This window comes from Micromys minutus (assembly GCF_963924665.1).
Source record: "Micromys minutus genome assembly, chromosome: 9".
Taxonomy (NCBI): domain Eukaryota; kingdom Metazoa; phylum Chordata; class Mammalia; order Rodentia; family Muridae; genus Micromys; species Micromys minutus.
In genome coordinates this window covers 26603698-26674485 of record NC_137978.1, presented here as the reverse complement: position 1 = coordinate 26674485, position 70788 = coordinate 26603698, and the positions used below count along the sequence as shown (strand labels likewise).

The 70788-nt window shown below is 44.9% G+C and overlaps 4 protein-coding genes across 4 annotated transcripts in view; 2 read left to right on the top strand and 2 right to left on the bottom strand.

The window, feature by feature from the left end:
• The window catches only part of LDLRAD1 (low density lipoprotein receptor class A domain containing 1), a gene marked incomplete at both ends in the record, with an annotated part of 8570 nt that extends 2720 nt beyond the window's left edge, over window positions 1-5850 (bottom strand). The window contains 3 exons of the mRNA XM_080921984.1: window positions 772-909; window positions 3051-3176; window positions 5736-5850. Of these exons, the coding sequence (XP_080778110.1) occupies window positions 772-909; window positions 3051-3176; window positions 5736-5850 (379 nt within the window). The remainder of the gene's footprint in view (window positions 1-771; window positions 910-3050; window positions 3177-5735) is intronic.
• Window positions 5851-13691: 7841 nt separating this feature from the next.
• On the bottom strand, window positions 13692-31874 carry TMEM59 (transmembrane protein 59). Its single transcript, XM_080920837.1, has 8 exons — window positions 31629-31874; window positions 26281-26386; window positions 24831-24925; window positions 22773-22925; window positions 20907-20988; window positions 20150-20231; window positions 16914-17022; window positions 13692-14321 (listed from the first exon to the last, which is right to left on the bottom strand). The coding sequence occupies exons 1-8, from the start codon at window positions 31815-31817 to the stop codon at window positions 14166-14168; spliced, it is 972 nt and encodes a 323-aa protein (XP_080776963.1). The 5' UTR covers window positions 31818-31874; the 3' UTR covers window positions 13692-14165.
• A 298-nt stretch (window positions 31875-32172) lies between these two features.
• TCEANC2 (transcription elongation factor A N-terminal and central domain containing 2) lies at window positions 32173-67258 on the top strand. Its single transcript, XM_080921621.1, has 5 exons — window positions 32173-32307; window positions 32815-32954; window positions 43114-43255; window positions 59744-59937; window positions 66388-67258. The coding sequence occupies exons 2-5, from the start codon at window positions 32856-32858 to the stop codon at window positions 66574-66576; spliced, it is 624 nt and encodes a 207-aa protein (XP_080777747.1). The 5' UTR covers window positions 32173-32307; window positions 32815-32855; the 3' UTR covers window positions 66577-67258.
• On the top strand, window positions 38095-40172 carry LOC308424897 (cytochrome c oxidase assembly protein COX20, mitochondrial-like; the record flags this gene model as incomplete). The annotated part of the gene is made up of 2 exons (XM_080922101.1): window positions 38095-38106; window positions 39816-40172. The coding sequence occupies 2 exons, from the start codon at window positions 38095-38097 to the stop codon at window positions 40125-40127; spliced, it is 324 nt and encodes a 107-aa protein (XP_080778227.1). The 3' UTR covers window positions 40128-40172.
• Window positions 67259-70788: the final 3530 nt, after the last annotated feature.

Here is a 70788-nt window from a genome sequence, read left to right as displayed (position 1 = left end):
AGAGGCCGGCAGACTCTCTTGGAATAGGAGCTGGAGTGTGGACCCCCTGACACTTTCTGTCGTTGTTGGGACAGGGTCTCGTTTAAGCAGGCGGGCCTGTAACTTGAAATGGACGACCTTGAACCCATGAGCATCTGCATCCATCATCCCAGGGCTGGGGTTGTAATGTGCACAGCGGCTCTTGAATTTGGGCTAAATGGTCCTCTAGAGTCTAGTTCTCAAGGCTCTGAGGCACAGCGCCCCTACCCCCGCCCCAGTTCATAGCTGTCTCCCTGCTTCGGCTCCCCCCCACTCATTCATGATTTTGTGTTTAGCCAGGCTCCTTTCCCCTAAGAGCAGGTGTCTAAGGCATGGGGCCAGATCTTCTGATCCATCCATTCACATGCTCATTTATTCAGAGTCTTTCTGGACACCCTAGTCCTAGGTGCTGAGACCCCAGAATCAAGCTAACCAGAACAGTCTACCACAGAGGCACTCATACCCGACAGGGATGACAGAAGTGACCCCAGTGTGACTAGGGACATGACAGGGAAGCAAGGGTCTGTAAGAGCCCAAAGCAGGACTGTTGACCTCCAGCAGGAGTCAGGGAAGGCTGCCATGAAGGGTGACATCCGAAGATCCCCCAGTGTGCAGCAGAAGGTCTGGGCTGAGGTACCATGTCACCATAGGTGTGAGGACATGGAGGTGGTACCTAAGGATGTCCCACAGAGCTGCAAGTAAAGTTAAGGCGGTTGTGAGGATGAAGGGGGCATGGGATTGAGGGCTACTCACGACACAAGCTCTCAGCCTCGTCCTCACCGTGAGGACAGGTGCGGACGCCATCACACACAGCATGGGCTGGGATGCAGTGCCTTCGATCATGGCACAAGAACCCCGTCCTGTTGGCCGGTGTCACACAGGAGTGAGTCTCTGTAGGGGCAAGAGAGGCCCGAGAGTGAAGGTGGAGCTCATACAGGAAGCCTTGGGGTGGGCAAGGTGGGCACTGGTGCCCCTTTGAGCTTCTGGAGGGCCTCGGGCAGCAGAGAGGCTCTGAACTCCGTCCGAGGCATGTGTGAGGTTGAAGCTGCCACTCTGTCAGTGCCATTGTGACCTGGCCTCCTCCAGCCTAAGATGCTTTGTCCTCAACACAGAGGTCATAGCCTAGCCCCAGAGGTATGTGGGATGTCGGGAATCTGGTTGTTGTAGACACGGCTCACAGGCTGTGCAGGGTGGTTTGGTCACACAGGAAGCACTATGTAAAACCTACAGCCTTAATGAAGGATCTCCTGGGACAGGTTAATCTGTTGGAAACTGTTTATCTGGCTGTCTGGGGACGGCATGTCACAATTCCTTCCATCTGGGTCCACCTTAACCGCCAGTAAACTTCCATATTTGTATTGTTCCTCCAAGTACTCGTAAGAAGTGTTACCCTTAAACTCTACCTGAGGAAGAGGGATGCTCACCCTTAAAGGTGACCCCAAGATTTAAAGAAGAAACTGGTGTAAGGAGATGGAGGTCGTAGGCTGTGCCTGTGGGCACATGTGCAAGTGTATTTGAGCCAGGAGGAGTCCTGTCTCCGGTCCCAGAGCTACCTCATAAGAGGCATCCTTAGGGATACACATTGCCACAGATGCACACAGGAAAATGAACACATTCACATGCACTCACACGAACAACCTGCACCTTTGTGCACATGCTTATAGCACACACAGACCCCCATACATGCACTAACACACATATACACAGACACACTGACATGTACATTAACATATATGCAGGCAGGAACCTGCACACATACAGGCATTCACACACACACGTGAACACAAGCAAACAGGCACCTGCATGCACATGGGCAGTCACACACACATGCACTCACACACATGTGCACAGGCAGACACCTGCATGCACACAGGCACTTGCACACATGCGCAAACACAGGCCCATGGCTGCAGCTCCCCATTGTGCACTTTCAGGTAGAATGCTATGATTTCACCTGTCCTCTTCCTCGTCCCTTACAGCAGCCCTGCCTGGCATGGAGCCTTCTCTCAGAAAGCTAGTTCTTTGAAGAAGGATGGCACAACCCCCTCCCTAGGCCCCTGGAATATGACCTCCCTCCCGAGGGCAGCTCTTGAGGCCCTGGGCACTGATACCACTTGCTCACATCCACTGTCTTCTCGAAATCTCTCCTTATGCTTCCTCCCACCATAGGAACTCCGCACACGCTGGTCCTTATGCTGGATGCTACCCCTTACGCTCTCTGCTGACCAATCCCGCTTTCCCTTCTCACTTCCTGTCTATTCCACGTCCCTGTGCTTCTCACCCTAATTCCCACCGCACTGACTGAAGAGCCCTGGCTCCAGAGTCCCGACCCCACATTAGGCCTGAGCGTTTATTCGATCAAGCTCAAAGAGTTTTCTAAACTGCTCCCCGACGGTGGGGCTGCATTGGGCAGCTCAGCACCTTGGTCAGACTGCAGGGAAATTCTGGACCCAGCCTGTTGGGTGGTTGGGAGGACTCCCCAGGGTGGTTGGGCCAGAAGAATAAGAAATGCAGTGTCTGTGTGGGCTGAGAGGAAGCTCCTAGCCAAGCTCAGGGGTCAGAGAGAATTTCTTAGAGGAATTCACATCAAAACCAGGATCTCTCAATAGACACACTGGGGCTAGAGAGATGGTTCAGTCAGTGGTCAAGAGCATTTGTTGCTCTTCCAGAGGACCTGGGTTCAGTTTCCAACACCTATATGGACGCTCATAACCATCTGTAAGTACAGTTCCAAGGGGTTTTGACATTATCTTCTGCCATCCCTGGGCACCAAGCTCATGTGGTATATACAGATATATGCAGAAAAAAATGCCCATACACATAAAAATAAAATTTAAAGATTAAAAGAAAAAGATTAAAGTAGCACATGTCAAGGATATGTATGCAAATAGCCTCTCTGACTTGTAACCATACAAGGACAGGGACTTCTGTTTGCACCTCGGGGAACCACTGAAGTCATTCAGGGAGAAGCCAGGCAGGGCTGGGGCTATCTCCCTTGAGCCCCCACGCCCCCCTCCTTCCTGCCCTCTGACCTGGTGTGCGGGGTGGATGTCCGAGGATGGTGACCACAGCGAGCAAGGCGGCAAGCAAGGCCAACAGAAGCAGCAGGAAGACGGAGAGGCAGGCCCCACGGCGTGAGCAGCAGAGGGAGCCACAGCCTGTGGAGGGAAAGACAATGAAGAGGTGCTGGGATTCCCCCAAGATCCCACCCTACCCTGGCCCTGCAGGTAGCCCTCCCTAGTCAGGGAGTACTAGGGGTCGAGGAAGCACTCCTAAGCCTTCCCTGACACGCTCTGGTCCTGCCTGTCCTCCATCATGACCAAATGCCATCAGGGGCTAGCCTCTGCTCTATAGAGGCTCTCTCCTTCCTAGCTTATCCTCACGACCAGGGCCATAGGACAGTGGACATCTGTGTACCCAGAGTGGCCTTGGCGGGGTGGGGAGGATTAACTTGGTTGAATTCATTGAAGTGGGCAGTACCATTCCCTACGTGGGATGCTGGGTTGAGCAAGTGGAGAGAGCTGAGCAGCAAGCAGTTGACTGCATTCATCCCTCTCTGCTTCCCTTTGCGGGTATGATGTGACCAGCAGCTTCCAGCTCCCTGCGTTCCCTGACACGATGGGCTGTACCTTGCCTTTTATTTCTGTAGACGACAAACTGAGGTTCAAAGAAGCAAATGTCCTGGTCACCCCTGTTCTGGGCCGAGGCACAATACCTGTTTGATGCCAAAATCCAGACCCTTTGCTCAATTCCAGCCTATCGTCTGTTTTAGTGCTCTCCGGAACCATGGATTCCTAGCTGGGCCACACAGTGAAATATTTGCTCTTCTGTGTCTCAGTCTCCTTGAGTGCTAAGCCTACACCATGAGAGTTACTGTAGCTTGCTGGGGGCTGGTTTGTTGAATGATTATTCTAAAACAGCAGGTGTTAAGTGTGAGCTAAGTATTTGCTGAGCATCTACCAAGTGCCAGGTTCTCTCTAGGCATTGTGGAGACAGCAGTAACAGGAGTAGCTGGCAGATGTCCCCTACTCTAGAATTGTGCTTGGCTCCCCTAATTATTTTTGTTTCTTTTGTTTTTCAAGACAGAGTCTTACTGTGTAGCTCTGGCTATCCTGACTCACTATGTTCAGCCTGGCCTTGAACTCATAGAAATCTGCCTGCCTTCACCTCCCAAGTGTTAGGATTAAGGGTGTGTGCCACTATGCCTGGCTTACTTCCCCTAATTCTTACTTGCTTGCAAACTGGAGCAAAGCAGCCTTATTAAGGGGGGGGCTTATGGGCACCTTGCTCTGTAGGAGGTAAGAAAGCAGCTCCCCTCCACCTCAGAGAGTTCTCAGCCTCACTTGGAAACACTGTCAAATAGAAAGGAGGGTAGTAAAGTCACCTGTGTCAGACCACAGAGGGGCAGAGGCAGGTTTGATTCATCTTAGGTTCTGAGGCTTTCACTGGTGCTGTGTGTGCGGGTGCATGGATGTATGCATGTGCGTGTGCAAGCACACAAACTAGATTTACAGAAGACAAGGGGAGGATCCTGATTTGGGTCATTTAGTTCAGGCCACCCAAGTGTCCAGTCACCTGTCAGCAAGAACTGCACCTGCAGTGTCAAATGGGAGGTGACTGGTAGGTGTGGACAGGACTCTGAGGAGCTCCGGGTGATATGGGACCTTGGGAAGACCAGCTGATTTATAAGGTGGGGCAGAGCAGAGGCCTCAAAGAGCAGGCCTTCCAGGGAGAGGGTATGGGAAGAGAGGCATGATGGGTAGCTGGTGATATGAAGGCGTGTGGGTGTAGGTTAGAAAAGACAACAACCTACAGGAAGCACACGTCAAAAACCTGGACTCCCAGAACCCTGGGTGGCGGTTCCTTTGTGGTCAGCAACACAGAGTCAACTTGGTCGCCAGGGAGATTGTGTTGATCCTGGGCAGTAGAGTCAGCTGAGTGGTTGCTTTTCAAATATTTGTGCAGAATATGTTGTGTGCAAGATGGGGTTGTAGGCAAGACTGGAGACTCAGGCAGAGAGCTCTTGCCCTGGTGGAGATGCCCACTTTAAAGACAGAAACTTCAGAAACTGCCTACCCAGGGCAAAGGAAGAAAACCCACACCTATGGTCAGCCACACTGAACTTGGAAATAGCCACCAGCATGGAGTATGACCCTGAAGCTTAGCAACCAGGGGCCTCCTTTCTGATGCCATGTTACCATGACCTGATTACCCAACCTGTCTTAGCTTCAGCTGCTTCTAGTGCCCCCTACCCACCCAAGACCCGCAGCTCCAGGGATCTGAGGCAGACCTTTCCAGCCATTCTTTGTATCTAATTGTTTCCTCCTCAATCAACTGTGGGTCAAGATGGACCCAGGGAGACACAAAGGTCCTGGCTGCACAGGAGTTAGAAAAACAGTAATAAGTACAGGTGTGTGGTCCTGACCTACTCTATCTTATGATCAACAGGAGCATCTAGATTAGGCATGGGGTCCAGAGGTTGATTGGGTGGTCCTTGGTGTTACAGGTTCAGTGTGGTGGCCCAGCAGGCAAAAGGCAGGTGGTAGGCACTCAGAAAATGCTGGTAGCTAGAGAGAATGAACAGTTCTATCCAGCTGGTGGCTGTCAGTCTGGCTGGCCAGGAAGCTGGGGGCAGACATCACTGCCCACACTGAGGTAAAAGCTGCAGTAGCCTTGGACTCTCTATGCCCAGGGAGGGACCCCACCTCTGTCCTTACCTTCACCTCCAGAGCAGGCTTTCCTTCCAGTGGTCGTGTTGCTCTCGGCATCTGCCTGCCCAAGAGAACAGAAGCAGGCTGGGCAAACTTCTGGTCTCTCACAGCCCCAGCTCATCCTGTAGGATGGCTTCTGCCCAGTACCCACTACTCCTTTGTCCTCCAAATTCTCCAGGGCAGGTCCTCCTGGTGACAATGCCCTAGTACCCTAGGTGTTCAGTGCTGCCACTCAGCACTCCAGGCTCTCACTTGGAGGGAGTCCCCAGGGCAGATGAACGTGGCCATAGGTCCTCAGGTCCCCTTCCCCAGAGCTCTTTCCATCTCAAGGACGGACCCCCCAGGTCAAGAGTCAGTTCAGGCACAGGCAGCTTTTACCTGGGGGAAGGTTTTGTTCATGGCTCCAACACTCATCTCCAGGAACTGGGGTGGAATAAAGAGAGCCCAGTGTAGCGTCCTTTGATTATCACCAAGGGCAGCCTGGGGGAGGGATGGACAGCAACAGGCTTTGCCAGGGCTGTGCCCTCCCCTGTGGCACTCTCCTCCCAGGCTGCCTCTCCCATGGAGGAAGGACCGGTGTACCTGCTCCTACCAAGTCTTTCCCTAGGCTGCAGTTGGATGGTGACACGTCCCATTCCACAGATGACAAGCTGTTTGTGCCTCAAGTCACACTATACACGGGATAGATGGAACCAGGGCTTTAGCACATTTTTCCTCCTCTGCATCAACAGACTGCAGGAAGGCAAGTCCCCCCCACGCCCATCAACCCTGTGCCCTGGGCTGAAGGAAGCCATGGGCAGAAGTGTCATGAGTCTTGGTTCAGTGGCAGGAAGAGAAAGTTCCTTTTCTCACTGATGAATGTTCATTAAGTAGGTGATAGAGATCAGAAGAATATGGAATTCTGAGGGCCGACAGGATGGCTCAGTGGATAAAGGTGCTTGCCTGAGGACCTTAGTTCCAGTCCCAGGATAAATGTGCAGGTGCAAGGAGAGTGCCTACTTCACAAAGTTGTCCTGACTCTATACACATATGTGTGCACCCTACCCCACATACATACATGAATAAATAAAAGAGAGGAATAGACATTTGAATTGTTAAAAGCATGGAGATATGTAGTTTTAACTTTTTTGATATGGTATTTGGGTGGGAGCTAGCTGCTTTCCAGAATCTCTTCTATTCCAGCATGGAACAGATTCCTTAGCAATCTGGTCTATGAAGGAGACAGAGGCCCTGGAAGCAGATGGGGATGCTCCGAGAACTTCCCCGCCAAGGGTATTATCCATCTCCAGGTGTCTAGGAGTTCCCATCAGGGATTCCTCGGCTGGTCCATTTCTCTTGTGATGGGAAATAAATGCCAAACCATGGACTATAGGTAGCCAGTGGACTGGGCAAACTAAACCTTGGTTCTCACAGGGGCCTGGTTAATGGCTTGGGAAAGACCCTTCCTTTCACAGGCATGAAGATGCAGGGGTGCTCCAGTGTAGTTTCTCATAGTTGGGCCCTCTGACAAGAACAGAGGACAGTGGGTCTCAGTGGGAAGGATCCTGGACATGCTGGTGTGGAATGAGGGAGCTGGGGTGAAGGAGAAGGCTCTGTTCACTGACATGGGGTAGCACCTGGATTCTGTGAGGCATTTGGGGACACTGGTGAAGATTCATCTCGAAGGCACTCACCTGAGGGACCATAACACTTATCCCATCCTACCAGCCATTGGATGAAGCTGCTGGTAATTCTCTTATCCCGAGCTTCACTGGCCTGTGGTTGGCAAAGGGAGGCCAATGGCAGTTGCAAGCCAGGCTGATAAGCCATGAAAGGGAAAAAGGCCGAAGGGGATGAAAATAAATGAAAGATGCTACCTAGATTTTTTCTTTTGTGCCAACTATAGTAGAGACTATGAGAAACATGATTTTAGAAGGATGTTGAGGTCAGGGTCTATGATTGATTAGTAATGCCTACCATGGATGTCACAATGGAGAGTAGAGTACATTCCTGGACCAACACTTGCCCTTCAGTCTCTGACTTCCATGGACTCTTGATTCTTTAGTGTGTGTGTGTGTGTGTGTGTGTGTGTGTATGTGTGTGTGTGTGTATGTGTGTATGTGTGTGTGTATGTGTGTGTATGTGTGTGTGTGTATGTGTGTGTGTATGTGTGTGTGTATGTGTGTGTGCTGTGTGTGTGTATGTGTGTGTGTGTGTGCTATGTGTGTGTATGTGTGTGTGTGTATGTGTGTGTGTATGTGTGTGTGTGTGTATGTGTGTGTGTGTATGTGTGTGGTGTGTTTATGTGTACGTACATATCACTTTTATTCTTGTTTTTATTGTTCAGGATGGTTTCTAATTCATGGCAATTCTCCTGCCTCTGTCTCCCAAGTACTTTGATGACAGACATGAACTATCACACTAGCTTTGGTGTTCCTTTATAGGAATACTCCTCCTCATCCTGTTCGCTGCCTCTGCCTTTGGACTCCTTCTTCAGTGCAAGTAGAGCAAGAAGAATCACATCTCTCCAGGACTCTGCTGTGACCAGGAACCCTTGAAGGAGGAGCATCAGGGGTCCTACACATCATTTTAGTGCACATACTTGATCTCTTGCCCCTAGAGTACTACCACAGGCAGCCGCGATGTCTCGGGCACTGTCAAGCTGCTCTTCAAAGTGATGTGTGAACAGTAAGAGACCTTTTCCTCAGCCCGTGAAACCCCCAGGTCTTCCAACATCTGCCAGGCTGACTCAGGTGACAAGGTAATGGTTTGATTTATGTTTCTGGCTATTCTTCCCACTGTTCCAAAGGTCCCATTTTCTGAGTATGTTCCCCCCCCCATCTGCTGTGAGGCATACTTTCTGTAAGTTAACCCACCTTGTCTTCCCCATCATATGAGACAGGTCATCCCATCTCCAGTCTTCAAATGAGGGAACAGGTCTAGAGGCATTTTACTACTTGCTCAAGGCTCTCATCAGAGGGACAGAGCTAGGGTTGCAACCCAGCTGGCTGAAACACCCTTCTATTCCTTCCCACAGGCAGGCCTCATTTCAGACCACAAGCCAGAGTCTGATGGTCCCTCCCTCCACTGTAGGTCTTTTTAAGGATTTTTGTCTCTAGTGGACTGCTTGTAGGTTGATCAATTTTCAATAAGTGCATTTTTTTTTCTTATAGACTTTCTATTCTGTAGGAACATGTATTTTTCTGGGGCTCCACCACACATAGTCTCAGCATCACTTGACAATGGCAAAATCACTCAGGATATAAAAGGCAAGCTTTGCCCACAGCTGGGGCCCAGAGGCAGGGAAGTGAAGTCTTTCTTCCTTTCTAGGTCCTTTCTTCCTATAGGCGAGGTGTAGGCTGTTGGGATGGGCTGGCTGCCCGCCGGGAAATGGGACTCAAGCAGGTTGAGTCCAGAAGGGCCAGCAGGAATGACAGTCCTGGCTTTCCCCAGGGCAAGCAGGATATCTGTTACCTTGACCCAAGGAGCAGCTCATCTGCGGCCAGGGAAACTACAAGAGCTGAACATTCTACAATGTTCACCGGCATTGTAGAAATACTTGCTCAAGACTCCACATTGTTGCTGTTGGCTCCGGGGAGATCAAGAGGTTGCCATGGACGTCCGTGCTGCTGCAGAGGTAGTAGGAGCCAGGATAGTGTTAGCAGGTCGATGATCTTGGAGTTCTATGATGTGATACTGGTTTTGCAGCTGCTTTGGCTGTGGGTTTTCTCCACCTCTCCTCTCCCTCCTTTTAATGACTATTTATTTGTGTGTGTGTGTGTGTGTGTGTGTGTGTGTGCATCTCTCCAGCCCCTTTATTCCTTTAAAAAACATTATTTATTTGCATGTGTGTGTGTTTTGTCTGCATGTATGTTTGTCTGTGTACCATGTATATGCCTGGTGCCTGCAAAGGCCAGAAAAGGATTTCTCTTTGTGGAGTTGTAGGACTCACTTTGATGGTGTTCTACCTGCTTCCGCTCCCTAACCATAGATTAACAGATATGAACCGACAACCCTGATCTGAGCAGCCTGTTGTATGGGTTGTAACCTTCTGCTGGTTTATGCTTGGTCACCTACTTGAGGAATTCTGCAGGTTCCTTCTACCTTCCTGAGTATCACACCTCCCTGCTGGTTTTACCTTTCCTTACATTCTTTAGCTTCTGGCCACACCTTAGTTTGCTGAAGTCAGGAGAGGTCCACTGGACATAGGACTCCCGCCTTGAGTGGGACAGCCCTGGTTTTCCTTCTAACAAGTTACTAAGGAGACGGCAACAATCTGAGCTTCAGTTGTCTCATCAGAATGGGGTAAGGACATACAAGTTGTGGGCAGGCTGGAGTAACTCTGCCCTCTGTGGTTTGAGCTCCTTGGTCTGTCTCCAGTCAGAGACAACAAACAAAACCTACTGTGAATTGTCTAATTAGATACTTGCTTCATTCAGATACTGCAAACTTTATTAGAGTCTATACAGCTGAACATTATGAACTTAAGAGGCGTGGTGCCCCCGGGAAAGTGACATGGTGCCCTTTAGAAAGCATCACCACCGAGAGCTTTTGTTGAAATCGTTCTTTTCCAATCATTCCCTGACTCCTTTCTGCTAACACTGAAGAGAGTTTCAGATGCAAAAAGTACACACAGAAACAGTAAGTGGGGCCGATCCGATAACCTGAACTGAGCAAGCAAACTAAAACAATTTACTCCTAACACGTCAAACTCAGACCACCCCTCGACCAGGGGTTAGTTGAACTTGGGGAAAAAGCAAATTCAAGTATTCACTAGATCTGAACTCGAGTATGGCAGGCCTGTGACATCATCACCAGTAGAGCCCACATTTCGGTAGATGTTAATTAATAGTAATAAAAAATACTCTGAGATCATAGAAGTGTCACAACTACCCTTCAATGTTATTTTTTGTGAATAGATGTATATACATTATTACATCAGTTCTGGAAACATTTTGATTAGCATTAAATTAGTTTCCTTGTAATCCTTCATATTTAGTGTTAGGCATATGAAAACATTATTCTGAAAGGGAGTCCACAAGACTCCATTAGATCTTTTCAAAAAGATCTGTGGCACAGGAGAAGGTTGAGAAACCCTGTTAGGGGTCTGGGGAGATAGCTCAGTATGTAATCTGCATGAGGACCTGGGTTTGGATCCCCAGCACCTAAATAAAAAGTAGGGTGTGGTGCCACAGGCCTGTAATTCCAGAGGTGGGGAAGCAAAGAGGGAGGACTTCAGGGGCTTGGCCAGCCAGTTTAGCCAAATTGTGGTGCTCCAGGCTCAGTGAGAGACCCAGTCTTAAAATTAAGGTGGACAGCAACAGGAGACTGATGTTGACCTCTGACCTCCATACTTTGATACAGTGGGGGTACACACATACACTCCCCAACAGACCATCCCTGTTCTAAACAAGTCAGTCACTAACAGTGCAGGATGGGCACTTAGCAGTGAAACATAAAAATAGATTTCATAATTAGAAATTTCAATGGGCTGGAGAGATGGCTCAGTGGTTAAGAACACTGTCTGTTCTTCTAAGGGTCCTGAGTTCAATTCCCAGCAACTACATGGTGGCTCACAACCATCTGTAATGGGATCTGATGTCCTCTTCTGGTGTGTCTGAAGACAGCTACAGTGCACTTATATATAAGAATTTCAAGTAAGGTAGGGGCTGTGCCTCAGAAGCCACATTAACTGTACAAGGTAGCTTTCCACGGAAGGCAACACAGTCTCCAGTGCTTCAACCTTTATTGAAGACCACACCTTAGGCCCAGATAAGGTAGAACAAATGTTTAAGGAAAGATTAGTAAGGTAACCAGACCTGATGATAATCAAACATGACACTTAGCAACTGGAAGCCCGGGAAAGGGTCTCGAGGGCAGCTGAGGTGAGCCTTGCACTGTGAATGTCCCACTGAAGATAGTGATAAGCCGACTGGCTCTGTTTCAATGTGGCTTGAAAACTCAGCCCAACAGGAAGCAGTTCATGGTTGGATCTTTGTTCAGTCTTTTGTGTGGCCTCACTCAAGAGCGGTACTTCTCAGCCTGATGCTGTGACCCTTTCCTACAGTTCCTCATGTTGAGGGTCCCTGACCATAAAATTATTTTGCTGCTACTTCATAACAGTAGTTTTGTTACTGTTATGAACCCTGATATAAATATGATATGCAGGTCATCTGATATGCCACCCCCAAAGGGCTGTGACCCACAGGTTGAGAACTGCTCATCTGGGTTGTGGCCACAATGCGGGGGTCCTAGGCTTACAAGACTGTGGGGAAGAAAGTCTAAACGATGTTAGTAAAGAGAACGATACTGTGGTTCACTTGATAAAACCTAATATGAAACAAAGTGCCCACCTGTAAATAATCCTAGCACTTGGGAGGCTGAGGCAGGCTTGACTGAGTTACATAGAGCTGCCTCAGAAATCCAAGGCTAGGATATAGCTCAACCGTAGAGCCCTTACCTAATATGAGCAAGGCCCTGGAATTGGTCTACAGGATAAAACCAACAATAGGGCTAAGCTATGGCTGCCTCTGCATTTGCTCGCAGTCCCAGGCTGTTCCACATTGCTATCTGGGAATCATTTTGAGACCCATTCTCCAATGAGACCCGGTGGCTTAACTTCTTTGCAATGATTCGATTATCTGTAGGATCAAGGCTTAATGAGGTCTCTTATTATTCGTCTCTATGTCCTAGCGTGGACTGCTGAACACTCTGTAGCCCCTGGCTTCCTGTCTCTCAGCTTAAGCATTTTGTCCCCACTGCCTAGAACCCTGTTCCCTGGACCTTTCCTAGCTTTCCCACCTCCCTCCAGGCTGAAGCGGGGCCACCACTTCCTCCCAGAATTAGTGATGCTCCCAAGTGCTCTCAGTCCTCCACGCTTACCCAGGTTCAGATGTAAAACGTCCTCGCAGATCATGTGTTGAGACTTGGCCCTCGGCCTTGTGTCTTCCAAATCTAGAAACACTATCTTAAAAACAAAGCTTACACTTTGTGACCCAAATCTTTCCTTCTGAGCTGTCAGCTGTAGTTTGACTTAGAGAAACCTGACAACTGCACCACAGTGCCACAGTGTGAGGCCTTCCAGTGACACACTCCCACTGCAGCCACTGCCCAGCTCTGAGAGCAAGGACATTGGTTAGCAATGGTGTTTAGCATTTCATGTGTGGTGACTCAAAACCACGTTAAGACTCAGTGTAAGATGGTATCTGAAATTGCCCTTGTTTTAAATCTCCATTACTAGGACTGGAGAGCTGTCTCAGCAAATCCAGTTCTGAGGGATCTGATATCGTCTTCTGACTTCTGTGGGCGGCAGGCATACAAGTGTGCACATACAGGCAAAACGCTGACATACGGAAAATAAACATCTAGAAAATTAGTAATAATTCTCTATCGCTGATGGTAAAGGAAGGACAACAGTGTCAGTTTCTACCAAGTCAAATCTATACTTAACTCTCCATCACAAGAGAATAAACTTATGTGAAAATGCCATTTTCTCTAAAAATACCTTGATGCGATTTTAAAGAGGTCAAACAGCTCCTTTGGAAAAATTCTTTCAACTCTAAGCTGTGCAAAAACCACATAAAGTGGAACTTCAGGAGAGATGGCTGAGGGGCCAAAGCATTAGCTTCAAAAGCCCGACAACCTGAATTTGTCATTTGAGTTCCTGGAATAAGCCAGAAGCTCTCAGGTCAGCTACCCTGGAGTACACAGTGCATGCAGCAGCAAAAATATGAGGGAAGGACACATCTCAGCCTGGTATGGGAAAGAACCAGCTCCTGAATGCTGTCCTCTGATCTCCACACACATACTGTGGACACACACACACTTTAAAAATCACATCAAATGCCTCTTCTGAGAGGGTCATTTCTGTTTTAACTGTAGCATCGACCTGCCATAGAACAGCAGACACAAAGCAACTCATGACTCCTTGCACTGGGAAAGGGTGAGAGGGAAAAACAAGAAAGCTCAACACTCAAGTTTCAGTACATAATTATTCAAATAAATTTTAATGATTTCAATTCAATACAACTGAAAATGTAGTGTCATTAAATAACATTTTCTGCTATAATTCAGAGTACAGTTTGGAGGCCATTTCCGGGCAGAAGCATCACATCCTAAGTTTTCAGCTTTATTGAGTGAGGTGACTGACAGGGTCATGGCAGGGGCAGGGCAACAATGATCAGCTCATAGAGTTTGGCTAAGAGGAAAAAACCAAAACCAACGCAACTAACAAAGTAGCTACAGATATTAGTAAAATAAAAATACAACCCAATGTCCATCTTAAATGACTAGAAAAATACAGGTAAAGTCACAGCAAATAGTCTTCACAGAGTTGGGTAACTTTATTTGCATTTCATAGTGATTTCTTAAGGCCTATGTCCAATGAAACCGTTTTAAAAAGAGCTTTCTCTATGAGGAATGGAAGTTTATGTGTTGACAACACTTGTTAAAAAAAGCTTAGATTTCTGAGTGAGCAAGATTCACCTTGGTGGGCAGGGGCCCTGCCTCCTCATGCTCTTCAGTCTGAGACCTAACAACCACAAGAGAAGGAGCTGGATATCTGTTCAGCTTTTGTTCATTCATAAATTCCAAGTCACCGTAGATACTCAGCTTCTGTAAAAAAGCAAAATCGGCACATACCATTAACTGGGACACTCGGGAATCTCTCCACCTAAGTTTCCAGGCAATAGCTCAATCTCTGGGGCTGCATGGTGGTGAATTCGGGGGCTCAGGTAGAAGAGGAAGGAGGCCCCTCTGCAAGCTGCAGGCCGGCCAGGCTTACACAGTAAAATACAATCTTACAACAGAAAACAGGAAAAAAACTAAAGAAACACAACTGATTTATGAATATTTGGTTTGAGAAGTTCTATCTGTATCTTTTGAGACTGGAGAATGTTTATGGATGAGGCTTAATCCTTAAGGCAAACAAATGAGTACTAAGTAAACGTGCTTTGGTTTAAATAAAGCTAACATGGCCACATCAAGAGCTTTCATTCTAGAGTTTTGGTAGATGCCTCAAGTGGCCAAGTCCTTTATGACTGTAAGTCTTCTATTCAGTTAGGACATGATTTGCTGCAGGTGTCTACCTTGTCATACAAGGGAAATGACAGGCTGTTTTAAAGAGAAACATTCTAACACTAGTAGAAAGAACTTCATGAATATATACAATTCCTCATGCTGTTACTTTCAGTAAGACACTAAGGAAGCAGGGTCTGGAGAGACAGTTCAGCGGACACTTGCAGCTATCCCAGAACCTGGGTTCAGTTCTCAGCACCCACAGTGGGCAGTTCAGAACTGCCTTTAACTACACAGGAGATCTGATTCTGTCTTCTGGTCACTGTAGGTCCTGTATGCACATGGTGCACATATAGACGAGCAGCCACATACACATACATGTAAAATTAAGTTAAATTTTTAAAATTTAAGATATAAAAGAAAGAAAACAAAAAAACTAAATAACTTTAAGTGAGGTGATCCACCAAAGAACTTAAAAAAAAAAATAGAAAAATTGTCCCACAGAATTATACAATCGAAACAAAAGAGAAAAATCAAGTCATGCTAGAGAGATGACTTTGTAGTTGAGAGAGAACTCTACTGCACAGGACCTGGGTTCAGTTCCCAGCAGCCACATGCCCATTCACAACTACCCGAACTCCAGTTCTAGGGGATCCAATGCCCTCTTCCAGCCTCTGGGCTCCTATACACACAGGACATATAATGCAAGGTACACACATATACACATGAAATACATCTTTAAAAGAATTATCTAAATGGGAGAAATTGTTATGTGAGTACATCCCAATCAAGAGAGGAGAAGGAAGGGCAAAGTGTGAATCATCCATGAAGAGGTGGCCCCTTTTCCAGTGTCAAAGTGGGTGCTGAGTTCAGCAACTCCCGAGGCCTGGCTCAGGACTCAGGCCAGACAAAAGGATCAAAAGGCTTTGAATTCAATTGAAAGCCTGCATCAGAGCAAACACCTACTACAGGCTTCATTCCAGCTTCACTGCTTTCAGAGCTAAGCAATCACAGAAACATTACCTACATTTTCTAAGGCTGCTTACTCATATATAAAATTAGTTAAGGCCTGCTGTGAGTCAGGCATGGGGGCTGGAGAGATGATGCACAGGCTTCTCTTCCAGAAGACCTAGGTTTGATTCCCAGCATCCACTTAGTGGCTAACAACCATTTGTAACTCTAGTTTCAGGGGACCTAGTCTTCTTCTGGCCTCTGTGGTACTGTACACACAGTGTGTATATAAAGGCAAAACACCCATAAACATAAAATTATTATAAAAAGGAGTCACAGATGGTAGTGCTGACCTGTAATGCCAGTCTTGGAACTTGTTTCAAAAAGCAAACAAGGGCTCTTGCTCTCGTGTTCCTGCTCTTGTTCTCCACTCCTTGCCCCTTCTCTCTTCACATGCCTTTACTTCTCTACTCCTTTCTTCTTCTCTCTCTCTCTCACTGCCTTTACTACCCTCTTAATCGCACCCCAATGACCTGAATAAACTCTATTCTATACTAAAAAAAAAAAAGCAAACAAGGAGGAAAATCTTCACTACACATTCTACTGAATTTCCCTCTTTGCTCTTCTCCTGTGGTATTGCAGAGACACACAGAACTCTCTCGTTTCGGTTGGATTTGATGTCAACAGACTTTATCCCACATTTAATTATATAAGTAACTTTCTTTTCTTGGACACTAAATTGAATCAGCAAATTACAGCTTTTCCCCAAACAAATATCCTTTACCTTAACAACCGTTTCTTGAGCCAGTTAAATTTTAATTACTAAGGAACAAGGTCATAATCTCTTTGAGGTTAGCTACCAGAACAGAGGAACTCAGAATCAAAGACTGGTTTCTTAGTTTCTAAAATAATATTTATGGCAATTCATAATTTTAAGTGGTTCCACAAGCCCTCTCTCACATCCCAGCTTAAGGAGTACCAGTGGTTCTCTTCAGTCTCAGAGAAGCAGTGAGAGCGTTGTGCTCAAGCCCATCAACAGATACGTGTCAGTGCCAGCAGGAGCCACTGTGGCTGGGCTTACAAACTCATGGTTTTCATATGGGCCAATCTCATCTGAGTGAGACCATCAAATCTCTCCTTCTATCAGCAGGGCCTTATTTCTCTAGTTAAACAGACACTTAAATTGGTTATTCATGTGGCTCTGGCTTCAAGTTGCCCAAGGGTTAAAATTAGACTTACCTCAGGGGGAACATATTGCTCCACAGCTGTAGCAACAGCTGCACAACAGATCCAGAGCAACACCATCACCGAGAGGACAAGAGTGGTAGTTAAAATCCACCCAGAGTTACTGCAAAACAACACAACCATCAGTCACACTGCCTTACACACACAGAATACAAAACCCTGTGCACTGTCTTTAAAATTATTTTAAAAAACATATTTATTACAAGGATATATTACATCTAGTTTATTAGGATGATTTGATGTTCTTTCCTCTCTCTCTAATGTCTGTATTACAATAATAATTAATAATGATGAAATTGGACATATAGACTTCCTACTATATATACAAAATTTCCTCAAGTTGTTGGGCTTGGTGATTCACACCTTTGATCCCAGCACTCCAGAGGCAGAGGCAGATGGATCTCTGAGTTCCAGGAGAGCCTGGTCTACATAATCAGTTCTCAGACAGTCAGGCCTATACAGTAAGACCCTATTCTAAAACAACAACAACAACAACAATAACAAACCCATAAAACCAAAAACAACTCCCACCAAATTACTGTTTTAATTATTTACTTTTGAGACAGGCTCCATGGAGATCAGGCCTCAAACTTGGTGTGTGATAAGGCTGGCCTGAAGCTCCTGCCTTCCTACCTCACCAGGGTCGCAAGTTTGTACCACCAAACCTGGAGAATACACTCTAATTACTAAATTAGACAAAGCAAGCGAGTATCCTATTGATTGAACATCATGTTTCTTAATTTGTAGGCTATTGCAATAATACTCATTTAAGAAAATACCCCTTAAAGTTAAGGTAAATTATGAAATGATCATTTGTTTTGCCTTATGCTCTAGCCAAGGCATGGTTTTGCCAACTGCAGATAGTTTCTGTGATCATGTGATGTTTGGAATTCTGCAAACTTTTCAGAGGGTGCATAAATGCTAGGGGTTGTTGGTTGTAGTTTGTTAGTAGCTCAAAAAAGGAACAAATTTATATTCAGAGAGTTCTATTTCTCTCTCCTCTCTATCCTTCTTTCTCTCCTATCCAGCGATAGGGGATGAAATGGGGGTTTGGGGGTGTGGGAATAAAGGGTGGGAAAATGAAGAACCCGAAAAGTAGCAAAATCTGGCTACACGGGAGGGCATTTAGGACTCTCAGAGTCTGTGATGATCCCTAATTCTCACATGTCCATTCATGCTGAAGGACCTATACTGTGGATCACCAGTGATCTAGTCACTTCTTTGCCACAGCCTAGGGAAATGGCAGGCCACTCATCGTTTGTCTCCCAACAAAAGAGGGATGTGGGCTGTTGGAGACTGAGCTGAGCTCGATTCCAGGAATCTAAATAGTAAAAAGAAAGAATTGCCTTCTGATCTCTATATGGTTCTATGGCATACACACCCATAACCAAATAAATTAAACATTTTTATGTTTACTTTAAAAGAAGCAGACTTCCAGAAAGCATGCAATTCTGCTTTGATTCTGCTAAATTTTAAATATTCCAATTTTTAAAAGGTAACAGAGTAAGAAATGTTGTTAATAATAAAGCATTCACTCTCCATTGCACGGTCCAGTCCTCTCCTGGGCCTAAGGAACTCACTTCCATGGGTGAGAACAGATCTGATATCTGGGCAGCAGCAATTAGTACAGACAGAAAACCTGGGCTCATCTCCAAATACATCTTTTCCTCACCCTCCATAGCAAAGCAAAGCAAATGCTATAGATGTCAACCATCTTCATGCTCTCCTGACTTCCCTGGCCATTGTCACAATCTGGCCCCATAATGTCCTGCTCACAGCTCTCCAGCTTATATTCATTATATACAGGATTGTTCCTGACACTCTTTACTCAAATATAGAATATATTATAATAACCCATATTTGTACACAGAAACTTCTAGAGAATAAACTTCTAGTTAAAAGTTGGCTACTTTCTAAGTAAAACATTCAGAAGATTACTTTTAAATTGTTAGGTTAGGGCCAGTGAGATGGCTTAGCTGTCAAGGATGCTTGCTGCCAAGCCCTGATGACTTCAATCCTTAGAACTCCCACAGTAGAAGGAGAGAACCAACTCCCATAAGCTAAACAAATATACCCCCCCATACAATTTAAATATTTTGGTGCAGTGTCATATTCAACCAGAATAGTTCCCTAGAACAATGTATTGTAAAGCATAATAGCTTGCAGCTTTATCAAAATGGTTGGTCTAGTGCACAACACAGCAGAAAATAAAATGCATGGCCCAACTGCCTTTCTTTTATTCCTTTCTTTGTGTGGGCTGAGAGAATGGGAGGGCTCACACGGGCACTCCTATGAGATGTACACTTTGATAGCATCCTCTTCACTCTATCAGGATGCCTGACAGCACTTCCTTGGAGTGGGGGCATACGGTAGCCATCGCTCATGCCTTCGTTTTCCTGTTCCTCCTAAGAACCCCTGGCACAGAGTTGACATCCCTGGGCTCTTCTTAATCTATAGTCCTTACCTATCTCTTCTAACTGCTTATTTGTTCATGAAGATAAAAACCCAGTCCTTAAATTATTCAGACATACTTTAAAGTTGAGTTTAATTAATTAATTTATTTTTAATTTAGAGTGTGTGATGGTCAGAGGACACCTTGTGGCTATTAATTCTCTCCTTCTATCATGTGGTTCTCAGGACTGAACTTAGCTTATCAGGCTTGGTGCTATCCACTAAGTCATTAAAGCCTTACTGTAAGGCCCCGATGGAGTTTCATTTAAATGTGTAATTAAGACAAATCAAGGAATTCTAACAAGAATGCCCTTGTACTATACAAAAAAAATATATATATATATCTGTTCTGTTTGGGTCTTACTAAGCAGAAAGAGGGGGTAAGAGAAGAGGCTGGTTAACAGTGAGACAAGAGGGATTTCTGTCTCACTGTGTGACAGTACGACCACAGTTAACACTAATATACTGTCTGAAGATGGCTACAAGAGAGGATTGTCAATGTGATTTCAAAGAAATGTAGATGTATAAGGTAATACACATACTAATTATCCTGTCTGATCGTTACATGAGGCATACACGTATTAAAATAGCATACCACATCCCACATATTTGTATAAGTATGTGTCTATTTAAAAATAGTACCTGTATTACCTTCATCAGATGAATTATTCAAGAGCACCACTTTGGAAAGGAAGTATCCACTTTTTTAACTATTAAACTTCTAATTTAAAAATGACAAACAATGACTGGCATGAAGCAGACTAAGAAGAAATACATACAGAGATAGGCATCTTAAAAAGCCATCACTTTCTTCATCTTCAAGGTAGTTCCTGTGTGCTTGTGAGTTTCTCATCTGCAGATCTGAGATAAGAAGGCACAGGTTTGAATGAATATCTTAAATGCCAGTCACACTCTCTTCTAGAATTTTCTGCCTTACTTTTAAATGTCGTTTGTTTTGTAGCCCAGGGTGGCTTTGAACACACTGGCTGCCCCTCCTCTGTGTTATCATGCCTGGATCACATGTTTTTGATTCTGATGTTTCCTGTTGAGTTACATGTGATCTTGAGTGACAGACTTTGTTCTATTCTATCCTAATTAAAACAGTCCATGTTAGCATCATCTACTCATTCCCATTCAACAATACAATCAGTAAGTTAACTCTATCAATAAGTAAAATATGGTAGGTAGAAAGTTATCAAAGGTAAACCACGTTAGCCTGCTATTTGATGTTCCTATGATTTAAAATTCATATCTAGCATGGAGATAAAAAGAGAATGGGAAAGTCATACTTTTAAGGTAGGGTCACTATTAGGCTTATAGGGAAAAAAACCCACTACTTTGCTAGTTCACATTCAAAGCTTCGAAATGGTGTTTAGAACAGTGAGTGCAGGGTCCCCATGCTAGCAGCATTACCAGGATGTGGAACTCATTAGAAATGCAAACCCCAGGTAGATGGAACCAGACCCAGTGCACTAGAAGTCAGAGTGGGCAGTTACAACAGCTAAGGTTTATCCACATACTTAGAATAAAACTTACAGGACATTTTGCTTAAAGATGGTTCTCTCAAGTTCTCAGGCTCCTGCTCCAACTGCGGTGCATACTGAATTTCTGGCTTAGACTAAATGGTGATAAAAGCATTATGTCATTTATACCTCAGACATTGTTTTTAGTTACAAGTTCTAGAATACACCATCCACACTATCACCATTTAAACTGAAAAAAAAAAAAAAAAAACAAAAAAACAGTAACAGATAAAACACATCAACCACTTCAATATTATTAATCTGGTAAAAATGAATTCCAATTTTAGTTCATCAGAAAAAATTCAGCAGCCTGCCTAAATTTTTAACCAAATATATAAATATATATTATATATTATTCTGATTATAACATATTTTAACTAAATATACATTATACATATAATCTCTTTCCTCATCTGGAACTTTCTGTTCCTTCACACTACAGGTATGCATTCTATACCTCATATCTCTGAGCCCCTGGGAAAGAACTTTCTCCACCGAAACTACACTCAAGCTGACACAGACTTCAGAGAAAAAGGTAATCTCTCATCCTCTGAGGAGGCTTTTATGTAAGTAGCTTTAGGACACAGAACTTATCCAGAAATGTAAGAAGACACTGTGTTTTCTTGCCATCAAATTAAGTGCGGAGAACCCAAACCTAGGATAATGCTAAGAATCACAAAGTAGTTATATAGTAAACACTCAACTAGCTATAATATTTAAAAGCTGTGTCTTACTATTTGAGAGCAAGATAGTGTCACAACACAATCTGCTGACTGACATATATGAGGAACTTACTGAATTAAAGGAAATAGGATGTTAGGGTGCTCTATGAGTACAGAGTCTAAAATGCCCCGAGTTGGAGCTGAATATTACTTGTAAAGGGCAGCATGTCTTTAAGCAAGCTGGATGCTCAGTTTCCTCATCAAGAAGCAGGGGTAATACAACCTCATGACACTGTTTAGATATGTCAGATAACACAGTCAGTCCTATATACCCATGGGTTCTATGTCACTGCATTTCATATCTGTGATTAAACCAATCATGGGGGAAATCTGTACTGATATGTGCACACGCATCTCCATTATCATTAAACAGCACACAATAACAATTATTTGTGCAGATTTCACAGCAGCTCAGGGGTGAGTTAAAGCGCAGTCATGCTTTACCTGACCAGACACTCGACAGCAGTGCTGTAATAACATCACCACCTAGTAATACTATAGCATCTCAGTTCAAGAGTCCAACATTGTTAAATGACCCTTAACTGCACGGGGGAGTTTGTGGGTTACATGCAAATGCAATGCCATTTTATATTAGGAAATTTAGCATCCCCAAATATTAGTATCCTCAGAATCCTGAAAAAATCCCTCACAGGTACTCTAAGACTACTATATATAACCTTCTATATTAGCACTTGTTAACATCTTATCGCACAATTATTAGGCAAGAGAAAAATTACCTCCCTAGAGGGTAAATGCATCTGTACCATGTTCTTATAGGCAGCTAGAGAAAAACTTCTATAAACTTCCTATTACGTCATTAATGCCTTTTCTAGTAACTGTGCTATATGCCACTATTTATGTTCAAGGTACACGATTCTTACTTTCCCATCTAAATTTCTCACTTAACCAATTTAGTCATCATAAAATCAAGAGGACCAAATAACCACTACACTCGAGGTAAGGTTTTCAAGGGAAGAAGGAAAGGTAATTACACCATGTCCTGCTGCTCGGGGGTTTCCACGAAGGCCAGTTAAGCAGCAGCATTTGACAAAAACATTTAGGTGACTGATTACATGGTCCTATGCCAAGACCCTTATGTAAGACATGGCCACTGCCTATCTATGTATTTTGGGCAACGTGTGGAACACAGCTGTCACCTGGAATATCACTATCTTTCCGTCATCAGCTTGAAGATAAAAGGTCCACGAAGAGGTTATGAAGCTCTGTGCAGAGTCCATCATGTCACTCCAGAACGACCTCACCAGAGTCAGGGGGAACAGGAGGTGCATTTTTGGCATCAGGGACATGAGCTAAGCAGACAAACAAAAACTTGTAAGTAATGAGAAATATGTGTGTATGCAAGAGAATGAATCTTGTGGGAGAGGTTATATAGATAACTTCATCAACAGTCACATCCTCAGCATTAGACCGCACTCTGGTGCTGATGCAAACTAACTAACAGTAAAGCTAACATCCCAGGCTACTCAATTCACCAAACACGTTTATCCACAACTTCTATCAGTATGACAGGCTTTGAGCCAAGCCTCCGAACATGGAAACTCTAAAGATCTCATTAAATTTGGACGACCAAAAGACAGATTTCAATGGGAAAGGAGAAATATCATTCTTATCCTTAACATTCCCAGGAGGGAAAATCATGTCTTAATAAACATCAAAGACAAAAATATACGCAGAAAATATGAAACTAGGGTTGCACTGAATGCTGATAGATATTCTGTGGTATAAATTTAAATAATGGGTGCTGCTGACAAGATTTAACACCAACTGCCACAATCTCGCTCAACCCCAGTTCTGACTTCTCAATTTACTAAGTGGCTCTGACCCTGGAGCACAAACTTGGGATGCAGACTACTGAGCTCTAGGGGTAGCTTTGGCTCATCTGATGTCCGGGGACATACCACCAAGAGCTATTGCAATGCAGAAAACAGCTTCTAGAATAAGAAGATCTGTACTCAGGGTCCAGTTTTCCCTTGTAATAGATGTGAGACCTTTCACAAGTCCACTCCAAAGTATTTACTGAAGTTACAAATTTAAAGAGATCAGAGACCAGGTGCTTCTGTTTTTAGTTTTTGAGGTAGGGTATTGCTTTGTGGCCCAGGCTAGCTTCCCACTTGCAATCCTCCAGACTTAGCATCCTGAAAGCTGAGGTTACAAGCATGTCTACTCACAATATCTATTTTAATCATCAATGTACACCTGTGTTTAATCAGAACACTTTCATTAGGAAAGGGATTAGCACAGGGCAGCGTGCGTATGAAAAGAACGAAACCTACTGCAAACCGGGGTGAGGGGGAAGGAACACAAATTAGAAGGAAAGTGATTGCTAATGGATGTGAGATGCAGCATTTTGGGGTGACTGAAATCTCTGGAATTAGGTAGTGATGATGGTTGTACAACTGCAATTTATTCTAAAATTCACTGAAGTCAGAAGTGTAGGTTTTTTTTAATGTGTGAATTATTTGTCAAATTCAATCTTTTTTTTTTTTTTTTTTTACAAATTCCATGAGGACTTTTTTTCTCTATTTCTCAAAATTAGAACTGCACAAACTTCAGCAATTGTAATTCTATGTTCTTGTTTTATGAGATACATATGTTCTTATTTCATAGATATACTCACAAATGAATGAAATATATAGCACTCATAAAAGAAAAATACTAGAAGAAACTTAATGTTCACTAACAGGAGGCTGCTTTAGTTGGGTGTGATAGCTCAACCCTGTAACTCAAGGGGGAGAGAAAATGAGGAGCTTCAAGGCCCCCTCATCTATATACCAAGTGCAAGGCCAACCTAGACTATGTAAGATCTTGCCTAAAAACAAACAGATGATATGATTTGAGGCAGTGGCAAAGGGGATGAATGGAGGGACTCCAATATCACCTTCTCTTAGCCAACTTAGGATTGAGTTTCTTTTTTTGTTTTTGTTTTTTGTTTTGTCTTTGCTTTTTTTTTTTTTAAACACATGTAAAATGAAGGTATCTTACTGGACTATGAGAAAAAAACAGATTATGGACATAATATTTTACAGAACAATATTTTTAGAAAGTATTCCATCTGCAAACATAATTGTGATGGATGGAAAGTAATTATAACTCTAACAGTAAGATAAGACCACACTGGCAATGACCATGTTGGGTAACCGAAGTTGAACAAAACACATAAGCAGGCAGCCTGGAAAGGCTGGACTGTCTCTTACTTGCTCTTGTCTCAGTTCAGCAAATGGCAACTGATCCTGGCAGCCAAGATGGCAAGCATATTGCTCATCAGGCTGGGAATATGCTTCTGTGCACGCTGAAAGAGGAAACAGCAAATTCTTAGAAAGGGGAGAAGGATGGAAAAGACAAAGGCTGCAGAAGAGAGATCTGCACACTTCTAAAGCTGGAAAGACACAAAGACAGACTTCAGCATTTCATCTCCGCGAGCTGCCAAACTCGGCAAAAGCAGAAAATACTTTAATAGGATTCTTTCATCTCTCTCCTACAAGTTCAATGTCTCATGAATGAGTCTATTAATTTCATGCCTGCACTCTGACTAAATGATGACATTCACATTAAGGCATCCTCACAGCTAAAAAGTTTGTGGAGAGGGAAGAAATGTCTGATGTGCCTACAATGCCACTGAAAGTAGCCCTCCTTCTGGGTTCTAAGAAAATGGAACTAGAAAATGTTCTGAAATGGGGAATTTTAAAGGCTGAAATGGGGCTGGGGCTGTAGTTCAGGGGCACAACACTGGCCTGGCATACCCTAGGTCCTGGGTTCAATTCTCAGTACTCCTAGGACAAGAAGCAGCTGAAATGGGCTCTATCCGATACTCTCAAGTCCTTTAGTTGACGGTTCATTAAGAGTTCATCACTACAGCAATTTTATCTTTCTCTCAACTCAGGTAAATAACATACTTCTCAGAGGCTCTAGAGAAACTAACATGGCACTACGAATATACAAGGGTAGCCAGTGAGGAGGAACCTGAGCCATAAAAATAAGGTCACAGAATAGTGTGTGAGAGCTACCTCAGGGAACAGCTCTGTCCCACTGCCATGCAAAACAAAACAAAACAAAAAAACAACAAAAAACCCACACACAGACAAGATTCTATTACAGTCCTTTACAAAGTTAAATGCTCCTTGTGTCCTGATTGTAGGTTTCTTTTATTAAATACGTCTCTTTCACCAAAAGGTAAGAAAAGTGGTTAAGTGGTGACAAAGCCTCCGGTTATTTTCACTGGCATGACTGATAAAGAATACTCTAAAACATTTCTGAGTCAAAGGCCTGATTCAGTAAAAACCTTGGAGCTCTGTCAACTAGCCGACTGATGGAAAGGCTTAGGGAAGTTATACTGTCCATGAAAAGGTAGTGGTGAACTAACTATGAGTTGGATAATTACCTCTGCGTTTGTCTAAACAGAACGCTTGGGTAAACAAAGGAATCCTATCCATAGCACAAAGTAAACAGTTGCTTCACAGATGGATTAAAGCCCATGACATTTTTAGCAGCAACTATTAAAACTCTAATTTTATAATTACAATATGGTGGGTGACTGGTTTAAACAGGATGTCTGTCTTCTCTAGGAAAACTACATAAAAAGCATAACTCAGCTCCAAGAAAGCCCCAAAGTTATGCACCGCTGATGCCATTAGCATAGTCTCTTACCAGATTCGCATTCCAGTTTGGTACGATTTAAATCAATTCCATCATCCACAAACTGGCAAATTGAAAACAGCCTGCAGCCTCTCTGACATGCGTATAACTCCTCTTCCTGGGAAGTTCAAGAACAAAGAAGATTACCAAAAAACAAGATGTTTCTTTCAGCTGGAAAAAAAAGGTCAAGAAGAAAGCAGAGTTAGTGTTTGTTTAAAACCATACAATGAGTTTTGCACTAAAAAGGAAAAGTTTTAGTTCCTAAATTGAATTATTCGGTCATAGACATGGTCTCTTACACACTAGGTTAGTTTCTAACTCCCTGTGCAATAAATGATGACCTTGAACTTTTGTTTTTTAAAGATTTTTATTTTATGTATTTTGCCCGTAAGTATGTCTGTGTATCACCTACATCCAGTGCCCATGGAGGCCAAAAGAGGGCATCAGATCCCTGGAACCAGAATTACAGACAGTTGTAAGCTGCCACATGGGTGCTGGGAATGGAATGTGGGTTCTCTGGAAAAGCAGCTAATGCTCTTAATTCCTGAGCCATCTCTTTGGTTCCCGAGTTTATATTTTCCATCTTCCTGTCTCTGTCTTCCTAATGCTGGGATTTCTTACTCCACTACACCTAGCTTGTGTGATGCTGGATATTGAGAACCTAGTAACTAAGCCATGCATGCCCCAGTCCCTTATTTTAAAGGAGATACTAAGGAAAAAGCCAGGTGGCTAAATATACTACCCTTTTTGCATATTCTGTGGCCACAACAAACAGGCAGAAAAACTGGAAATAGAACTAAAAATGACAATAAGAATCCTGCGTAAGGCAGAAAGGAGTTAGCAAGTACCCAGGGGTCACTGGCATGTTTCGCTTCATACAAGTGCATAACCATCAGTTCATTAGCAAAAAGTATCAGGACCAGCTTCATAGAGCAAATGTCAAAACAAAGGCCAGAACAAAGATGAGGTGAGGTAGCTACACAAATATTCACGTGGAAGGATTTTTATGTTTAAACATTTTTTTAATTTGAATGCAAGCATATGGAGCTCATGTGAGGACCTGCGTATTCCACATGCATACAGGAGCCCAGGGAGGCCAGAAGAGGACACCAGAACCTCAGTACTGGAGTTAACAGGAGATTGTGAGTTGCCACGTAGTCTCAGGGAACAGAACCTGGGGTTTCTACCAGAGCAGTAAATGCTCTTAAATGCTAAGCCATCTTCCATCCCCAAGGGTTTTTATTTTAATTTTTAATTGGCTTACTTTAACTGAGAATACAAACAAGAGCAAAGGTGACATACGGGAACAGTTACTGCAGTCAGCTAGACCAGAATCAAATTTTTCTGGTTAAAAACAAAAACGAAGCCTGTGCAAATTACTTTACCTGTTGAAATCTCAAATTTTCTCATCATGAAATAAGACAACACTATTATTCTGGGAGACTGCTAATCTTACCAAATGTATGAGACACACAAGGTGCTTAACAATTATTAGTAGTAAAAACAATCACAATAATATTTTTTCTCTTTTATAGTAATATGGTTTAAAAGTAGAAAATAATAATTACAAGCATTGAGAGCTATGTGTGAAAACAAAAATAGGATTTTCCCCCCAAAATGGGATAGTCCTTCATGCTTAGAAATAGTTAAGTGCATAATGAGACTATAAACAATGAGATCAACAAGCTTATCTTTCCTTTGATGAATACAGTGTTTTAAAAACAAGGCACAAATGTCCTTGTAACTTTCTGTGTGATCCGCTGTGCACACACTGTCAGGTACCCAGTGAGGAAACTGCACACATTCTGGTTATTAATACAACACTGTGCATTTCCTTTCAGCAGAAGAATCAGTAAAACTAATGCAGCAGAAGTAACCCGTATGAAGAGGTGGCTGTAAGTCCTACATGAAGTTTTATTATACAACTTTGGAGGTGGTACATGTTATGACCTTGGCTCTAACTGCATTCGTTGCTAAGGTAAAAACTACATTTCATTTATCAGCATTTACAGTTTGCAGGCTCTGGAAAACAGCAATCCTGTTTTTGGAACGCCACATATTTCCGCAGTAAAGAGCTCATTACCATGAACTATGCCAGATGACATCTTACTCTCAGATATGCTTGCTCTGTATCTCAAACTGGCCTGGAACCCTTAATCCCCATCTTATTCAGCTCCTGAGTATTGGGATTGCTCACATATTACACTTAGCTCAGAAAGGCGTTCTTCTGTTAATCCAACTCCAAAAGATACCCAGAACCAACATCAGGAAACCATATGGCATGCTGAAAGTCTAGTGGGTCAGGAACCAACCCCAATAGCTCAGCCTCACCACTGTACAGCCTTGGGCAAGTTACTAATCTCTCTGATTCTCAGTGTCATCTAAATTGTAAATAAGGATACTCACACATTAATCTTACACACTAGGAACGTTATACATTCATATTATGTGGTACTGATAGATATTACAATAATAATATAGTCAATAAACACCCAATATGCCAGGCTATATGTTAGAGTAAGCTGGAGAGATGGCTCAGTGGCTAGGAGCACTGGATGCTCTTCCAGAGGACAAAGTCTCAGTCAGGTCCTAGCATCCACACGGCAGCTCACAATAGTCTGTAACTCTAATTCTAAGAAATCCATATCCTCTTCTGCTGTTTGCCAGCACTGTACTTGCATGGTGTAGAGACAGATATGCAGGCTACACACCACACACATAAAATAAAAATACTGTTTTTTAAAAGCAAAAAAATCATATCCTTAGTTCAAGCACTTTGTATTTTATAGAATATAAATTCAAATATGGTAAACATTTCAGTTCTATGCATCTCAAGTGACTGATAAGCTTACAACAAATAGAAACTCTTAACAGAGCAAGGAAAGAGTATTTCTCCTCATAATAAATATCAGCTAAGAAATTCAAGGTCCTTTAACAATGCTACCTAAATAGCTTTCATATACATTTCTTACCCTTAGTTAATGTAGCTAAGTCAATCTGCTAATGTTGTTTGTAACTGGTCTTGCTCTGTAGTCCAGGCTGACCTCATACTCACAGCAATCCTCCTCCCTCGGGCTTCCAAGTACTGGGAGCAACATGCCTGGTTTAAGTATTCTCTTTCGCAGTACAACAAATGCAAACAAGCACAAACCTAGTCAGACTGCACAGTAGAAGAAATAGCTATCTCTGGCTGTGCGAGGCACTGCCCTGGAAGCATCAAATTATCTTCAATCTTCATACCAGCTCTGCAAATATGTAATCTTCCTACAGTTTACAAAATTAAATTCTAAGGAATTAATTGATCAGCAGGAATACAGGTACCAGTGGAGTCAGAATGGACTACAGGCTTACATGGTTTCGAAGCCCATGTCCTCTAAAAAACTGACCACAGAATAGTTATTAACAACACACCTTATGTTCCTTACATTTAAACCCAGACATCAAACAACTAAATCTTTGAGAACAAAGGGCAAAATGTATTAATTTTAGAATATCTACTCTATTTCCTTACAATACTCTATGTCCTTACAATAAATAATTATAAAGTCATTAAGATGAGATTTTTATCTACCACTTATCAGATGAAGAAAGACAATGTTGAGATTTATAATTCATTTTCTTTCTTATTAACACACCATTTTTTGCCTGCATTGCAATGCATGGTAACTCACATCGAAATCAGTATTTGTAATACTGCTACATTCTTCGATGGCAAAAGCATAAGGCAGCCAGCTTGAAGACTCAGTTTCTGTTTTACTACTTTTAGCTATAGGATCTTGGCCAAGACACTTAATTTTTTACTCTTTTTAAAAATTTTCCTTTTTGTTGTTTTTGTTTTGAGATAGATTTCTCTATGTAACCTTGACAGTCCTGGAACTCATTCTGTAGACCAGGCTGGCCTTAAACTCAAAGAGTCCTGGTATCCATATCTTTTAGATATTTATGTTCCCAGTATTCTGGCTTACACTACAAATTTACTAGGAAAATCTTAAAAGAGGGAACCAAACACTAACATAACAAAGTAAACCTCAGCCTAATTCTAGGCCAATCAGTACTGATGGACTTTCATGTAGAACCTTTTGATGATGTGAGCTTTATTGACTGAAGTCTAAAGAATCCTTCTTACTCCCTAAATTTATTCCATGGCAAGCCTCAAACTCATGACCCTCTGACCTCAGCCTCCAGCAGGCTGTAATTACAGGTGTCCATTACTAGCCCAGCTCTTCACGCCTCCCAATTATTTATTAATTTTTAAGTCAGAAAATTTAAGGCTAATCCCACTACAATTTTGTGGCCTTTTCTGTTTTGCTTGTAATTGATAAGTAAGGAGAACAAAAATGCTGGAATGCACAGAATTTACCATTTTTCATATCAAAGACATGAAAGCACTTGTCAACATAGAACATTCTAAATCACTGGAACTGCCATTGTAGTCACTTTATAGCTTTAGAAGGCAAAGACTATGGATGGCCACGATGGTTAAGCAAATAGCATACAGAAGAAAACCAAAAAACAATAAACAAGGGTTTAAAAAAAAAAAAAACAGCATCAACAAAAGCCCTTACAAGGCCAGGTGGGGAGGGGTATAAACCCTAATTACACGTGGAAAATGGGTGTGGAGAATCACCAAGCAATTTAGAATGTTGAGTAAACAGAATTCATAAGGAACTGAAAAACAACTTAAAGAGGCAGAATTAAAGGCTAGGCAGCGGCTGCAGGGAGGGACCAGGGGTAAGTCTTCAGTAGGACAGTCGAATTTCTTGATCCACTCCACGAATTCCTAGCCGTAATTGCTGCCTCACAAAGGCATCCAGTCTCCTGCGGCAGCGTCTCGCACACACTCACTCAACACAGACAGGAAGTCCTCCTTTCTAATGTGTCTCAAAACTACTGAGGCTGACTTCACACTTCAGACCGCAAAGGAATTGTCAGCTTCTCCGACTCGCCGAACAGAACGCGCTTAGTCCCAGAGAGGCGCGCAATAAACCCGGGCTGAAAGGCAGTATTTTGTGCACGCGTGCATCCGCGCCTTCCTCCCCACCCCCGCGCTGCTAGTAGGTCAGGACCTCGCGTTCATCTTCAATCTACCCTAGCAAGTGATAAACTCCCCTGTGGTCCCGCAGGCTCCCAAGGGTTCGCCTGGTTCGTATCTTTGTATTCTCCCCCAACCCATCATCCAGTCCTGCAGCACAAACTTCCGGCAATTATAGCAGGAGCGAGGAAAACTGCAGCTACACCGAGCGGGGAGCAGCTGAAGCGCAGATTCACCTCTAAGGTCCCGGCGCTGACACCGATGTGAGAAAACCCGAGCTGAGGCACCGAGGGATGAGGGGAACTCGGTATCGATGGGCCCTACCTACCTTCGGGTAGGTGTGCAAGGGATAGGTCAGCTGACAGGCTCGGTGACAGGATGCCGTGTCTCCCAGGACCGAGTCAAACGCTTCGGCCGCTGCAGTCCCCGAGCCTCCGGCCAGCGCCATGGTCAGCAGCAGCAGCGGCGGGAGCCCCAGCTGGGCCTGGACCCAAAGCTTCCCCTTTGGCGCCGCCATCTTGTTCCCTTCTGTCACAGCAGCTCGAATTGTTGCTGTTTTCTTTTCAGGGTTTCTCCTTCTTCCGGGCCAGCCCTTTTCCCCGCCCCACCGGCCTGCGCTTCCGCCTCCGAGAGCTCCTCGGCTCCGCCCTGATCCGCCCAAGCTGCTGCCTCCCGGCCCGTCTCTGGAACGGAAAACCTCTTGTGGGCGGGCTTGAGGACCCGACCAATCATCTCAGCTCTGGGCTCAAAGGGGCGCCTGCCTCTTTCTCCGTGCCAGGCCGACTGGGGCCTGCAGTTCTCGGCGGCCGGGAGCGAGCTGAGGGCTGCTGCCTCCCTCAACCACAACCTCCGCGCGCCTCGCAGTGCGTTCTGGGAAGTGTAGTTTCTGCGAGTCACCCGCGAGGAACTGGGCCCGGGAAGAGGTGTACAAAATAATTAAAACGCGTGGCCCGGCTGGAGGTCTCGAGGGGTCAAGAGACCAAGCCGTAGACCGGCTGATTTTCCCGGTGGGTCTCACATCGAGCTGTGATTGGATAACCCCTTTCCAGGCCTTCGGATGCTGGGGGCAAGGGAAGGATGGGATCCTTGCTCATGGATGTGGTTGGGGTTCTCTGACCACAAAACAGTGGTCTCTGGAGCCGCTGCTGTGTTGTACTGGGGTCTGGAGATGGTTGTTGTGGGCCTTAGAGTAATTCTTGGGATCGGGGCTACCGCGGAGTGCTCGTAAACAACCTAAAGTGGAAAAGGATTTCAGAACTCACCCTATTAGCCCTGGTATTGGAATTCTATTCCTTCCATAGCGTGCCCTTCTGGAAGCTAGGAACCTAACCCAGGAAATAAACTTAACTACTGTTTCAGTTTTTCAGAAGAGATTTTCTCTTTCGAGAGGGAATCTTCCTGTAAATACCATCCAAAAGCCTCCATATTTCAGGAGTGTTTAGAAAATCCAGTTATGTCACTTCTGGTAATGCACATCTCAATCTTAATGAAGTTTCACCCTGTGTCTTGAATAGAATACACTTCAGGCCCCTGAAGGTAGTCGGAGCTCCCAGCAATGGATAAATTCGTCATCCGAACGCCTAGGATCCAGAATACCCCGAAGAAAAAAGATGGAGAGAAGGTTTACAAGCAAGCCACTATTGAGTCTTTGAAGGTGAGAAGGGATGTGGGATCAGAGAAGATGTGCAAAGGACTGTCATAAAGAGACAGAGCCAACGGGTTCCATTGTAGGGACTCATGAGTTCTTGCTAAGCACCCTTCAGGGACCATTTTTTCTTTCTCACATACCCTGTACAGACTTTTATCAATTCCTGTACCTCTGCTACCCTGAATTAATCCAATTATTCTGGCTTTAGGGTATGGTTGCTAGCTGACAGGATCACTATCCACCTTGATTTAAAAGTTGTTTTTTTTTTTTTTTTCCCCAATTTATTTGTTATTTATTTTGGTTTTCGAGACAGTTTCACTGTGTAGCCCTGGCTGTCTTGGAACTCAGTCTGTAGACCAGGCTGACCTAGATAAAACTCAGAGTCCTCCTTCCTGAACCTCTCGAGTGCTGGGCTTAAAGGCTTGTGCTACACTCCTGGCTAAGATTTATACTTAGTATGTGTGTCTCTGTGTAAATATGTTCACTAGAGGCTTTGGATCTCTGGAACTGTTGTGATAGTGACTGTACACTACCTAAAGTAGTGTACATGTGCTGGAAACTGAACTAGGGCCCTCTGCAAGATAAGTGTGGAGCAGGAATTCTAGCAGAATCATTCTATCTAGGGTAAAAATTAGGATGAAATGGCTGATGTTCACTTGATCTAGGATAAACGTCGGAACGAATGGCTATGCTCTAGAAGTACTTGGACCTTGACGAAATTGCTGTAGAAAAACAGTGATTGTTTTCTGTTATCTACAGAGTTGTTTTTCTGAAGGAGCTGTACAGCCTTTGCATGGCTTTGGTCACAAGATAATCCTGGCACACTTGGAACGTGTGCATTATTGGGCACTGCAGACGGTACATGTAAAGACTAAAGTTGCTGGGGTGGGATGTTTTCCTTCACAAAACATATAGATTAGGTCAGGGGCTTCGGTGTGAGAAACTTGTTTCATCTAAAAACAACTGTTTTTGCTTTTGCATGGCTTTTCAAGGTTCAGTCCACAGAGGCTGGATCTCTCTCCTGCCAGCAAGGCCTTAATATGTCCTGTAGTGTCTCTCTTTCTCCAGCTGACCCACGAGACTCATTCCACCAACAGCAGCGCCTGCTCTCAACCATCCCTGAGCCGTCACCTCTCCTCAGGAATATTAAAGCTTCTAGTAGGATTCTGTCGGTCAAATGACCCTTTTCCCAGCGGTCGGCTAAGATAATTGGGAAAACAGATATTTATGTTAGAATCATATCAGTAGCAAAATGACAGTGATGAAGTAGCAATGGCAATAACGTTATGGTTGGAGGTCACCGTGACGTGAGGAACTGTATTAAAGGATTAGGAAGGTTGAGAGCCGCTGCTCTAGACAAACCTAGTGTAGTGTAAATGATGATTCTTTATAGTGTTCTGACATTTTATATGTAGTGCTTTGGCCAGAACATATGGCTACATGATTCATTTGGCTCACAGGTCCACCCTGGACCACAGAGACCTAAGTGTACCATTTGCTCGATGGAACTAAGCTTGATTCCAACTAGTTAGGAAGAGGCAAGGACTATTTACAAATAATCAGTCAAGCCAAGTGTGCTAACACACACTGGTAGGCCTGGCACTTAGAAGGCTACGGCAGAAAGATGGAGCATTCAAGAACATTAATGAGTTGCATAGCAAGACTGTCCCAGAAAGGAAAAGAACTACATTAGGGTGTAGCTCAGTGGTAAAATGCCTGCTTGCCTTGTATGAAGGCCCCCCAGTCAGTCTCCACACCATACCAAAGAAAAAATTACAACATGAAAATCATGTGAGTGCTAAATGGATTGTGGTGTACTGGGAACAACTTGCAGAGAGCCCTGGTCACTTTACCTCTTCTGCGTTTCTGGCTTATTTTAGTGTTCCTTGTTGGCTTCTCTATCCATGAGACTCCTGATGTTGGTGCTCCCCAGAGTTCTGCCTTGTTTTGTATGTTTAACCAGGGTGATCATATCCTTCACACAGCTCTCTGTGTGTGTAACTGACACACCTGCTCCTCTGGTCTAGATTTCTAAGGCTGAGAGGACATCTGCGGCTACAAACAGTGGTGCTAAGGCAGCATTCTGAGTACTTGACTTAGATCCTAGATATGTTCTTTTCCTGGGTGCCCTCTTAGACTTACCAGACCTGTATTAGAGAACAGTGAAGAGGGCCTGCCAAGATAGTTTTGGGGTAGAGACAGTATTGGGGATCAAACTCTAGGACTCTTGAATGTAAAGTCTCTACCATGAAGCTGTATCTAGATCGCTGCTGTTTCTAGTAGGATTCTATATACCTGTGGGTCAGAGGACCCCCATACATCTATAACCCTCTTGCTAGGAATGTTCTTACTTATTCCATTGTCTTGGAATAGTATAGTATAGTATCCTGGGTACAAAACCACTCCAATGGAGGAGGCTGGTCTTTTTGTCATTTGTATAACTGAAGTATGCTCCTCTTACTGCAGTTACTTCCGCTTTTTCAAAACTGCTTGTTTGCATGTGCGTGTCCTCTGCCTCTTGCACTGTTCAGCCGTACTCTGAGCTTCTTGAATACATGTACCTTCTTGGTTTCGTGCCTGGCACAGGACCTGACATGTGGGATATCTTTCTAAACAACCAGGTCACCTAGAATTCTACAAGTTTTGGCGTGACACATGAGACCTTTCCTGTTTGGCTCCAGCATGACTTATGCTTGTGGCTCTTCATTTATGTGAGGACATTCTGACCACGCCCCCTTTCCTTTTTTTCCCACCCCCTATGTTTGTCTCTTTTAAGCTGTTAGGGCTTTCTTTTGACTTGATGCTGGTCCTTTTTCCTGTAAAAATCTTTCTCTTTATTTTTATAAAGTTAACTTCTCATTTATCTACTCAATCAAGAACTACTTTCCTTGGAAACTTAGCTCATAAGTTATATACAGGGACTCTGAAATATTTACCTCTGAGCCCTTAGAATATATTAGTGCCTGGTATATATTGAAGAGTCATTAAGCATTTGTTAAAATTGAGCATTGAAATGTTTCTTCTTTAAGGGAGTTGACTGTTCCATCTTCAGTTCTCTATCTCTCTCTCTCTCTCAACTTTTGTTCATTTTTTTAAATGTATATGACTATTTTACTTGCATGAATATATGTGTATCATATACGTTCAGTGGAAGCCAGATCATCAGGGATCTGGAATTGCAGACCATTGTCAGCTGCCCTGTGGCTGGAAACTGAACCTGGGGCCTCCAGAGGAGCAGACAGTTTTCTGAACCACTGAGCTGTCTCTCCAGACCCTTATAACAGTTCTTGATAGTTCTTCTACAACTATTACTGTGAAGCAACTTTATGCCCAGCATAAGAGAAATCTGAGCTCAAATATAAGCCTCATGAGACTTCCAATAATAATATAAAATGTGACTTATTACAAAATTATCACATCGGCAATAAAGAAGAAAGCAAGTCAGGTGTTGTGACAAGTGCCAGGAACCCCACACTTGAGTGACAAAAGCAGGAAGATTAAGGAGTTTAAGATCATTCTAGCCTGCTTAGCGAATTCAAGGCTGACGCCTGGTTTTCCTCATCAGTGTCAGGAATAACTCGTAATAACACCAAGTCTGCAGAGTTGTCTGAGAACTCACAAATAAATGCTTGGTGAAAGGGCTGACTGAGCCTTATGCTTGACATGTGGTATAGATCCATAGGTTTGGGAGGTAGGTTGTTTGGTTTTTTAATTTTGTTTTTTTTCCCAAGGCACCAGCAAGATGACTCACCTGGTAAAGGCACTTGCCACCAGGACCTAAATGGTGGAAAAGAGAGAACCAACTTAGAAGCTATTTTCTGACCAACACATATGCTCTTTGACCTAGGCATGCACACACACAAAAAAGTTTAAAGCTCAAGATAGGATTATTGTGGTGACAATAATGGCATTTATTGAGCCTGATTTTTTAGGCGAGACATTATGCTAATGCTTTGCAGATAATAACTCTTAAGTCGTAGTAACGTGAAAGGTATGGTTTATTCATTTGCAGATGAAGATTCCAGGGGCTGGAGATGTGGCTCAGTGGTTAAGAACACTGGCTTTTCTTCCAGAGGATCAGAATTCTATTCCCAGCACTCAGGACAGCTCACAACTATCTAGAACTCCATTTGCAGGATATCTGATGCCCTCTGAGGGTACCAGGCATATACAAGGTGAACAGACGTGTATGCAGGCGAAAACCCATACACAGAGTTAGACAGAAAACCAGGGCATACAGAGGTGAAGTGGTTTGCCTAAGGCCAGTGCAGCAGTGAGCGGCAGAGCTGGGATTTGCACTAGGCAGTCTGGGTCCACATAGTCTGCCTGCTAAAACCAAAAAGAAACTAGAGGCTTCTGAGAGCCAAGCTGGGGAGGCATAAAAATCTTAGGATCATTTTACTTCTGTTATCAGCATATTACAAGTAATTTCACCATGGTCTTATCTCGTTCAATAAAAAGAGATACTTGGTGGAACTCATGTCGTACACATTTAAATGGTAAAGGTTAATTTGGTTAATCTCATCTTGCTCTTTAGGAAGTGATTTCTTCTATTAGTTCCAAGAACACTTTTTCTTTTTACTATTATTAAGAGATAGAGAATATGCCATTTTGTCTATTAATGCCTTATGAGCCTTTCCTTGTAGGGCTGACCAGACAGCGTGTTTTCTCCTGCCCCAGCCAGTGGAATGGTATGCACGTGACTGCTTATGAGTTATTATTTTCTGTGATTGAACCTGGCATTGCAGTCATACCCAGATGTAAGACCAGATAGAAAGCATATCTTTCCAGTGATAACTGTTCAGTACTCAGAATATCTCTCCCAGGTATAGTCTGCATCCATTGTTCTGTGTCTGTGTTCTAAGTAATGCTGGTAGGAATCTGAAAGACCTCTTTATGTGGATACAATGGGGGTGCTGTATGCTCCAACACTCTGAAAGTGGAACTTGAAGGTCGTCCTCAACTGCCTAGAGAGTTCAAGGCCAGGATTCTGGCTGCATGAGACCATACTCTGCCCTCCAAAAAAATATTTCATTGATAGCTGTAGAATTTTTTTCTTTTTTCCTCTCTCTGATTTCTGTCCTTACTTTTCAGACCTGAAACTATTATAACAGTTTTGCTTTGTTTTATCTTCTCTGAATCGAGGATGGGAGATGAAGTAAGAAGTTGTTCAGACTCTCAAGTTGTATTCCGGTGGGAAAGGTAGTCTTGCTCATGAGTGTCTGCAGAAGCATAGGGACAGTGAATGGAACACAGAGGGATGTGTTCAAAGGCTGTACAGAGGCTTCAAGGAAAAGTCGATGCTGTAGAGTCTCTGGAAAACAGATGGCTGTCAGGCAGAGGAAGCCCATTCTAGGAAGAGGGTGTGAAGTCCTTCATCAGCAGCTGTTGGTAATATCTAGAGCATAAAATGAGGCTGACAGGCTCACAAGTCCTTTTATATCAAGTGTAAGAGTTTAGACTTAAGCGTCCTCCAGCACCCAGGAGGCAGAGGCAGGTGGATCTCTGAGTTCAAGGCCAGCCTAGTCTATAGATCAAGTTCTAGGACAGCCAGGGCTGTTACACAGAGAAACTCTGTCTTGAAGGGGACCAAAAAAAAAAAAAAAGTTTGGACTTACTTATTCCATAAGTTAAAATGATCTGATCTGGTATTTATTTCTAACCTGTTTCCAACCATGTATAGATGCTAGATTATGTCTTTAATAGACATAATGGTGTCTCATATCTTTAATCCCAGCACTGGAGAAGCAGAGGTAGGCAGGTCTCTGTGAGTTCAAGGCCACTCTGGTCTATATAGTGGGTTCCAGGACAGCCAGGACTACAAGAAAGAGAAAGCCTAAGGTCTAAGAAGAAAAAGGAAATTGAAACCTGGAGCTGTAAGTGAACACTGAAGCTGAGTGGTTTTGGGGTATTGGAAATGGCTGTGATGCTTAGATCTTAGCATCAGTATGGGGCAGGCCTCAGAGCCTCATCTGTTGGGAGATGAAGCTGATACCCATGCTCTCAGTGGTGTTTGGAACTAAAAGAAGTCTACCATGTTTGTTAACAGTGAGCAGAAAAATTTTGCCAGTTGAAGAAAATAGTGTGAAGATTGCCATCTTCTTGGGGTCTTAGACAAAAGAAGAGTTCACTGGAATACATTAGAACCACATAACTTTTACCATGCATATAAACTGAAGTGCTAGTATGATGTGTAATGTAAAAGGAGGAAATTCCAAAAACACAGGCCAATGTGAGTTTCCCATCAAGACACACTTCATGTCCCAAAGCACACAAGACTCCCAAGAAGAGCAATCCCCGTTATAGAGGAACTTATGGTTCTAATGAATGCTATGAGAAAGTAAGCTACCAAGACAGTAAGTCGAATGGGTAGATGTAATAAGTTCTCTATCCCTAATGATGGGGATCAGAGAACAATCTGACATCTCCTATGTTTGTAATGTTCACAGAAGTTTTAAAAAGGAAAGGAGTAGAAATAATGAAAAGAGAAACAATTTGTCCAATGAAAAATACATTTTCATTGAAGCAGAAACATTGATCAGATTAAATAAAAGATAGATCAGTGCCTAAAGAGAAGATGATTAACTGAAAGCTTAATAGTAAAGAAACCATTTAGAATACATCACACAGAAATAAAAGAAATATGAAAACACAATAGTTTTTTAAAGATAGCTGTAAGATCAGCCCAGATTTCTTTGAACGTGTTCTAAAAATGGCAATATTTAAGTGAAAGAAGTACAATTACTTTTAAACTATGAAGAAAAAACCTATAAAGAAAACCCAGAGCCACAAGTGGCACCCGTGGCTGCCGCCCCGGAGCCCCACGAGCCGGAGAAAAAGGCTAGGTTTTCTTTCATTTTGTCCTAGCCCTTCAAGCTCCTGGGTATCTTAGATGTTGAAAACACGCCATGTGCTCGAGAATCTATACTCTGTGGCTCATTAGGATCTATTGTGACTGGACTTGGACATTTCTTGGTGACCAGTAGCATTAGAAGATCGTGTGATGTTGGAGTAGGAGGATTTATCCTGGTGACTTTAGGATGCTGGTTCCACTGTAGGTATAATTTTGCTAAGCAGAGGATCCAGGAAAGAATTGCCAGAGAAGGAATAAAAAATAAGATTTTATATGAAAGCACCCACCTTGATCCTGAAAGAAAAACAAAGAGCAACAGCAGCTGAGCAACTTCATTCAGCTTTAAACCTAAACAGAACTGTTTCTTGTGATCAACCATAAATTAAAAAACTCAAAAAATAAAGCGTGAAATGTAAAAAAAAAAAAAAAAAAGAAAAGAAAACCCAGAGCCAAGGGTGACGGTGCATGCCAGTAGTTCCAGCAATCTCAAAGTTCAGACAGAAGATGGAGGACCTGAGGTCAGTGTAGTGCAATGAACCTATCTAAAAACAAAACAAATATAGTTTTTTTAGCAGATGATAAGGAAAGAGATAAAAAGTAAAGGAAAAATATTTCTAGTGAATAATACAGATGGGATATTGGAAAAACACATTCTTAGATTCCTCTGGGATGGGTGGAAGAGCAAAACAGAACAGCACCCGCTACTTAGGGCTTGAAGATGCGCAGAGGAGTCAGGAGTTCATCAAGACAGTATTTATAACAGTAAAAATACACGGGGAAGAAGCTCCCAATGCCTGTTAGGGAAATAGATTTCAAGAGTCTAAGATGCATGTATACAGTAATAGGATTACAATTTAATACTGCTAGCGTAGTGGTTCAGCTCTAACAATAAATATTACTATGGAAACATCAATAAAATATACTGAGTGGGAAAAACTTGATATTTATACCTACCAATAGAAAATGGCTTCTTATGTTGCTTAGGTTTTGTCTTTTTTAAAAACATAATTTAATAGTAATACAAGTTTATACTGCAATAGCACATAGGAAAAGTTTTTTTCTCTCAGTTTTTATTGAGTCTCCTAGGGCCAAGGACAGAATAGATGTAAAATGGCATTTCCAAGTGAGAATCTCGACCAGAACCCACCACTACATGCCTTGAAGAAGGTGGAAGTTAACAGAAGAGATGATAGCATTCACTTGTCTACGGAAAGTGGGAAGCTTCTGTGCTGTTTCAGTTGAGTTGGTTCTGTGCCTGGGGTTGGTCCAAAACCTACACCAGACCTGTGCTTGAGAAAGTGCAAAGACAGGTGCTGGCTAATGCCAGAGGGGGAAGTGGAAGCTGTTATCCCTGGGAGGTTTCTCCTGGCGATCTTAGGAGTGAATTCTGGGGAACGTGGCTTTAAATAGAGTGTCTGGGTGCACAGGATCCTTAGGATTCTGGGTCCCTACAGAGAAATTCTGTAGACTAGGTTGCCCCTAACTGGAGACTTCGATCTTGTATTTAGAAAACGTACAAGACAATGGGTTTCACTGTGACACTTTCTTCTTTATATTTCTTATGGGTGTGTGGAGGTCAGAGGACAACTTGCAGTTCTTCCTTGTGGGCTCTAGGGATCAAGCTCAGGTGCTGAGACTTGGAAGTGCCTGTGTCCTCTGAGCCATTTCACCAGCTCTTGTTACGGCATTGTGTACATTTCATTATATTTCCTTACTTTTCCCACTGTCCTTCGCCCTAACTGGACCTCTTTCTCCCAGATAACAGCCTCACTTCTGTTCTCATGACACATACATTCTATTCTGTCTTGCTCCCCCCACGTGTGTGTGTTTTGTGACAGGTAGAAAAATCGTTACCAATATAGTAGGTGCTTCAGGTGAGTTCTCAGCAGAGAGCTCCCCAGGGACCTGCGGAGGTCATCCTGTTGGGGAAGAGTCATTTTAAAACGCCTGCCAGTTCAGAGAACACCCAAACTAGATTGACATCAAATCTTTGCCTTGCTTTCCTCCTAGCTTTGAACCAACAAAGCAAAACCAATGCAAGAAGGCTGGGAACTGGGAGATAGGGCACAGATAGGCTAGAAGACCCCATCTTCTCCCCCAAGGGAAGGAGATAAGGTTTTTATGGGGATTGTCTTTATAACATGGCTATATAAATTTCATGTGGAAAACTGTACACGTGCCAAGTATGGTGAGGAACGCCCATGATATAAACATCAAGATAAGCGTTACCAGAACCTTCAAAGCTCCTAAGGTCCTTCCTGACCCCGCAACTGTCCCCTCCCAGGGTGATAGACATCCAACCAACATAAGATATTTACTTATTTGTTTCTTTCCTTCCTTCCTCCTTTCCTTCCTTTGTTTATTTTTGGTTTTTTGAGACAGGGTTTCTCAATGTAACCCTGGCTGTCCTGGAACTTGCTCTGTAGACCAGGCTGGCTTCAAACTCAGAGATCTACCTGCCTCTGCCTCCCAAATGCTGGGATTAAAGGGGTGTGTCACCATGCCCAGCTCTAAGATATTTACTTTTCAATTATAAAAGCTTCTTTACTTTTTGTACTTTTTGCCTGCCAATTTTGTTTACTAAAAAATCCTTAGTTTCAACTATACCGAAATTTACCAAAAACACACGGTATGAAAGCTTTCCTGTCCCTCCCCACTCCTAATCCTTACTGTTTACAGAAGCAAGAAGCAGCCTTAATGTGGCAGCTTCTGGGAAGGACGGAAGGAAGTGAGTTTTCAAAGGGTGAAAAGGGACTTAAGTTTTATGATGCTTTACTTTATGGGGAGTGACAAAATAATAATCGCATTAAGAAGTGGGTTGCTCTCTGTACCTTTCTGTGTATTTGAATTTTTTTAAAAAAACAAGTTTTCTTTCTTTCTGGGAAAAAAATGAGTTTTCTTTTCTGTGAAGTGGAGAACTGTTGTGATTTCTATTGTTGAAGTAAACATGGCTTTATGGCTTCTCTGTGCATGCAAATTAAGAACGTACGTGAGCTGTAAGGATGAGCCACCTTAGTGCCCATGGCTTTCATTTCTCTCTCCTGCTTCACCTCTCACAGTGGAATGCCGTGGTCCCTGGTGTGAGGAGGTCAAAAATTGCACTTTTCCTAATAGATGCAACTCTCCAGATCTGCAGTAAGCAGGTCCTGTTTCTAAGCAATTATCCATCATTGGGGGCCATCAGATACACTGCTTTGGTTCAGGTCATAATCAATAATTCATATGTCAATAGGAGAGCCATTAGCTCAGGTGTAGGCAGATATCTTTCTAATGAAAGGGTTCCATTTTCCAAATAACTTTCCTTTTTCACAGAGAGTTGTGGTTATAGAAGACATAAAAAGATGGAAAGCTATGTTGGAACTTCCTGATCAAACCAAAGAAAACCTCATTGCTGCCTTACAAGAATTAAAGAAGAAGATCCCCTCCAGGGAGGTGTTGAGATCAACAAGGATAGGTATGCTCCTGGGCTCTGAGAAGTACTTCCAGAGTGTCTCCCTTCTTCCTGTACACCATGTTACCTGACCCGAATGTGCTTTGCACACTGTCCTGGAGGGGACTGTGGTTTAGAACACTTTATGAGCCCCAGGCTATGAATTTATTGTAAAAAATAGTAATATATAGTAAAATATAGTAATATATAGTAACATTTTTTTAAATTAAATGAAAATACACTAAATACAGTCCTTAACCTTTTAAATTTTTTGCTTTCATTTTATTGCATGTTGGGAATGGGGTTGGGTATGTGTTTGCCACAGTATACATATGGAGGTCAGAGGACAGATTAATGGATGTTGGTTCTTTTCCTCCAACACGTGAGTCCTGGGATCAGACTCAAGTTGTCTGGTCTGGTGGCAAGCACCCCTACCCATTGAGCCACCTTTCTATACCTCCCCCACCTTTTGATTTTTAAATCCAAAGTTGTAAAAGCATGCATTCAATATCAGTACTTACCATATAGACTACATGCAGGTAACGTTTTGAGTGTGTTTGGTGCTGACTGTGCAAAATGATTAAGACTTGGTTGTGACCTTGAGCTGAGGGTTTGGTAGAGAGGCGACGGCATAGACAAACAGGAGAAGTACCCTGCTGTAGCTATAAATAGCACATGCAGCACTGTCCACTCAATCTGGAGAGTCCATATGCGATCAGAAAGAATAGAGCAGTCGCTACAGTCTAGGGACTTCAGGAAGGCTTCCTAGAAGAGGAGGTGATTCAGTTAAACGTTGAAAGAAACTTAGCTTAATCTGTCATCAGTGGCGATAACTGGAGAAGCCTGGTTTATAAAACAAAACAATAGCAGCATTTGCCACTGTGTGGTTTATTGTAGCTTTGGAGATGTTTCAGAGGTGAGTGAGGGACCCCGTTGAATTGCCTTTTTAGCACATACACAACTGTGGATAATGTGCGAGGGAAGAACAACATGTGTTCCTCAAGCTGCTCTCGGCTCCCCGGGGAGTGCAGGGCAGTCCTTCCGCAGCTGCTGCTCCCGCCCTCACTAGTGCAGCCATTGCTCCTCTGCCTCCCCTTGACCTCCTGTTCCTGAGAAGCAGGAGAGAGCAGCATCACACTGTCACTAACAGCTGGGAAGAGCTTTACAGAGTCCCCAGGGAGCCCCCAAGAGTCTTAGAGTTGCACCCCTGTAATATAAACCAGAATCTGAGGAAATTAGATGCTTAAAGAATATAAAACCCTATCATTATAGCCAAGGAGATGCTCCCATCTGCTGCAGGATTTGCTGTCTTTATAGGTTGTGGTCACTAGAGGGCAATATGACCATTCACATGAGCCTGTAAGGTCTTTCCACCAGTAGAGGGTACTAGTGTTTAATATTTTATTACCTGTTTATTGATGCATATATGTATATATGTGATCCTGTTTAGACACATACTACGAATGCCATACGTGATCGGATCTTGAATCTCAACATAATAAGCTAGGATTGTCCTCAAAAATGGAGCAGGTGATAATTTTAAAAACCATTTTTGTTTGACTGCTGAGCGTAGTGAGTGTTTTCAAGAATGGGTGTGTCAGGTATCCAGAGATTACAGACAAGGGCTGGAATAGAACTACCGGGAGGTTTGACTTGGCAGGAACTGGAACCTGTCCAATTTTTGAACCCTGACCTTCCTCGAGCCTTCCTTAAACTTGAAATTGCATGGAATGTAGAGGGTTCTTGGTTCCTTTATGGTTTTATCAGATGAAAATCTTATTTGGATCATTTCCTGAGAATGTTTATGCTTCAAGTTTTAGCCTTCCTGCCTCCCTCCCTTGTGGGATGTAAGCACCAAATAGCTCCAGTTTCTGCTGTGTGCTGGGAGCTATAGGGTGTAATGGAGACAGGAATTGCTCCCTTCCTTTTGGAGCTTTAAATCTAGTGGAAATATAGGCAGTTTAATAAGACTGTGTTCTGTAGCTCAGTGCAGTGCTCTGACAGTGGGGAGAAGTTAGCCAAGTGCATGGAGGTAGGAAAGAAAGTGTTGGAGAATGTGTCAGGCAGAGGCTGCATGGAGGGTGGAGGTGGGAGAAAGAACATAGTCATGTTCCAAGAGCTCCGAGTTGTTAGGTGTATTTAAATGTAATATGCCAGAGAGTATGGCAAGAAATGCAGCCGAGAGACAGTCTGGACCAGATGGAGAAGGATTTTAGCTCTGGCAATATATTAGTTGTCTATTACTATATAAAAGTTCCCTAAAATCTAGCTGCTTAAGAAAGTATTGTTTCTCATAGTTTCTCTGACGGTCAGCAATCCAGGAGCCAGTTTATGGAGTGGCTCTGGCTCAGAGTAGGTTTGGTTTGGTTTAGTTTGGTTTGGTAGGCGCTCTTACCATCAGTCTGGCTATGTACTTTACAATGACCTTGAGCTCCTGATTCTCTCACCTCCATCTCCAAAGTACTGTGATCAGAGTGCACAACACCCTCCTTGTCTTTTAAGAGCTTGTCATTGGGCTGTTGCTTAGAGCTTCAGTCATCCAAGGGGCTTCCTAGAGACACATGCTAGAGGCTTGCTCAGAGAAGGCCCATAGTTCCTGTCACATGGGCCTGTCCTCATGGCTGCCCCTCACAGCAGCTGAAGTCCCCAGAGCCAGAGATCCCAAAAAGGACAAGAAAGTGAAGCAACAACCGATACAGAAGCCACAATTTGTTTGTCTTTTCTTTTCCAAACTGAGTTTTATTATGTAGCCCAGGTTGGCCTGAAACTCACTATGTACCTGAGCTAGCCTCAAACTTGTGATTGTCTTACCTCAGAGGGCCCTCAAGTGCTAGGGTCATAGGCATGAGCCACCATGCCTGGCTTATAACCATTCCCTCTTCCTGTGTGCTTTTATTTTCTATAGTCTCTCTTGAGAGTCTACAGGTAGAACCGTATTAAACCCATTCTTCATATTTTTGTTATATTCTTTATCCCTTTATCTCTCTCAGAATTCTAGGTCTTACCTCAGATCGATGTCTTTCAAACTAATTCTTTCTTCTGCTTCTAACTCATTTACGAGCTCTTTATTTCAAAGCCAGTTTCATTTTTTCATATTTCCTATTTTCTCTAGAACCGTAGAACATCCCAGAGGAAATGTCCAAAAAGATGTTGGATGCAGCCTTTAATCTCAGCAGTCAGAAGGCAGAGACAAGGAAATCTCTACACAGAGAAACCCTGTCTCACAAGACAAAACAAACAAAACAAAAACGGCATTGGGTGGATAAAACTGAAACTAAAGGAAGAGTATAATCATTTCAGTGGAAATTATTTATTATTGACATATAGCTAGGAACTGAAGAGACAGAAATAGATAAGCCTCTACAGCAAGACTATAAGGAAAACCAGGAGCCAAGTCCAACATCCTGATGCACTGATGAATACTTAAGGGATTTATAGGACTATACTGAGAGAGTTGGCCAGAGAGAGAATGTTGTCATTGGAACGAAGGAAAAGAGTCAGGGTTTGCGGGGAGGTATGGTCAGCCATATCCGAGGTTATCACTGTGCGGAAAAATAAGCTTAGTCTAAAATGGAATAGGTTATTAAAAAAAAAAAAGGTCATTAGTAATTTTAGGACAGTCTCAGAAGCAAGGTTGGGGGCAGGAGCTTGAGAAGCAAAGGAGGGTTGCAGAAAAGAGAAAATGCTCTTGAGAAGTTTGCTACTAAAGGGTGACAGGGTGAGGAAGAGAAAGGGGATGGATGAGAACAGGGTTTTAAGATAGGAGAGGATCGTAATGTTGAACACGAGTGAGAGGAGTTGGCGTTGGAGGAAGCTCACAGGGTGAGTTCTCTGTATTAAAACTAGTGAGCAGCTTGACAATCAGCAAGAGCCTCGGATCATTTGATCTGTGTTTTATTTTCAATCCGGAATAATTCACTCACTTGACACATATGAAGGACCTTAATATACCATGCCGTATGCTGAGTGACAGAGAATGATGCTTGGTCTGTGTTGTGAGATCCTCAGTTCTTGCTTAGAAAGGAAGCATGTGAGTGTATACTTATAATTGACCTTTGAAAATTCGCAAGTTGGGGCATGTACTGGAACCCGTAGTAGGGTGCAACGGCTTTCTCCTCCCCATGGAGTAGGAAGGATTTTCACAGACACATGCTTTTCGTAGGTCAGAATGAGCTGCTGCTCATTTCAGGCTGAGGCATGAGGGAAGAAAGGAAAGCCTGAAGTTCTGAACCAGCACTAGAATGCCGGGTGCCTGGGGAGGACCTGCCTGTAAAGAAACTGATCAGCCAGCTGCATCCGGACTTTATATCCAGCATCATGTCTTCTAGTGTGTGTCTCCTGGAACTCTTGAAGGAAGGGCTCTGGGTTCAGTAAGCTTAGGAAGTGCCGAGTTACTGTCTCCTCTCTACTGGAGGTTTTCATCACAATATCATATGTAATAAGCTAAGTAAGAGAAATCCCATAAGAAAGAAAACTGGGCTGGGGACACCTATCTAGTTTGCACAAGTCCCTAGGTTCAGTCCCCAGCACCGCCAAAATGAATAGACAAGCGAGCAAGCCTGTCTGTCTTTGTTTTTGGTTTTGGTTTTAACTCAGGGTTATTCATGAAAGTGTTTCATAGAATATCTTACTAACGGCCTGTGAGGTTAAGCGAATACACTTGTAATCATTTGAGCGGTTAAGCTGTGGGATGCATAACTGGAGTGTTTGGGGACTAAGAGAAGATAAAGGTGAGGGATACCAGGAAAAGGGAGGCCACATAGGCAAAGATTGCATCCAGGCGTTTGTTCAGCGAATAGTTACACAGTGCCTGATGTGCTGGCTACTTTTAAACTGTCGGCTCAACCTAGAATCACGTGGGCAGAGAGCCTTGAGGAATTTTCTTTGGGAGGTTGTCCCAACTGATAGTTGGGAGAGGAAGGCCCCACCTACTGTGGGAGGCACCATTGGCTGGTTTGGGCCCTGGACTGTGTGATGGTAGGGAGAGCTTGCTCAGTGCTAGCAGGCGAGGGAGGATTCGGCTCTTACGCTTTCTGCTCTTGACTGTGGTGAGGCTTTACGTTCCTTCCTTCGCTCCCCAGCAGTAACGGACTGTGACCTGGAATTGGTGACCCAGTGAACCTTCTTCCCTAAGTTACTTTTGCCACACTATTTTAATTACATCAACTAAGGAGTGCCAGGCACTGTAATGGACGCTTGTGACCAATGCCAATAAAGGTCTCTGCGCTAGCCGAACAGGGTGGATCATACCTAATCCTAGAGCTGAGGAGGCGAAGGCAGAAGGATTGCCATGGGTTTGATTGTACCCTGGGCTACACACAGTGAGTTCCTGGGTACAGAGGCCTTGTATCAAAAAAAGCACAGAGAAGAATCAGAAGTCATGTGTGGTAGATGGTGGTAGCTCATAGGAAAGGCTGGCAGTGAACAAACACGGGACAGGTGTGAGGGAACAGTTCCGCAGACAGCCTGACTTCACAAGGACCAACTGTGGAAGTGGGTGTGGCCTGGTGCCTTTCCTCTGTCACCAGAATGGCGGCCTTACAGGCTCTCCTTACTCCTCTTCCCTATTAGCTGTCCTTGCCCCCTTCCCCAGACACCTGTTTCCCTTTTTAAAAGCTGGCTGCGCACAGCGCCCTTCTCTGGCCTCCCTCTCCCAGCAGGCTTCTCCCACACTCACGCTTCTCTTCAGGACACAGTGATTTTGTTCTGTCCAAATCCAGTGACTTGTCTCGGTTCTCATCTTCCCAGACCTGTGATTTGAAACCGTTGATTATTTCCCTTTCTCTTGGCATAAGTGACATTGAGCTGGCTGCTACTTCTGTATTTTTAGCTGGTTTCCCTCCCGGCTCTTATCTCGGTTTGTAATTACTTATTTAATTATTTGCCTCTTTATTTTCTATTTGCTGAGCAGTAACTCCGTGCCAGCAGGGCCTTGCTGTTGTATGCACTGTCTCACGCCCCAGTGCTTCAGAACAGGAGTGCAGAACGTACTTGTCCAAGAACAGGAAAAGCCGGGACCGGGCGGGATGCTCCGTGGCTCTGCTCGCCTTCCGTCTGTTTCTTGCTTTCCCCAGTAAGGATGCTTCTTCAGGAAGGGCAGCTCAGCCTCTAGCTGCTACTCCACCACACTTAGCCTCGTGCCTGGCTCCAGCTCTCCCAAGGTCTTCATCTAGACTGCTTCCTTGAGCTCCCTGCCTTGATCTGTTTGGAAGGTTGTCCTCCTTTGCATGCCTACATTTCTCTTAAACCCTCAATAAACCTGTTTGTCCTTTTGTCTTTCTTCTTTCTCTTCTTTCCCCCTTTTTTGTGTTCTTTTTTCATTTACAGGTAAGAGTTTATTATTTTGGTTCTTTGAGACAGGGTTTCTATGTGTAACAGCACTAGTGTCCTGCAACTCACTTTGTAGACCAAGGCTGGCCTCAAATTCTCAGAGATCTTCCCGCCTCTGCCTCCCAAATGCTGAAATTAAAGGCATGCGCCACACACCCAGCCTGCGTTTTGAATTCTTTTCATGGAAACAGCCAACACAGGCGAGGCTGTTAGAGCAGAAATTTGGATTGGAAGTAAGTGTCTAGGAGACACCTGTTTAGAACACAATCGTGAGCAGACTCTGAATTAAAGGAGCGGCTAAAAGGCCAAAGGCTTGAACCTGGAAGGAAATTCGTGGTAGGGAAGTGGGAAGAAGGGCAGCTATGGAGAGGCTAAGAGACTGTTTGGAGCAGTAGAAAATCAGGGCAGGAAGTGCTATGTGGGCCAGGGACAAGTGTCTTCGGAGACATTGGAAATGAGTGGCCCCAAGCCTGAAGTGGTCAGAGAAGCTGAGGGCCAGCTATGAAAAGGCCTTCTTTGAGCCTTGCAGTTATTGGGCCTCTGAGCAGGTTCCTTTATCATAAAACCAGTGGGCAAGGGGCATCGAGCAAACAGAAGATGAAGCAAGGATGGAGGCTGGGAAGCAGGCATGCCCACCTGCAGTTCTCCACGTGAGAGTCCAGAGGAAGGGTTCTGTCTGTCCTGGTGACCTGATTTCAGAGATGCCTCGCTACTTTAACTCATGATTGCTTAACTGCAATAAATAACCACTCGTATTTATAAAGTGCTGTCACATCCATGACCCTTTTGACCCATGTAACAATCCTGTAAAGTCATTATAATTATTTTCTCCATTTTGAAAATGGGAAAATTGAAGCTTCCAGGGTTTAAAGTAACTTGCTGCAAGTCAGACAGCCAAGTGATAAGCAGTAGTACTAAGACGTTCTTCCTGTGTCCTCCACCCCGACACCTGGATGTCTGTCTGCAAAGCTGAAGGGACAGTGTTGGCGGGCCCCATGCTTCTGAAGCTCCTTAGCTTGCAGTCCCCTTTCTCATCTTCAAACCAGTGACTTAGAACTGTCCTGACCTACCCTTCTGCCTCTTCCACACAGACACCTTCTCCCAATTCAAGGGGCTCGTGTGATTACCTTGAGCCCACTGTGGGAAATCAAGACTAATCTGATCTCAGGACCCTTAACCTGGATCACACCTGTAAGCCCCTTTGTCATATACAGTAATGCAGTCGCCGAGGTGATGCTGCAGTCGCAGAGGTGATGCAGTCGCAGAGGTGATGCTGCAGTCGCAGAGGTGATGCTGCAGTCGCAGAGGTGATGCTGCACTTGCAGAGGTGATGCTGCACTTGCAGAGGTGATGCTGCACTTGCAGAGGTGATGCTGCAGTCGCAGAGGTGATGCTGCACTTGCAGAGGTGATGCTGCACTTGCAGAGGTGATGCTGCACTTGCAGAGGTGATGCTGCAGTCGCAGAGGTGATCCTGCAGTCGCAGAGGTGATCCTGCAGTCGCAGAGGTGATGCTGCAGTCGCAGAGGTGATGCTGCAGTCGCAGAGGTGATGCTGCACTTGCAGAGGTGATGCTGCACTTGCAGAGGTGATGCTGCACTTGCAGAGGTGATGCTGCACTTGCAGAGGTGATGCTGCACTTGCAGAGGTGATGCTGCAGTCGCAGAGGTGATGCTGCACTTGCAGAGGTGATGCAGTCGCAGAGGTGATGCAGTCGCAGAGGTGATGCTGCACTTGCAGAGGTGATGCTGCACTTGCAGAGGTGATGCTGCAGTCGCAGAGGCGATGGAGGCACCTCTTGGGCACCATTTTGTTTACCATCATTCTCACGCTTGCTGTTTCAGGCTTCTGCATTCTTGCTCCTTTCTTATGCTAGTCTTATCTCCTGTAATTATCAAGACTCAGGGGAAACACTGCCTCTTTTGTGGTGTTCCCTGGTTAGTTGAATTGACTGTTTGTTCTTTAGGGCCTTTGGAGACCCTCTTCAGTAATATTCTAGGGCCCGTAAATAGCATCTGAGTCAGTGTCTTGGTCCCACCTGGAGATTAGTGCGGGGCTCTGTCTTGCTCGGCATTCTGGCCAGTGCCCAGCCTGGGCCTGTGATACACTCGGTATTTAGTAATATTTGTTAAATGAGCAAAGGGCTGCATCCTGTGGGGAATTTGTCTTAACAATGTGTTAGGATGCAGAAACCCTTAACCTTAAACCCAGGAGACCTGACCCAGGTCATAAGACCAGCAGTGACACTGTTTACTTTAAAATATAAACTTCATGGAGCAAATAATGACTTTTTTCAGATCATTAACTTCCTTGATGTAGCTACTGACCAACTTGTAACCTTGGGGAAAGGTCATGGAACCTCATTCTTTTTTTCATTGAAATCAGAGAAGGTAGGACTGTTTGATCACCAGAGGTGATAGAATAGGGCAAACACTGGGCTGCTTATATCTGCCCTTGACCACCCCGTGTTCCACTAAGCTTCCTAAGTTACTTAGCCCACAGCACCTCAGGTTCTTTACCTGTAAGACGGAAGGAATTGTTGCATCTTCTAAAGGTTATCCTGGGCTTGCAGGAGTTAAGTTAGATTCTGCGTTGGTCAGTTCTACATTGCCATGACAATAGCTTAGAATACCAGCCCAAAGGAGAAGAGGTCGTGCTGGCCAGGGTCAGGGTTTCAGCCGTGCTCACTTGGCTTCATTGCTCCCACGCCATGGTGACACAGAGATCATGGTGGAGACTGCATTCTGTGTCCTCGCCTCATGCTGCTCATCTCACGAGGTGAGAAAGGAGAGACAGAGGGACATATTCCCTTCAAAGGTGCATCACCATGCTACTACCGTTACTCCCTCTTTCTAAAGTTTCCACCATTTCCCAGCGGGCCACCTTCAATCAGAAGATGCCCTCGATGCATGAACAACGGGAAACATTTGGCTGCACCACAACAGACCTGTACAGTGCTAAGAAACACCCTAAAACAGTTTCTTGCTACTGTAGCACTCCCTTTGTGTTCTGAATGTGTTCAGCCCATGTTTGTCTAGAAAGTAGGCACTGGAGCTTGTTCTATCGCTGCCTCAGACCAACCAGATTGCCCTTCTCCATCTCTTGTGATCAGATTCTTGCCTTTTGCCAACACCTGTTGTACCCCTCCCCCCACCTGGCTTTTTAGCCCTGCTCTTAGGTTTCTCCCTAGACTGATACCTGCTGATCCTCCTCCGCTCTGACCATCGCCCTTGTGGGAACTCTGGGATATGCTGGCCCCTGAAGGCTGAAAGCAGGGGCTCCGTTGCCCTGGCTTGATTGTCAAGCCTTTAGCTGTTTCTCAGGGCCTGCCCTTTTCTAGTTGGAGATTTCTAAGATGGTGCATTGCATTATCTCAGTAGAGCCTCAGTGACCACTGGGCCAGGCCCTCATGCTGGAACAATACAGGCTGATAGAGTCACGGTGTTGTGTTCAAATCCTGCTCTCAGGACTCCCCAGGTGGGAGACCTTGGCAAATAATTCTGCTGAGCTCCAGCTTACCATTTATAAAAGGATACATTAGAGATGCTTAATTGATTGGTAAGTAAATGGACTTATCGGAATAGAGCCTGGCGAGGTGGGCAGGAGAACCTGTGAAGTGGGGAAGCAGAATCGACATTGCCACCTCCTCAGGGCCTTAGAATTGTGGTTACAGCAAAGCTGGTGCCGGTGTGTGCTTTTCTCAGTCAGCTGCATAGGATCTAAGTGTCGGCACAAACTCATTTGGAAGCCAAGTGTATGCTTTAAATCTCACTGTTTGAGCCAGGTGTGGTGGCATACACCTTCAGTCTTAGCACTTAAGAGGCTGAGGCAGGTTGCAGTGCAAGTTCAAGGGCAGCCTGGTCTACATAGTTCCAGGACAGCCAGGGCTACACAGAGAAACCCTGTCTCAAACAACAGCACACACACTAACAAAAATAGTTTGACTCAATTCAGCAGACATTATCTCTTTTGAGATAGCCTTGTGCTCAGGACTTGAGTAAGCTCCTGCTCTTAAGATGTTGGCAACTTAGAACAGAGTTAGTTTAATTATTCTAGGCAGGGCTGGGGATGTCGATCTGTGGTAGAACAGACCCAAAGCAGACATGCAATTTTAATATCTGTGGAAGGGCTGGGCCAGAGTGGACCCCAGTATCCACAGCTCTCTTATTCTCTCACTGTTTTCCTCTCCTCTCCCTTTTCCTCAATGTCCTCTCCCTCTTACTAGGCAAGTGTTTACCACTGAGCCACACCCCCTATCCGCATCAAATTACCTTAAAACAGTATTTCGGCTTCAGAGTAGAAGATGAATTGGAAAGGACCAGATCAGGGACAGAAATTGTCCAAGTTCTTACACATGCTGAGCAAATGCTCTACCACTGAGCCACATTGCCAGCTCTGCCTAGAATACTTAAATACTTCCTAATTGTAAGCATGTAACTGAGTGGACCCAGGGAGAGGCAATGGGAACATGAGTCAGGACAGTAGGAGTGGAGAGGGAAATGGAGAAGGAGGAAGGGCGGTAGGAAGTGTCAAAGTGTGGACCAGTGTCTTAGAACAAGAGGACAGGAGAACTCCTGTGTGGCAGAAATGTTGTTTGGGGTGCCTCAGAATAAGGAGGTGTCCGGTAAGATACTGAAGATATGGTCCCATGCCCAAGGGGAACTTTGGCTAGAGATAGGTTATTTGGAAGATACCTGCTTTCAGGAAGAGGTTGGACCACAGGAGTAAGTAAGATTACCTGGGAGAGACGGGTAGAGAAAGAAGCGGGGGACCGTGTCCTGGCTATGATCCTCAAGTAATAAGGATTAGTCAAAGAATGTGCAGGCAGCAGACCCCGGATGTGACAGATAGTATCCAAGAAGGGTTGGGAGAAAATTGTTCAGAAGGGAGAAGGCCACAGAGTCTGGTGCCACCGTCTAAGTAGTGCTGGAACAGAGAAGGCCCCTGAATTTGACACAAAAGACTGCATCTTTTCTTCCTCATACCTGGAGACCAGTGTGTCTTTTCTCAGAGAGCAAAAGATACAGTGAGGACCAGGTGGTGGAAAGGACCCGGCTCCACACACGGCTGCTGCTGAGGGCAGTGTGTGCAGCCTCTTGGCGTGTGAGCTCAACTACCGAGACAGGCCTGCTGCTCAGAAGAAACCTCTGTTAATAATTTTGTTGTAAATCCCTTAAGACTCTTTTCTCTGTATGTAAACAAATATGGTGTTTATATGTATCTACATATGTAATTTTTAAAATAAATATTGGCTCACACTGAACATCCTCTTCCGCTGTCTTAACTTTACTTGAGAAGTGATTCTCTTTCTACGGTTCTCCGTGTAGAGCTTTCTGAATATTTGCTTTCTGTGCTTGTTTCTAGTTTTTTTTTTTTTTTTTATAGTGTGGATTTTTGTTTTTCTGAGACTGGTTTTTACGGTGTACCCTATCCAGCCTCTACCTCCTGAATGCTGGGTTACAGGTATGTACGGTGTGTGGTGCTTACATGTTCCAGTTTGTCGGAATGGACCCTTGATGGTGAGCTCATAGATTGTCTCTAGCGTTTTCCTCTTTCAAACAGCACTTTGGAGAATGTTTCTGCTCAGGTGTTTTCTTTGCACACTTTGACAGGGTCAGTTAAATCGAACCTCTGAGTTGTCACTTTTCACCTCTGTCCCCAGGGCTGGGCATAAAGCAGAGTCTCTGTGGCTATCACAGTGCCTTCAGTTAATGTAACAATGTCCTGCAATGTCATCTTTCTCTTTGTATGTTGGTGTTAGAAACATAGCCTAGAAGATTCTCAGCACGTGTTCTCACCCTTAGTCCACTCTTACCACCATCTTTGTGTTTTTTAGCATTTATAACTGACCAGCAGCATAAAGAACCGTCTGTGAGTTAATAGTCTCAAGGACATGAGACGACCTCTAGGAAGGAGAGTGTAGGGGGCGGTCCTGCTTTTAGGTGCTGTGTGTTCAGAAGTGCTCTCCTAAGCGTTTGTTAGCTGGAAAAACACCTTCAGACATGTGGTGTGAGTGCTGACACTGGAAACAGGTGAGAACCCTTCGTACCTAACTGGTTAGACTCGAGGTCACACTCCCTGTGGTGCACCATTATCTCCTCGTCATCTCCAGGGCTCTGCTCACAGAACCTTTTAAGAGTGACTTTCTTTCAAGCCCTGCATGACTAGTGCCTGGCCTAGAACCTTGTACAAATGGCCTTTGGGAAGTGTGCAGAGGAGACTGAGCCAAGCAGTTTGGAGCTGTGCACCTGGCTTAACTGGGGGGATGGTTTGACTGTTGCTCAAATTGAAATCCCTGCTTCCCTTTGTTCAATAACTCTTAGTACATATTAAATCTCATATGTTACCTAAGCTGACCTTGACTTGGAGGGCCTAAGTGATCGATCGTCCTTCCCGCCTTAGCCTCCTGAGAAGCCTAGAACTGCAAGCACGTGCCACCACACCCAGCTTTATATTCAATTCTTAAATATTCATGTTTCTGAGACATCCATTCCTTTTCCTGTTGGTCTGTGTAACTTTAAGCAATGTTGCTCTATAATGTGTTCTGATACCTTAGAAGGCTATCTATAGTAGATTAACCCCTCTGCTTTAGTGTGGAAGTATTTGTGTTCTAATAAAAGCCACCTACTATAGTTCTTCCTTCCTTCCTTCCTTCCTTCCTTCCTTCCTTCCTTTCATTCTTTCTTTCCTTCCTTCCTTTCTTCCTTTCGCACGTGCGTGCACACGTGTGTGCGTGTGTGTATGAGCTTTAGGTGTCCTGCAACCGATCCTGAGTATTAGCCTCACAACCTCAAGTTACTGTCCCCAGTTTGCAAATCAGTTTCTCTGCTGGTGTTGGTGTTTCTTTCCAGCCTTCTGTGTGATGATATATTCCATTTTACTCGAGTTACCTCTTACGTGCTTTAGCCAAATATGTGAGGCTGTTCTATGGGTCTCAGCCAGCCTGCTCTTGCTGCTGTGCTCATCAATGGAGCCCCAAAGAAGAGTGCACTCCTCAAGAGGCTCCTGGTGAGCAAGAGCTGACTGGCGGATAACTGCGGTGTACACTAGCGATCGCACAGATCATAAGGTGCAAGGTGGGTGCCAGTCAAGCTGTGGTCACTAAGGGAGACTTCCTGGAGGAAGGGTCCCGAATGAGTCTTAAAAGCTGAATGCTCGCTGTCTGAAGAGGGACGAGAGCATTCCAGGTAGCAGAGTGTTTATAGGGATATGTGTTCCAAAGTAAAGAGACAAGAAAATACATTCAAGCATTTTAGGAACATAACAAGCAGCTGGAGCAGGAAGACCGGGAGATGGCAGCTGGAGATGAAGCTAGAGCTTGGGTGGGAGGGTGGCAGGTTGTGGGGGGCCCCCTGCGACAGTTTGGCTGTAGGACTTAAGGGTTTATTAGCAGAGTGAAGTGACCAAACTTACGTTTTAGGGGGAAAATTCTTTAAAAGAGAAAATACAGGGTAGAGAGATAGTTCGGCAAATAAAGGCCCTTGTCACCAAGCCTAACAAACTGAGTTTGGTTCCTGGGACCCACGTGGTGGAGGGAGAGAAACAACTCCCACAGGTTGTCCTCTGACCTCTGGATGTGTGCCATGGTCTGCAAATAGAAGACCCCACACCCACACAAACACACCATGCTGATAGACAGTGAGTACAATACATAAACATCAAAGCAGTAGGACAAATGAGGAGACGTGGCGCCGTGGGCAGCCGTGGGCAGCCGTGGGCAGTGGCGCCGTGGGCAGTGGCGCTGTGGGCAGTGACGCCGTGGGCAGTGGCGCCGTGGGCAGTGGCGCCGTGGGCAGTGGCGCCGTGGGCAGTGGCACCGTGGGCAGCCGTGGGCAGTGACGCCGTGGGCAGTGGCGCCGTGGGCAGCCGTGGGCAGTGGCGCCGTGGGCAGTGGCGCCGTGGGCAGTGACGCCGTGGGCAGTGGCGCCGTGGGCAGTGGCGCCGTGGGCAGTGGCGCCGTGGGCAGTGGCGCCGTGGGCAGCCGTGGGCAGTGACGCCGTGGGCAGTGGCGCCGTGGGCAGCCGTGGGCAGTGACGCCGTGGGCAGTGGCGCCGTGGGCAGTGGCGCCGTGGGCAGCCGTGGGCAGTGGCGCCGTGGGCAGCCGTGGGCAGTGGCGCCGTGGGCAGTGACGCCGTGGGCAGTGGCGCCGTGGGCAGTGGCGCCGTGGGCAGTGACGCCGTGGGCAGTGGCGCCGTGGGCAGTGGCGCCGTGGGCAGTGGCGCCGTGGGCAGTGGCACCGTGGGCAGTGGCACCGTGGTAGTGTGACTCTCACAGAAGAAATCCTAAAGAGCAGCTGAGTCTGCTCTAGCTGCTGTGACAAACAAGGCGAGGGGCTCCCGAGCTCAGCAGACACCAGGGCTTCAGCACACCTCAGGGTGCGCCTCCACATCTACATAGCTTTGTAGTCTGTCAAAACGTGATTTTCATGTGTGACCAAATTACCACTGTCCTGCTATCATTTAATATTTAGTGCACATCGATATTCTTGTTTATCTCAAAAAACCCTTTATGTGGTTCTGCCCAGGATTAAATCACACGTCCACTTGGTAACCAGGGCTCAGAATCGGAAGCTGTCCTTTGTGAACAGTGCCGTGGGCTTGAGGCAACCCTGTCGGGTGTCTCAGAGCATCCATGTTCTGAATGAGCTTGTTCCTTCCTCTCGCACAGGTTTCCCTAAGCCTGGGAGCTAGCTTTGAATGGCCGGTGGATTGCAGTTCCCATCTTCTCTGAGGGAAGCGAGTAGAACTAGTCATGGGCAGAGCTGTCTAAGTCCCTCTCATAGGGGTCAGGACACAGACAATGGCAGTACACCCCAACCCACCAAGTCCCCATCAGGCTTTCCTTGTACTGGTAGTTACTTTCTGGCTGCATCATTTATCAGGGCCTACAAAATGGTTTCCATCAATCTGTTTATATTGGTTGAATAAAAAGTGTCCTTTTAGGGTCTGGTTGGGGCGGGGGAGGGGGCGCAGTGGCTTGGTTGGGGAAGCATGTCTCTGCAAGCATGACAGTCTATGCCTCAGTCACCAGAACTCACTCAGCCAGGTGTGCAGCTGGAGGCCAGAGACAGGGGGATCCCTACGACTTGTTGGATAGACAGACTTACTGAAGCACTCAGCTTAACAGATCCCGTCTCCAAAAATAAGGAGAGAGGGGCTGGAGAGCAGGCTCAGTGGCGAAGAGCACTTCCCCTTGCAGGGACCTGAGTGTTCCCCAGTACCCACAGGGCAGCTCACAACCTCTGTAATTTCAGTCCCAGAGGCTCTGATTTCTTCTCCTGACCTTCTCGAGCACCAGGGTACACATGGTATACATATATAAATATGAACATAAGCAAGCACTCAAACATGTAACATATATTAATAATGATTAAATGGAGAAGCAATTGAAAAAGATATCCTGACATCAGCCTCTAGCCTTTATGCGTAACCACACAATCAGCTACCTACAGAAACATGAATATGATACCCACGCCCACCAAGAATATCCTTTTAATAAATAGGACTAGTTTTTTTAACTTAAAATATAGTAAGATTCCAAAAAAGATAAATGTTTAATTCATTCCCTTTTACTGCAATTTTGGAGCATTCCCCTTTTGTTCTTGTTTGAGACAGGGTATCTCTAACCTTGACTGGCCTGAAGCTCCCTACGTAGACCAGGCTGGCCTTGAACTCATCAAGATCTGCTGCACCAGTCTCTGTCTCCTGGGTGCTGGGACTAAAGGTGTGGGCCACCATGCTCGCCTTCTTTGTTATTCCTGACTCTACTTTATGACTTGCTACATTGGTCAGTTCAGACCCTAGGAATTGTCTCATTTCACGCCCATGAAAGGACCTTGCTTTCACAGAAGTCTGCGTCTTCGAATATATGAGAGTTCTTCAGAGCCCTGTACAAACCTCAGTTGTTCCATTTTATCAATGAAGACACAAGAGCCAGACGGGGTGGTGAAAGCCTGCTAGCTCAGAGACAGAGATAGCACTCAGATGACCTTCCTCAGCCAGCATCTCAGAAAAGGCTCAGAGAAAATGGGGAAGGCGTGGCGTGTTGAAAGCGTTATGAGACATAGAACATGCTTTGTACATAAGTGATCATGTTGGTGCTTTCCTGTCTTCCACAGACGATGCAAACACTGTACTTTCCAGAAGACAGAGCTGTATTTCCTTTTGATTCTCTCCTGCTCTAGGTCATGCTGTGAACAAGATGCGCAAGCACTCGGACCCAGAGGTGGCAGGACTTGCCAAAGAAGTTTATACTGAGTGGAAAACTTTCATTGAAAACCATTTGGACAGACCGTCTATTGAAGTCCGGAGTGATCTAAAAACTGAGTCATTTAGGAAAAATGCCAAGAAATTACTTTCAGAAGCCTTGGAATTGAAGGTAAGGTCCTGCTTGAACTGTGGTTGTGGGGACTCTAATTAAATGAGCCTGTTTGTTTATCTCACCCTCATCAGGCCCATTCTGCAATTATTCCCAGGCCTGGAGATGTCTCAGCAGTAAGGGTGCCACTCTATGCACCTGCACATACATAAAGATGTTGAGATAGTCAATAAATTAAATTAAACTGGTAGGTTATTCTTTAAGGATTCTGGATTTGTAAGCATTTGGAGAGACAGTGTTGCATGTTGGCTTTCAAACTACCAAGACCCAGGTTTCAATTCAGGTCTACAGAGACATTTCTCAGCATTTCTGAGGTCCATGTTTACTTGTGGAAGGAGACTCAGAATCCCACCACCTAAGTTCTTGGGATAAATGAACCATTTATATAAGGAAATAGTGGTGCCTGCTGGTTAGAAGTCATTTGATGATCAGGAGGTGGTGGAGCACTGGGAGATAGAGGTATGAGGATCTCTGTGAGTTTGAGGCCAGCCTGGTCTACAGAGCAAATTCCAGGACAGCTAAGGCTACACAGAGAAACCCTGTCTCAAAGCAAACAGTCACTTAATGAATATTGGTTTCTTTCTATTCCAATTCTTTTTCTTCCATTGAAATAAAAGTTTTGAAATGTTGTAAAATATCAGTGGCAATAAAAAAAAAGACTCTCTCCTCATTATTTGGCAAGACCTGGCCTTCAGATCTGTGGCATAGAATCAGCCCATAGGCATCTTTCCTGTGACCTCACAGCCAGAAGCCCAGGGGATTAGTTTGATGTAGACATGCTGAACAAAATTGTGTTCCTTATCAATAATATTAATCATGGACCAGGCGTGGTGGCACACATCTTTGATCCCAGCACTAGGGAAATGGAGGCATGCAGATATGTAGGTTCAAAGCCAGCCTGGGGTACATAGTGAGACTCTGTCTCAAAAAATAAAGAGGCTAATGTTGTAAAAAAAAAATGTGTGTGTGTGTGTGTGTGTGTGTGTGTGTGTGTGTGTGTGTGTGTGGCATCCATATTTTTCCTATTGTAATTTCTCCTTATTGAAATATCCTTAAAAATAATAAATTAGCAAACATAGGAGTTTGGGGCTGACAAGGTAGTTTCCTGGGTGAAGGCACTGGTAATCCAAGCCTGACACCTTGATCCCAGAAACATATCTAAGGTGGAAGGCTAGAACTGGCTCCACAAGGTCGTTCCTTGACCTTGGCATCCATGCGTACTGCGTGCGCCCACACATTATGCACTCCCCCGCCATGAAGAAATGACAACAAAACCTTTAAAGGAAGGGACTCAGCCTGGTTTACACGCTACATCTGCCTCGGCATTTCCTTTCTGTGTCAAGTGTTTATCCATGAAAGAAAGCAAGCGGAGATACAGTGTATTGTGTACACTTTTAAAGAAAGACTTGGTTTTGTTGTTGTTGTTGTTGTTTTTAAATGCAAACTTAAAATACCAAATGAAAAAAATACAGGAAAAAAGTCATCATTAAACCTGCCACCTAGAGATAATGTTGTTAACATTTTTGGTGTGTTTTCTTTTATGGTGAATTATTATAGTTTTTTAATGAAATGTCAGACAAGCTATGGTTAGCCAAGATTTATTTAGGGCAAATTATTTGCCAAATGTCCCATAAGATATTTTTATTGATCATTTAAATAATATCCCAGAAAATTGACATAATTATTTATTTGTGTTGTCTCATGAACCTTGCTCAATCTCAATTACTGTCATCTTATATGTCCTGTTCTATGCATCTTTATTTCTCACGCATATGAGCTTTACTGTCTGTCTGATGGTCCAGAGACTCAGTATGCTGTAAAATCGCTTAACTTTTCCTAAAGGAAGCTTTGGTATGAATAATGAAGAGAGAAAATGTGGAAGTTGTAAGTAATTTTCTAGAGTATCGATTAACCAACAGACTCGATATTTTTAAATAAAGCTTATTTTTTAAATAAACGAGGATTACTGCTGAAACATACAGCGTGGTCTATAATACGTAGTTAATGTGGTGGTAAATACCAGTTCCCTGTGGTATCTTTTTAAGTAAATGATAATAACGAAGCCATGCTTGTAAGGATTAATGAGCAGTTTGCCTGCTATATTAAACTCCATAATAATTATCCTTTTAGTTTATCCATTAATTATCCTGTAAATGGCACATCAAGTGGTAAGCGCTCAAGTGTTGCAAAGCGAAGTTTAAAAACTGATACATTCGTCAGTGCTTTCCAACATGATCAGTATAGCTGGACAGGTTTGTTCCCAAGGAGTACATTTCAAAACTTTGAAGTATGCAACTTACTCAAAAAAGTATGCCTCTTCTTTGCTCAAAAAAGAGAAACAAGCACCCTGTCTGCCTCGCATAAACAGCTTTGATGGTTGTTTTGTTAGTTTGGTATGTCCAAAGGATGAACACCAATCCTTTTATGTAATTACATAGGTTAACCCTCTCACGTGTCATTTCTATGTTTCGGTCAGTCCGTGACCCACCTAACCCTAATCTTTGAAAGTAACCAGCATTGTCTGCATCTGCGTCAGACCTCAGGGCTCTCTACACGTTCTTCTTCACATGGTAGCACACCTAAGTTCCCAGCCCAGCGACAAACTTTTTTGATTTATCCTAGCGTGTGTTTTTGCAAAATCCCAAGACTCCCGTGTATCTGTTTCAGTTCATGCTTTAACTGTGGAAGTCGTGTGTGACAAATGCGCACCCCCATAGGTTCCCTCTGTATCACGCTGCAGAATTTGCGTTCCGTGTTCATGGATTCCTTCCTTGTTCCTAGAATAATGGAGCAGATGAATACGCCGCTGTTGCTGAAGCCCGGGCCCCATTCCCTTCCCCTCTCCCTTCCAGGCTCTTTGTTCTTCCCTATCCTTTAGATCTCACCTCACATGAGCACCCTGAGTGTCATTCTCTTACTTCCTTTCCTCATTATCCACTCCCCTACCTACCTCACGCACGGCCTGGGATCATTTTCCTATTATGTCATTTAAAAGAATGAACCTGATTCTAAAGTGAGCCATATCATTAAGAGCTGGGACACTGGTTGGTGGCCCAGTTGGTCGCAGATGGTGCTAATGAGGTCCAGCTCAGGGGTCTATTCTCATGCAGGACTGTTGGTTTTTTTCCTTTGTTTAATGGATTCATGGCTTCAGACTGTGCCCCTGGCTTTGACCAGCTCGCTCACAAATGTGTCCAGTGGTGAAAAAGAAGTGTGTACAGATCCAGTCGTGCTTTACGCTTGCCTCCAGTGATTATACACTTTTAAATGTGGGATCTGCTAGGTGCCAGGGAATCCTACAAGCCTGAAGAATTGCTTCCCTAGCCTAAGAAGTTCCCTCTCCCCTGGCTTAGTTCCCGTGAGTGGCTAACAGAACTACGAGGCTTGCAGAAGGCATGATCCTTGGGAGCAGTTGGTGTGCACATGAAAACAGCATGATCTAGGAACTTGAGGTTTCATGACAGAGATGTCAGGTGAGCTTGCTGTTATAACAGGGGTAGAATTTTATGAACCAGAAAACAAAATGGAGCTCTAATTTACATTTCATCTGCTATGGGACCGATACTATTAAAAGCGCAGGAGAAAAGGAAGGAAGGTGTGAACAGGGAGAAACGCTTTCCACTCAACAGGTATTTGTTAAGCATATACTATACACCTACAGCTGGGCACAGAAAATTAGGAAGTGAGTCTTGTGTGTGAGGTCAGCCCAGAGGTGCTCGCAGTGTGCTGGGAATAAACACACAGAGCAGCATGTGGAGGCTTCGCACTGAGGGTAAAGTCAGGAGAGTTCACGGACAAGGTGGTTGATGGTGGTGACAGCTCTTGCCACGCCCACTCCTCTGAGACACTGCTTGCTCTGTGTATGTTCCCCCCAGAACTGGACAGCTGAATAATACACGCTCCACCTATAGGCACCAGTAGATAATGGCAGCAAACCAGCTTCTTCATAGGGAATACCAAGAACGCAGCTCAAGTGTTGAAACAGAAGGCGTGGTTAGGGGGTGACACACCTGGCCAGATCGCCCCTGTTTATCTGTGCTAGGTGCCATCTTCTTTCTAGACTGGGATTGGGGTTTGGGGGTATTACAGAGAAGCTGGTGTTATGGGTAGAGAGTGTGTGGAATAGGGAGAGTCTGATAGAGACGATCGCTCAACTGAGATTCCCTCATCCCGGATGACTCTAGCTTGTATTGACAAAGAACCAACCAGCAAGACACCATGATCTCTGTTACAAAGACAGGATCTAGTGACTACACACAGTAACTGCTCCAGGTTTGGGGGTGGAGGGGCTCTTGTTCCCATTCCCATTCAGCAGACACACCTCACAGAAAAATCTCCTTTTCTTGGAGTCCTAGAGAGACTCTAAATCAGTCACCCAGATGCATCCATCTGTCACTGGAAGCGCCAGGTTAGTATCTTTCATTTCATGCAGTAAACCCATACCGGCAGGCTTTATATGTGGCACACATACTTCTCTCTCTTTCTTTACTCTGATTGGCCTGAAGCTAGCAAGAGGCATGAGAACTGCCAGATGCTTGGTTTCCATCACAGCCCTGCACAGCACCTGCCCTGCTGCCCCGTCTGTGGTTTGTTTTGTTTGCTTGTGTTTTGACATGATCGTTCCACAAAGATCAGGCTAGTGCAGAACTAGCCTGTCCTGCCTCTGACTACTAAGAGTTAGGATATACACCGCTGTGCCTGGCTCTGTTGCCTATGGCTGTACCTCCCTACCCCCTCTCTCTTTGTCTTCCTGTCTGTGTCTCCCTCTTTCTCTTTGTCTCTCTCTGTCTCCCTCTTTCTCTTTGTTTCTCTCTGTCTCCCTCTTTCTCTCTTTATCTCTGCCTCTCTCTCTCTCTCTCTCTTTCTCTCTCTTTTGATGGTAGTGGTAGTAGTGGTGGTAGTTTTTCTAGACAGAGTTTCTCTGGGTAGCCCTGGCTGTCTTGGAACTCTCTCTGTAGACCAGACTGGCCTCATACTCAGATCTGTCTGCTCTGCCTCCTGCGTGCTGGAATTAAATGCCTAGCATGTGCAGGGTCCCCAGTTCAGTTTCCAGCACCAGCCAATCAGTAAATAAGTAAATAAATAGTATTTCTATTTTGAAGAAAATATTACCAAGGAACACTGAGGACATTGTTGCAGTCTCTCAGTCTTTTGCACTAAGGTTTTTGTTCCCCTGTGTGTGTGTGTGTGTGTGTGTGTGTGTGTGTGTGTGTGTTGGAGTGGGAGGTTATTAAGCTTGACATACCAGCACAGCAGTGTGTCTCAGTTAGTTACTATTGCTGTGATGAAACACCATGATCAAAAGCAACTTGGGGAGGAAAGGGTGTATTCAGCTTACATATCCTGAATTACAGTCCATTGAGTGAAGCCAAGGCAGAAGATACAGAGGCCACGGGAGGTCGCTGCTTACTGGCTGGCTTCCCCTGGCTCGCTCACACTGCTTTCTTATAGAACCCAGGACCACCAGCCCAGGGTGATACTACCCACAGTGGACTGGGCCTTACCACAAAATAAGAAAATGCCCTATAGCCAGGTGTGGTGACACATGCCTTTAATCCCATCACTTGGGAGGCAGAGGCAGCAGATCTGAGTTTGAACCCAAGCCTGGTTTACAGAATGAGTTCCAGGATAGCTAGAGCTACACAGAGAAACCCTGTCTTGAAAAACCCAAAAAAAAAAAAAAAAAAAAAATCAGACGACCTTGTGCTGAACTGGCATAAGGCAGCACAGATGGCTCCTAGGGAAAGGCGGCCCTTGCTAGGAGAGGTGGGCCTGAGAAAGTGGTTTGGCTGGAAGTCCCTGACCAGCCATGGAGGTCTGTGACAGATCACCCAGCATGGCTACAGACCCTGTCCAGTCCCCCATCCAGACTTGGGTGCCTAGGGGTGTCTCTGCTGAAGGGAGGACACATGAGCTCTGGAGTCAGGCCTGGTCCAGCCCTGCCTCTTGAGTTGTAAAACTCCTCCTCAGATGTAAAATGTGATAATCAGTTCCGAATATTAAATGAGAACATGATTTATAAACTGCTCTGTATGCATTTCAGGATCCCGACCAGCATTTCTAAAACGTTCTACAAAGTTAAAAGGCCCGTTGAAAACAAAGAAGCACGCATTGTTACTCTGATTTATTATCCTTGGACCCTGCTTCCTGGTTGGTGGAGCGCAGGGCCTGGTGCCGGTTGCTTAGTTCAGGCCGGTTTCCTGTTATAATGGCAAATATTACCACCCGGTAGGGGTTGTGAGTGAGGTCCCTGTCACAAAGCACATGGCCTTGTTCTTTAATTGCCAGGGTGGAATTAATTTGCTCTTCCTGTTTCTCTTGTGACAGGAAGTAGATGTCCTTGAATTTCAGTTGATTAATGGAGGCCCCAGAGCAGAGTGCGCCAGCCTCTCTTGCTTTTAATCCTTATGCAACGCAAGGCCCTAATTTGATAATTTTGCTGGTTTTCAGATGGATCACCTACTGGTTGAAAATATTGAGCGGGAAACGTTTCATCTCTGCTCCCGGCTCATTAACGGGCCCTACCGGAGGACGGTGCGCGCTCTGGTCTTCACATTAAAGCACCGAGCTGAGATCCGGGAGCAGGTGAAGAGCGGGGACCTGCCGGTCGGCACGTTTGTACAAACCCACAAAAAGTGACCCGAGGACGGGCCCAGCGCTGGGCCTGCTCCACCATTCAAAGCCTCTTTTGAGTTTGGGTGATGCGGATGTTGGCTGTGCTGGATATTCCCACGGTGCCGTTCCTTCAGACAGAATGTGGGGAGCCCTGGGAGAGAGGCCTGTGGGAGCAGCTTCATTAGCTGCCTCGCGCTGGCGCTGCCTGGCTGTCGAACAGGGCTGTCACTAGGAAGCACCATCCAGTTGCCATCACCCAACACAATGGAAGGGTGACAGGTTTCACTGTGAGCTTGCCAAGGACACCTCTAAACTCCCCCATGTCAGGCAGATGAAGTTACCACTTTATTTCGCCACCCTGCAGGTAACTGAAACTCAATTACTGCTGCTCCTCACTTGGTTCCATCCCCCTGAGTTTCGACAGCTCAGAACTCTCCTGTCTGCTCTCTTTGCTCTACCCCAGGGGTGAGCCCGCCAGAGCCTGCAACCAGCCCTGCTTGCCTTCGCTCACTTATCTGAGCCTTTCAGCTCTCCCTGGAAGACCTTCGGGGATGGGCTCCTGAGCCCCCATGCTGAGGCTTCTAATGAGGAGCTGGCCTGAAGCTTCCCTGCACCTCAGGGTTCATTTGAATACAGGCTCAGTTGAAGATGTATAATGAAATTTCTCTTGCAGTGACTTACTTCAGTAAGAAAAAAAAAAATGCATCCGTGAAGATTTTCAATAAAATACATCTATACTGCCTGCTTGGGTGACTATGTAAATGATACTTGCTCTCTAAAAAGTAATAATAACTGAGCTATACTGAAACAAGAGGTATAGTTTTCTCCTTGACGCGTGCTAAAGAGCTGAGCAGCTCCTGCCTGTAGCCCAGCACTCAGGAGTCTGAGGCAGAAGGATTGCTGTGAGTTTGAAGCCAGTTTAGGTTTGAGTACCAAGCCACTTGGAGCTACATAACAAGACTCTGTCTGGGGTGGGGTTGGGATTGGAGCAGGGAAAGGAAGAGAGTAGACAGTAAACGGGTTAGAAAGGATGCCGTTGGTAAAGTTAATGGTGGGACAAGAATTGGAGGGAGGCCAGGTTGGTGACACACACCTTGTATCCTAGCACTTTGGAAGCAGAGGCAGGTGGATCCTGGTCTACACAGTGAGTTCCAAGATAGCCAGGGCTACATAGTGAGATCCTGTCTAAAAGCACACACAAACACAGACGCAGAATCTGCAAAAGATAGCAAGACCCAAGGAAGGCTGTAAAGGAAAGCGTGTGGAAGCATGCTTCCAGGGTGAAGGGATGAGGCAGAGAGAGGGAGAAGAGAGCGTTTGGAGGAAAGGGAGTGCTTGCAGAGCCAGGCTGGAAGCCAGGGGCTGAGGGTATCTGCTACGTGGCCTGAGATGGGCGGGGCTTGTCCAAGCCTGCTCATTTCTCTCAGCTGCATCTGTGAGGAGTGTGCTCCTGCTACCCAAGGGGGTGGGGGCAGGGGAGCTGGCACCAGGAGGGAGGGCTGCTTGTCCACCACAGCTATTCTGGAGTCCAAGTACTATTCTGGAAGCCATGAGCAAAACAGGGGTGGGGAAGGTGGGGGTGGCCATGTTGGGGCCACCAAGTGGGGTGGGAAGTGACCATGGTGGGCCCAGGTAGCTTCCAGCTGTGAAAGTGTCAGAAGAGCTCTCTTCCCCAGGAAGTGTTACAGCTCTTACATGACAGAAGCTCTCTGACACCCTCGATGGAGTAATCCTTTAATCCTTCTGCACAGGGTCTTATATACATTTTGGGGTAGGTTGGCGTCTGACCAGCAGCAGATGCTTTCTATTGGCTTGATCTGAGATGTTAGGGATGCCTCATCTGCATGTGGAGGGACTTGGGGCACTGCACCTACAAGACCAGTGCTCTCCATGGGGAGCTGTGGTCATGTGACGGGCCTGGTCGGGAACAGACGAGGCACCTACCATCCTCTGGTATGAGGTGCCAGGGTTTCTGAACCCACTCAACCGTACCAAGTTTCCTGGCACGGTCCATTTCTCTTCCTTTCAGGGATTCTGTAGCACTTTAACCTGGTCTTCGTCTGAGCACATAGCTCATGGGAGAGCGCTCGCTTAGCTTGTGCAAGGCCCTGAGTTCAGATTCCTGTTTCCTTTCCTTCGCTCATCACTCTTCGCAGTGATTCCGCGTGTTTGTTGTGAGATGGTCTGGCCACGCGTAGCCCACACAGGCCTGAAACTTGAGCTCCCCCTGTCTCAGCCCCTTAAATGCTGGGAGGCTTTTTAATTAAATCGTATTTGTTGGTTTGTGTGTTCACTGTTTCTCCCCGCCTGGAGAGCTTCCAGTTCCTGGAAGCAGTGTTTGTGCTTTCTCCCTTCTGAGTCTCCAGTCCCAGGAACAGAGCCTGGTGACAGTGAGGTGTCCATAGGTGTTGGCTGTATAACGGAACAACTAGCTGTGGAGAAACAGGAGCAGGGTTTAATCAAATCAGAGAGTGCTTCCTGGAGGAAGGGGTACCTGTATGGTTAAGGTGTATTGCCTAGCAGAGAAAGCAGAATATGGAAAGCCCCGGAAATAGAGGTGACCGGCAAGTTACAGGTCTAGCTGGAAGTGTTAACTTTTATATTCCTGTTGTAATTGTCTTCTCTGAGACTCACTGCCTCCGTCTGCTAATCTAGACCTGGTCCTGGAAGCTTCTAGCCTCCTACAATCTAATCTAGCCCTAAGATGTTTTCCGCCTCTGAGACTCACTGCTGAATAAGCTCACACTTTCTAGTTCTTCCTGAGACTTGGCTGGCTAATTCAGCTCAGCTGCTCTGGTCCAGCTCCTCTCCATGCTAACTGGTTCAATCTGGTTTCTCTCTTGGCCTCTCCTGAACTGCTCTGCTTGTCCTCGTACTGACTTTGGCAGTCTGTTCTAATCTTCTGGCTCCCTCTCATTCTCTGGCTTGTTCTGTCTTCACCTGTGTCTGGCTTGTTCTCTCTGTAACCTGTCTCTGTGAAGCTGTCCCAGTAAAGGTGCCTCCCTCCTTTTCCTCTCTCTGCAAAGCTCTCTTAAGTACCTTCCCTTTCTTCTCTCTTCTTGTGAGAGTCAGGCACATCCTTTCTGTCAAATTTTTCTGATCCGACACTTGGTCACTCAGACATCACTTTCAAACATGGCTGCTTCCTTCTACAAACTTTACCTTCATTGTTTGGGATTAAAGATGCTGAGGACTGAGCCACATCATGAATAGAAACAGGGTTTTGTTTTGTTTTTCCCCAGCGAATAACACACACTCACAATATGATCAAATATCCTGCAACAGGCTAAAGCGTTTGGATTGTCAGGTACCTGGCTCTAAGGAGAAGCGGGGAAGGAGAGAGTGGAAACACAAGGCCTCCTTTAAAAGTGGCCCAGGAGTTCTGCTAACTTACAGAGTCCAGAGTAAGTTGAGAACAAATTGCTTGCTACCCAAAAGACGTCAGCAGCGACAGCCAGGGCGGGTAAGGTGATTTGGAGCTGTGTCTTAGCGATAGGAAAACAGCTGTGTTCTTGGTGGCTGTTTTCTCCTTGATGCGTGAGCAGAATTTCCACGGGCGCTAATGGAGCTGCTGTAAGCTCAAGGGAGGGGAGGAGGCTGCAGCCAGCTCTGGCCTGGTTGCCCGCCCTCCTGCTGAGACGTACTTGCAGACTCCAGATGGTTAAAAATGAAAGGGTTGCTCCCAGAGTAGATGGGAACGTTACCTGTAAGGCTGGGCACTCTGTGTCTAACACACATATCCAGTTGCTAGAGGCACCATACCATTAGAATCCACTCCAGAGGTTATTGATCCTTTTCCAGTGGTTAAATTGAAGTTTTAAGTCCTGGTCCTTTGGGTAGGGACTAAGTCTCCTTATTTTCATTCATTCGGTCAACAAATAAATGTGTGTCTTCTGTATGCCAAGAACTGGAGTGGTACTGGGAATATAGCAACGTGCGAGATAGAATTTCCACTTGAGGGGCTCTTAGTCCAGTGAGGACGCATAAGTAAATAATTACAGTGTGCCCTGACGGGTGTTTACTGTAGACATTTGTTTTAGCGGGGAAGGGAGTGATTAGCTACTCAGAGGAGGAAAGAGTCCCCGAAGGGTTCATCTGCACAGCAAAGCTGAAAGCATGACCAAGTCTTGGCAGCATGAGGAAAGCCCAGCTCTGCAGTGTGTGGCTGGTTTCAGTGCAGGTAGAGTGGAGAGGCGGGTGCAGCCTCAGGTTCATGGGGAACTATGAAAAAAAAAG

Bases quoted from the DNA above. Each gene is read 5' to 3' on its own strand.
- TMEM59 (XM_080920837.1), bottom strand. From the start codon at position 31,817: ATGGCGGCGCCAAAGGGGAAGCTTTGGGTCCAGGCCCAGCTGGGGCTC. The intron at 22,926-24,830 runs GTAAGAGACAGT...TTGTCTGCTTAG, and splicing joins CTGAACTGAGACAAGAGCAA to CTCATGTCCCTGATGCCAAA. The intron at 14,322-16,913 runs GTAAGTCTAATT...GCTTTTTTACAG, and splicing joins AGCAATATGTTCCCCCTGAG to AAGCTGAGTATCTACGGTGA.
- TCEANC2 (XM_080921621.1), top strand. From the start codon at position 32,856: ATGGATAAATTCGTCATCCGAACGCCTAGGATCCAGAATACCCCGAAG. The intron at 43,256-59,743 runs GTATGCTCCTGG...CTCCTGCTCTAG, and splicing joins GTTGAGATCAACAAGGATAG to GTCATGCTGTGAACAAGATG. The intron at 59,938-66,387 runs GTAAGGTCCTGC...GCTGGTTTTCAG, and splicing joins CAGAAGCCTTGGAATTGAAG to ATGGATCACCTACTGGTTGA.